Source organism: Helianthus annuus, chromosome 17, assembly GCF_002127325.2.
Source record: "Helianthus annuus cultivar XRQ/B chromosome 17, HanXRQr2.0-SUNRISE, whole genome shotgun sequence".
Lineage (NCBI taxonomy): Eukaryota > Viridiplantae > Streptophyta > Magnoliopsida > Asterales > Asteraceae > Helianthus > Helianthus annuus.
In genome coordinates, this window is record NC_035449.2 from 155,871,012 (window position 1) to 155,943,100 (window position 72,089).

Sequence of the window (72,089 nt, forward strand, 5' to 3'; positions counted from 1 at the left end):
CTACAAAGTGTTCAATGCACGGACCAAGGTAGTGGAGGAGACTTTGGATGTAAAGTTCAATGAACTTTCATCAATGAAAATCCCAGCAAATCCTGCTGATCTGTTTGATCTTGAAAAATTCACTTTTGAAAATACTGCTGTCAAGACTAACAGTGCAGGTCCAAAAGAGGATACAACACCAGACTATGGGTATGAAATCATCACCCCTCAAAGGTCTGCCACAAATGGAAAAGCATCAGTTGTTCAAAACAGCTGTCAAAGCTCAACCACTGCTACCTCAACAGTTGTTGATCAAAGTAGCCCATCTACCACTGCTTCCACATCCTCAAACACTACTGACAAAAGTCCTCAAATAGTGGATAAAAGTCAGCAGTGGTCCACTCCATTACCACCCATTCCACCACCTTTTGAAGCCACTGTTGGTTCATCAAAGTCTCCAGCAGTGGTTAGCTCAGATGATACACATTTGCAGCCTTCACCAACAAATGCCATCATACCATACCAAGGAGATTTAATCTTCTTGAGATCTCATCCACCTGATCAAATCATTGGCAACATCAACGAAGGGGTGCTCACAAGAAGCCAAACCCAAAACATTTGTCTTTTTGCTAGATTTATATCACTCCATCAGCCACTCAAGTACCAAGAGGCACTAAAAGACAACAGCTGGGTAGAAGCCATGCAAGAGGAGCTCCAACAGTTTAAGAGACAACAAGTATGGGAGCTTGTACCACTGCCAAAAGAGGTTAGTCCCATTGGCACAAAGTGGGTCTTCAAGAACAAAACAGATGAAAGGGGCATTGTTGTCAAGAACAAAGCCAGGCTTGTGGTTCAAGGTTACAGACAGGAAGAGGGGATTGATTATGATGAAACATTCGCCCCTGTTGCAAGATTGGAAGCTATCAGACTGTTCCTGGCCTTTGCTGTCAACCACAACATGAAGGTGTTTCAGATGGATATTAAAAGTGCTTTCCTCTATGGTACATTGCAAGAAGAGGTGTATGTATGTCAACCTCCAGGCTTTGAGGATCCATTTTATCCTGATCATGTCTACAGGCTAAACAAAGCCTTGTATGGCCTGAAACAAGCACCTAGAGCCTGGTATGAAACTCTTTCCAACTTTCTACTCTCAAATGGTTTCAAAAGAGGTACCATTGATAAAACACTGTTTCTTAAATGGAGAGGGAAAGATTTAATGATTGTCCAAATTTATGTGGATGACATTATTTTTGGAAGCACATGTACCAAAATGTGTGAAGAGTTTAGAGAACTCATGACAGCTGAGTTTGAAATGAGTGCAATGGGTGAGCTGCAATGCTTTCTTGGTCTCCAAGTACAGCAATTGCAAAATGGAACTTTCATTCATCAAAGCAAATATGCTAAAGAACTTTTAACCAAATTTGATATGAATGATTGTAAACCATGCAGCACACCCATGGCCACAAATAAGCTGGTCATGTCTGATAAAAAGGATGAGCTGATTGACCAAACACTTTACAGAAGCATGATTGGGTCCTTATTGTACCTAACTGCATCTAGACCAGACATCATGTTTGCAACATGTGTCTGTGCAAGAAGTCAATCAGCTCCCAGAAAATCAAATCTCATTGCTGTAAAAAGGATTCTCAGATACATAAAAGGTGCTCCCACACTTGGTATCTGGTATCCAGCTAATGGGAATATCAAGCTTTCAGGTTTTTCAGACAGTGACTTTGCTGGATGTCACACCACAAGGAAGTCCACTTCAAGAGGGTGCCAGTTTCTAGGTGATTGCTTAGTCTCTTGGCAAAGCAAAAAGCAAAGATGCTCAGTAGTTTGCTAGGAGGTTAGATGTCATTTTCTAGGTTTTTTGTAATAGAATGTATTAGCAGTAGTTAACACAAGCAGTGTCTGTATAGATCAGAGGTTAGAGTTTGTTAGGAGGTTAGATGTCATTTTCATGGTGACGTCAGCAAAGATGCTCAGTAGTTTGCAAGTGCCTATAAATAGTTCAGTATTTTGTACTGTTCTATTAGCTCTTTGCATCATTCGTCTTCTTTGGACGAACAAACTACTAAGCTCTGGCTGAGGGGGAGTTTGCATTCTTACATCAATCATTGTAATCGTAGTTGAAATAAATTCAATCTTTCGGTTCTCTGTGTAAAGATGTTTGATAAAAGTATTACTCTCGTTTGATTGTATGCAAAGTTTGTTTTCACTATAATTTCTGCTGCACACTCATCCATCTTCATCTTATTTTCAAACATAGAATACAATCAAAATGAAACTCAGATCCAACAAGGTTTTTTATGCCGGAGATCATTCATTGATCAAGGGCTTTTTCCTCGTATAAATCTTTGTGTCACTTGTGCAATTCATTTCTGAGTGATCCTCATTGTTGTTTATTAATTCAAGCATCATTCCTCACTACAGAAAGTTTGGTTACATTGTGTTAGCTTAATTTTTGACCAAAACAGCTCCAAGCCATATGGTAGAAATGACAACAAGAAAGTGAATGTTGTTGAAGACGAGGATCCTGAGGAGTATCCTTAGTTATCTGAATATTGTTTTTCTGTTAACATACCTGAATTTATGTATGCTATGCAGGGTCTAGGATACAAGGCCAGGTGGCCTCGGAAGAATCAACAAAAAGCTGATTGGAAGGATAAGTCCAAATGGTGTGCCTTCCATGAGGATTTCGGACATGTAACTGAGGATTGCATTGCTCTGAGAAAAGAAATAAGTTATCTTCTAAGCAAGGGATATCTGAAGGATCTCCTAGGAAGAAAGAAGAATAAGGGTTAGGATACTGAGAAGGATCCTGAACGAGCAGCATCACCTCCTGCGGATGCCAAGATAATTAACTTTATTTCAGGAGGATCCGACATTTGCGGGACTTCATATTCTGCGACCAAGAGACATGCAAAGGAGGCTAAAGCCGAAAGAGGGGAAAGACCAACCAGGATGACGACCCTCACAGCTGACAAAGTGATCACTTTTGATAGTGATGACAGGGATACTGTCCAGGATCCTCACCATGATGTTCTGGTAATAACATTATATGTGGCTAACCATTTTGTACGCAGGATATTGGTAGACAATGGAAGCTTTGTCAACATAATCCAACTAGAGACGTTGAAAAGGATGAATGTATCTCCAATGGATATCACTTCAAAATCCACTGTACTCGTCGGCTTCAGTGGAGAAGCTAGGAATACCGTGGGAGAGATTAAATTACCAGTATATGTTGAAGGGGTCAATTCAATACAGCGCTTCTGTGTGATGGACTCCTTATCCTGCTACAATATCATATTGGGCAGGCCATGGATCCATGATATAAAAGCTGTTCCGTCAACTTATCATCAGTGTATCAAGATCCCTGCACCCTGGGGAGTTGTCAAAGTGGAAAGTGATCAACAAGAAGCTAAGGAGTGTTACTCATCCTCCATGAAATCCTCTACCAAGCCTAATGCAGCATAGCAATTAAAGATGCGGGCTCAGTATATCGTGGAGGCTTTGGAGCAGGATGTAAAGAAAATTATCCTGGATTAGGATAATCCAGATATCTCGGTGCTCGTAGGAACCAACATCACTCAGGATATTAAGGACTAATTAACTAATTTTTTGAAATGCAGGATGTCAACATTCGCGTGGAAGCACGAGGATATGATAGGTATTTCCAAGGATATTATAACACACAAGCTTGGTATTGACAGGTCATTCAAGCCTGTCCAACAGAAAAGAAGGAAATTCGCTCCAGAAAGAAATGCAATTATTCAGGAAGAAGTAGACAGACTATTGAAGTCCAAAATGATCAAAGAGGTCAAGTTTCCAAGATGGCTAGCAAATGTAGTGGTGGTACAGAAGAAAAACGGGAAATGGAGAGTTTGTGTAGATTACACAGACCTGAATAAAGCTTGTCTAAAAGACCCCTTCCCTCTTCCTCATATTGACTCAATGGTAGACGCTACTGTCGGCCATGAAATGTTAACCTTCATGGATGCATCCTCAGGATTTCAGCAGATCCAGATGGAACCTTCAGACCAGGAGGATACTGCCTTCATGAAACCGACATGTATTTACTGTTACACTGCTATGCCTTTTCGTTTGAAAAATGCAGGTGCAACATATCAAAGATTGGTAAACATGATGTTCAAAGACAAACTAGGGGACACTATGGAGGTGTACATCGATGACATGGTAGTGAAATCTAAGAAGGCTGAGGATCATCTCAAGGATATTGAAGTAGCATTTGATATCCTGGATCAGTATAACATGAAGCTGAATCCTGCTAAGTGCCATTTTGGAGTGGCGGCAGGAAAGTTTCTAGGATATATTGTGACTAAAAGAGGGATAGAAGCGAGCCCAGAACAGATCAGAGCCATCCTGGATATCAAATCACCTTCTAACATGAAGGATGTTCAAAGACTGACAGGACGAGTAGTAGCATTAAATAGATTTATCTCAAGATCCTCAGAAAAATGCAAGGAATTTTATGATATCCTGAAGAAGAATAAGAAATTCGAATGGGGAGAGAAGCATGAAGCAGCCTTGCAGGATTTGAAGCTGTATCTTTCAACCGCACCTCTACTAATGAAGCCTGAGGATGGTGAACCATTATCCCTGTATCTTGCAGTATCAGGGAATGCAGTACGTGCTGTCGTCGTAAAGGATCATGAAGGTCGGCAGTATCCTGTCTATTATGTTAGCAAAAGTTTAGTAGATGCTGAAACTAGATATTCTCATTTAGAAAAATTAATATTAGCACTAGTTATGGCATCAACAAAACTTAGACATTATTTTGAAACACATAGGATTCATGTTAAAACCAACTATCCTATTAAAAATGTGCTTAGGAATCCCGAGATGTCAGGCAGGATGGCTAAGTGGTCAGTGAAATTAAGTGCTTATGACTTAATATATAAACCTAGAAATGCCATAAAATCATAGGCTCTAGCTGACTTTGTGGCTGATTTCAGTAGTGATATTCAGGATGAAGTAGACCTAGAAGTTCAACAATTAGGAGAATCCTTAGGATCCTGGACATTATATACTGATGGTGCCTCTATTTTTAGAGGAGTAGGATTGGGTATACTACTTAAATCGCCACAGGGGGACATAATACCCCAGGCTATTAGATGTGAATTTCCTGCCACTAATAATGAAGCAGAATATGAGGCTTTGATTGTAGGATTAGAATTGGCTAAGAACATGAATATTAAAAGTGTGCAAGTATATGTTGACTCCTTGTTAATCACTAATCATTTTAATGGATCCTATGCAGTTAAAGGTGAGAAGTTAATCGAATACCTCGATATTCTCAAAAAATTAGCAGGATATTTCAATGTTTTACACTTGAACAGGTACCAAGAGAGGATAATGCTGAAGCGGATACCTTGGCAAACTTAGGATCATCAGTCAGGATACCGGAGGGAACCCAAATACCGATACTTCATATCCTGTATCCTGCTATAGATCCCTTCAAAGCTCAGGATAAAGAGGTAACAAGCATTCAGGATCCTGGTCATGATCCTGAGAAGGATACTGGATCCTAGATGACTCCAATCATAAGATATCTCAAGGAAGGACACATTCCTGAAGACGAAAATCCTAAGGCATTTAGGATGAAGGTATCACGATTCACCATTATAAATAATATTTTGTATAAGAAATCTCTTGCAGGTCCATACCTAAGATGCTTGAAGGATCCTGAGGTCGTGGAAGTGTTTCAGGATATACATGAAGGGGATTGTGGTAACCACACTGGGGGCAGATCTCTATTCTCAAAAGTGTTGAGAACAGGATACTATTGGCCGGCAATGAAGAAAGATGCTGCAGAATACGCTCGAAGATGTGATGCATGTCAGAGGCATAGCAACATATTGCATCAACCAGCTGAACCATTATATCCTATAGCTTCCCCTTGGCCATTCATGAAGTGGGGAATGGACATAGTAGGAAAGTTGCCAAAAGCTCTAGGAGGAAAAGTTTTTATGCTAGCAATGACCGACTATTTTTCTAAATGGGTTGAAGCAGAGGCATTTGTCTAAGTTAGAGACCAAGATGTAGTATCCTTCATAAAGAGGAATATCCTAACCAGGTTTGGAGTACCAGCCGAGATAATATGTGACAATGGTTCTCAGTTCATAAGCAAGAGGACTACTGACTTTTTCAAGAGTTGGGGAATCAAAATGATCACATCTACACCAGTGCATCCTCAAGCAAATGGGCAAGCAGAACCCTCAAACAAGATAATAGTCAACAACCTGAAAAAGAGACTAGGAGCTAAAAAAGGAAGATGGGCAGAAGAACTACCCTTTGTTTTGTGGGCTGACAGGACAACAATAAAGAATGCAACTGGCCAAACTCCTTTCTCCTTAGTATTTGGAGCAAAAGCGGTGATCCCAACAGAAATGGTGATACCTACGACAAGATCCAATCTCCAAGATCCTGAGCAGAATCCTAAAGCTATGTGCCAAGAATTAGATACTGTGGATGAAACAAGAGATGCAGCAAAACTAAGGATGGCAGCATATCAACAGAGGATATCCAGAGCATACAACAAGAATATAAGGACTAGGAGGTTTCAAGCTGGGGATTGGGTGTTAAGAAAAGCTTTTCAGAATATTACTAATCCTACCAATGGAAAATTAGCTCCAAAGTGGGAAGGACCCTATGAGATCGAATCAGAGGCAGGAAAAGGAGCATATCGACTCAAGAATATGGAAGGGGATATGCTGCCAAGATCCTGGAATGCTATACATCTAAAGCTTTATTTCAAGTGAGTTTAGAATTTAATTTCTAACTCATAATGGTATGAATTCTATCTCTTTTCAATATATTTGAGTTTATATATTCTTTCGAATCCAATACTGACTTAAGCATCGGAGGGGTGTTAGCCAAGCTAACACCCACCTTAGTTTAAGGATGTTTTATAGAATATGCTCCAGGATATACGCTCAGGATAACTCGAAAGATTAGAGGATTGGCCCCCTCTCTCACGTTTAAGGGATCCTGATCCCTTCACAGGTTTAAAGGTATTCACCTTTCTCTCGAATTGGGTTTAAACACCCCGCCTGGAGCGCAAGTTATCTAGGGATAGTTCAAGGTAGCGGGACCAGTTCATGTAAAAGTGGCTGCCAATTTCGTTACTATTGGCTATATCCTGGATCCTAAAGGTATATGAGGATTGATCACCCTCTCTCACAAAAGGGTATATTCATACTCTCTAAGGTTTAAAGGTTTTCACCTTTCTAAGTCTTGGAGTTTGTACACTCTCGCCTATAGCGCATGAAAATCAGGGTTTATCCCCAGGATATTAAGGGTTTATCCCAGGATATTCAGGATTTATTCAGTAAAGCTAAAAGCACGACTGTGTTTGTGTTCCTAAGTCTTCAAATATATTGAACACAAGGGACATGTATTACACAACTTAAAGGATGGACTCAAACTTATAAGTGTGCACTGGGGACATTTCTATGATTAAAGATTGGAAGTGACTCTTTAGGGATCTCTGGTATGATCTCTCCTTTTTATTTGGATAACTTGGGTTTATTAAGTTATGCGTCAGTATCCTGAGCAGAATATCTCTCAGGATACCCTTACAATGTGTTCCCAAGAATGTTCAAACAAAAACTGTTTTCATAAATAAAATTCATGCAGTAAAGGTATAACAACAGAAATAAAGCCAAAAGAATGTCATATTATTAACATACAAAAAGTTGTGCTTCCGATTTCACCTCAAACCAAGGTCCATCCACCAAAAGCACGGTTAGTTCCTTACCATATTTACTTAACAGTTGAAGGTTTTGTCTCAAACCGAGACCCAACCGCCTCCAACTATTACGTTGTCCAAAAGTAAAGCATACTAACGTTGATGACCAAGGGCTTCATCCTGAAACTCAGGATCCCTCCACCTTTAGCAATCATGTTGTTCAAGTGCAGGAAAAGTAAAGTACAGAAAAAGTAAATTGTTTTGGGGTTACAAACCAACATTCAAATTTAAAAAAGTGGGCTCTGGCCTAGGCATCAATATCCATTATTGCCCACTTGAATGCCCTCACACAGCGGCATCTTCTCTAGCTTTCTCCATCTTCTCAGCCCCAGCATCCTGCGAAGCATCCTGACCAGCATCCGTCCCAGCATCCTGTTCCTCTCCAGCCTTGTCCACCACCTCTGCTGACTTAGAGGATTCACCAGCCTCAGCAGGATATGGCACAGCGTTGCCTCCAAGCTCCTTCAGCTTTGCCACCCAGGATTCAACCGGCCAAGCGGGGCACTTAAACCCTGTCTCTTTGGCCTTATAAGCCATCTTGATGCGAGTTTGTAGCAGAGAGACAATGGCAGAAGCTTTGATCCCTTCCCGGAAAGAAACCATGGCCTCTTCATGCTCCATTTGGACGGTAGCTAGCTTGACCTTAGCATCCTGGGTGACTTTCTTCAGTTTGTCCTCATAATGCCGAGTCTTCGCTTCGGCAATTACACCTTGGTCAGCAATGGTAGTCTCAAGTTGTTTGATCCTGGCCTCGTGGAGTGCAGCAGTACCACATGCATCGCTGTAAAGGTGGAGCAGATGTTGGAGGCCTTGTAAGTCAAAATTCAGGTATAAGTCAATATTTACTAACCTGGATATCCTATCAGGATATTCTATCAGAATATTGTGCAGGATATAGTACCAGGATATTACCTTGTTAAGGAAGGATGTCATCGGTTCCAAGGAATCTGTGAAGCTGAGCTCATCATAAGAGAACCCTTCGGGGCCTGGGGCACTAACTTCAGAGCGCTTCCTCTTTTTTGCGGTGGAAGCACGAGCCCGTGTAGTGGGCTTGGGGGCCGGAAGCGGTTTTGAGCTGGTAGTAGCAGGAGCCTCTTTCTTGACAACGGGTGGAGTAGGATAACTGTCAAGCTCGTCGAGATCGAGGAAAACTGGAACTTTGCTGGAATCTGCATACAGGGAGTAAAACTCTTTCCTAAACACTTCAAATAAAAACATGTATGCAGGATATCGTGCAGGATCCTTACCAGACAAGTTTGCACTAGAGAGTGGACTTGGAGATGCTGGAGACGGGTTGAAACTTCTTTCAGCCTCTGGGAGGAGTCTGATGACGTCGATTCTTTTCTGTGAATCAGCTAGGGGAGGTGCGAGTTTCCTGAAATCAGTTGTGTACAAGAAAGCAGAAAAGTCAATACAAGATATAAAGCAGGATATAAGACAGGATCATCCTAAAACCCTAGGTCCTACCCTTCTACAACCATTTCACCGGATAATCCGCTCCACCAGGGATTGAATCTCTTTTTACAAAGAAGAACTTGGGTTTCCATTCCTCTTCGTTCCTGGCGGCTCGGAGGATCAGTGGATCGCTGGAAGTGGAATAAAACAAAAACCGACAAGAGCCATGGCATCTAAGCCGATATGCTAGGGGGAGGTCGTGAACGGAGAGGTCAGGAATATGATTTCTCTTGATCTAGTCAAGAACAGACAAGACTCGCCAGAGCATTGGCATCGTCTGACTAAAACAGATCTTGGTAACATTAAAGAACTCGGTGATAAACTCAGAGAAAGGAAATTGCAACCCTAAGGTAAAAGGAAAAGCATTAAAGCATAACCACTCGTCAGAAACCATATCTGGTCGGATTTCCCGATCAAATGGCCGGAACACCATCCCTTCCGGGAAGATGTCGGAGGTTTTAAGAGCTGACAAATGTGCACTATCAAAGGTGCATATTTCCTTCTCCGGATCTTAGAGAATATTCTGGTGGATAAACGTGGGAGCAGAATCGCCGGAACTGGATCTTGTCTGCCTTGCCATATTGTCGCCGGAATATTAAACAGAATGAAAGAAGAGGATGGAATTGAGAGAGAGAAGTATTTACCTTTTTTTCTCTTCGGTAAAGGTTAAATGGGGATAAGCATGAGAAGATATAGGGGAGCAATGAGTAAAGATAGGCTGCACGGTTACCAGCGGTCACATCATGAGTCTAATCTCTTAATTGCCTTGTTTATCGTGAAAAAATGTAACCGTTAGTATCAAGATACCTAACGGTAACATTTTTGGGGACAATTGTTATGGGTGAAATTCTAAGCCTATATCCTGGTCAATATTTTAAGTTATATCTTAATTATATGATATGTGCTCATACCCCGGGTTACACATTCAGGATATTGATAACATCCTGAATGGTATCCTGAGGGTCACTAACGAATTATGTGCAGGAATATGAGTCCAAGCTCGCAACGTTCATGAGGACCCTTTCTCCGGAAGGCTCGGTCTAAGTAGTTTAAAGGAAGACGTTGAAGCCGCTTTACTCGGTCCACAACGTTCACTATGGAATATTCGTTAGCATCCCCCATTTATAGGAGTTTTCGTTTGTATTTCATAGCTATAAATAGATGGATAAATCGGATCGAATAGGACACAACAACACTCACTGCTCTCTCACACTTTACTCTCTCGCAATTCTTACTTTCACAACAAGCATTGTAACACTTAGCGATCTGATCAATATCCTGCACCGTATCCTGACGTTTAAAGCAATAAGAAGAACAAGGCAGTTGCGATTGTCAGCTCCCGAGGTTTTGTGCCGGCGATCTATATTGATCAAGGGCTTTCCTCATATATCTCGTGTCATCCCATTTACTTTTTGCTCATAGTTTGATCGTAGATACAGCTCAATATCCTGAGCCGTATCCTGAAACTGTTTCTACAAATAACTTAATCAACATATTTTCAACACATTTTTTAGCACACTACCTCACTTAACTAATTTGATCACTAAATTGCTTCGGTAATTTTTTACCAAAACAACCTTCAAAAGAGGGGCCTACCACATTACGCGTTAATAACTTAATTAATTATCTTTCAATAATCCAACCCTTTAGGATTGTATCCTTGCTGACTCAAACTACTGGGTTGTGGGTAACTCACCTTCAAAAGAGGGGCCTACTACAATAACTAAGATAATCTCTTAAAAAGTGCAAAAGTGCGGAAATAATCAAAGGTTACATACACTAAACACGAGTCAGATCCAAGTGATTCACCTTGTCTATCTGTTTTTATTTTATTTTATTTTCAGCATTTTAGTTAGTTTTATTTTTCTAGTTTAAAAACCTTTTTCTAAACTTTTGATTTGATTAGACGTTGAGGATAAACCAGTATTAAAAGCTCTTGTGTCCTTGGACGACCTCGGTATCTTATGAACACTATACTACGCTCACGATGGGTGCACTTGCCCATATGCGTGTTTAGTGTTGGTAAATATCGTATTTTGTAAATTTAAAACTTGGCTAAAAAGTGAAAAAGGGCTTAAAATATACATTAAAAACTATACGACACTTCACATGCATCAAGTTTTTGGCGCCGTTGCCGGGGACACAAGGATTTTAAGAAAGCTTAAAATCGACGGCCTAATCAGTTTTTCAAAACCTTTTTAAAACGCGCGCACATTTTTCTACATTTTAGTTAGTTTTGCATTTATAGTAGCCTAAACACGGGGTCGTGCTCACTGAACACGGGGCCGTGCTGCATATTTTTTTCAAAACTCCCAGATACAGAGTCTAAACATGGGGTCGTGCTCACTGAACACGCTCCCGTGCTGCACAAAACCAGTAACTTTTAATTAAACGCCCAGATACAGATCCTGAACACGGGTCGTGTCCACTAAACACGGGGCCGTGTCCAGCCTCTGTTTCCGTTTTTATTTTTGTTTTCTGGTCTCGAGACTCTGTTGTGGTCTATTGAGTGATTCTTATGGATCAATACTCAGGAGGCTATAACTACACCTATGAGGAGGATGATTATAGGGAAGACTATTGCACCAATTGTGGTGACCCGCACTCGGTTCAATATTGTGACTTAAACCATCCACTTCATACACCTATTATGAGGGGCCCAGGTATGAGCCATCAACTTCATACACATCCTATGAAGACCAAAGGTATGAACCTTCTCCCTCACACTCATATTTTGATGAACCAAGGTATGAGCCTTCATACTCATACTTTGAGGAACCAAGATATGAGCCACCACCTTCATATACTTATTATGAGGAACCATGGTGTGAACAACCCACCTCATATGAGTATTATGAAGAACAAAATTACGACCCTTATCCATCATATACTTACAATGAAGAGCAATTGTGTGAACCATCTACTTCATATGAGTATTATGAGGAACAAAGGATCGAACATCCGGTTTCAAGCTTTGAAAATCCCGATCCTTACTCTATCGCCGACATAACCGATAAGATAATGGAACACCTTAAAACTATCGAACGTTGCATAAAAGAATCTCGTGCAAGGGAAGAGGAGTCCCGCGCAAGAGAAGAATTAAATAAAAAAGAGATAGTTGAAAATGTAAAAATGGAAGAACAAATAAGTGAAAAACCGACACATGAGTTAAACAACGAAAAAGGTGAGTCCGACAACGTTAAAATTCAAGAAGAGTCTAATTTTGAAGAAATTAATCTCTTGTCACCTTCCTTCGAAAACCATTGTTTAGTACCCACTCATGCTAAGTTTTTAAAAGAGTTAAACACTAACACTAAAATTGACGAAATGGTAAGTATTAAGTTAACTAATGATCATTACGGATTTTACCACAAGATCTTTTTTCATAAATTCTTTTTCTTACATATTTAACCGGTTTTGGCTTACGCCATGGGTATCCTTTTAACCTCAACTTACATTAGTCAACACGTGACTAAATTACCATTTTACCCCTTTTTCTCATTACTAGTTACACCATAAGGTAACCTTAAGGAAAACTCATTAGATCTTAGTCATTTCATGACTAAATTTCCGTTTCGCCCCTTTTACCATTAACCATGGTTTTTATCATTTATATTTGTTCTGACCCGTATCATTTTACGTCGGAACCCATATTTTGGATATTACCTCTATCGTATTTATAGCTTATAAAAATAAATACGTATCCTACAAAAACGTGTAAGCTTTACTTACCTTGCATCCAAACTACGCTTTTCTTCCATACTTGATTCGTTTGACCCGCTTCCTTCCCAAGCTTCCACCTAGCTTGTTAAGCGTCAAACTCTCATTCATCATTCACAAGGTTGTTAGATTAATCATAGTTTAATAAAATTATTCCACCTTACGCATTTTATATCAAAATTATCATTCATCGTATTATAGGTCAGTTTGACTTTTTAAAAGTCAACTGCCCATTAGCTTATGAAATGCACAATAAAGTCCAACCACTAGTTTTAGCATTCCATTAATTACCCGGTAGGCGTTATTTTTAGGCCACTGTTTTAACTAAAATTCTAACCAAGTTCATTACATTTCCAACATTTCAACTAGTTCAAGCGATTATCAAAGTTAATTTATTCATTCATTTTGCAAGAACTAAGGGTTCTCATCTATAAGTGAAACCCGTTTTATCATATCACTAACATTCATCCGAACACCTAATATAATCAAGTTCTACATATCAACTAGTAGATATCATGATTTCAAACATCCATATACATGAATAAAATCACCAATTTCATCATAACTTACTTAACCCATTTCATGGCAACTATGAGCATATACTTAAACTCATAATTTGTTCAAGTATCTTTCCTAATACTACCATCTATGATGGTTTTAAACATGATTATACCATAAACTTTATCATATTACCAAAACCCACTTGATAATCTACTTGTTCATCACTTAGAAGTAAGCTTACATCAAGTTCTTCATAATTTCATCGTAACTAATGAAATTAAGCATACATAAGCATTCAATCTCATCTTTGGGTTATATTCCAATAATCTATTTGCAAGTAACCTACTTGTCTCAAATTTCAACTTTAACCAATCTAGGTTTTGTGACATACCTTATGATCCCCATGACTAGGTGATCGTTAATATACATTCAAACCCGAATTTGGTCTTCGATTGGCCTTCAATTTGAATATTTTGTTGAACTAGGGTTTGCACCCCTTGTTCTTGCTCCTGGTCGATCACGCACACACACACACACACACTTAGTGTGTGTTGTGTTTTTTATCATTAGTTTTTAATAAAACCAATTTACCCACTTGGCCATATTAGTCCCTCAAGTTTCATTTTGATCAAATGAAGCTATAACTCATAGTTTATCACTTAATTACAAATTACTAACTAGGTTAATTATTCCTAGTAAACTTGTGGGTTCAGGGAGTTATAACTTATTTTATTTTAAGTCCCGTTAACTCGGGCCTCTTATAAACTTTGTCTCCTCAAAGCGTTTATTCTTCTTTTTAATTAATATTAGGATTATTTGTTTAAATCCTAATATTCACCGGGTTAATTTTACCACTAAGGGTATTTTACCCATCTATTTAGTATTAATGTGGTTTGATTACCAAACCCATTTTCGGGGTGTTAGAAAAAGCAAATGAGGAAGTAGGCGGCGAGTGGAGCAAAGGGTTAAATCAATCTTCTTTCAAAGTTAACCTAGAATCATTTGGGTTGGGTAAAGGTGGTAAGAAGCCGAGGAAGCCCAACAACAATAAATCCATGGTGGAGGAGGTTAGTGGGCTTATAAGACCAAGAAAGAGGACAAGAAATAAAGACCCTTTTGATTTGAATGAAATTATCAGAATTCAGGAGGATAGCGACAACACTGTAGAAAAGGCAGATGGTGACGATCTTAATGTGGGGAACGTAGGAGGTCGTGAGAATCATCAAGAAATGTCAAGTGGCATTGGGAAGGAAGCAACAGAGAAGGTGGTAGATGATCTAAATATGAAGCCCAATGAGGAAGGGGAGGAGATAATTAATAGGGAGATTCACGTTACAGCTGTCATGGGGAATCTAGTGGGAGTCGAGCTTTAGAACCAGGAGAATCTGATTAAAGAAGCAATTAGGGAAGAATGAATTCAAAAAAGGAGACATATCAATTTTCTATCTTTAAATATTAGACGATTAGGAGAGGGCGGAAAAAACAAAGCGAGGTGGATAAGAAATTTGAAACGTGAGAATGTTATTGATTTACTTACCTTACAGGAAATTCAGTTTTGTGACGTTTTAGGGATCGAATTCGAGAAATTTTTAGGAGCAGGCAATTTCGAGATGGATCACGTGCCAATGGCTGGCAGATCTGGAGGTGTTGTTAGCATGTGGGACCCTAGCATTTTCAAGGTACACGATTCTATCAAGCATCCTAATTTCTTACTTACTTTGGGGACTCTAAAGGGGAGCAATAAAGCGATTAATATCATTAACGTCTACGCTCCTCAAAAAGTCCCGAAAAGGGCTCTTTGGGAGGACATTGGGGGGGGGTTGATGGGAAGTTTTCCGGGGTGGTGGGTGATTTTGGGGGATTTCAATGCGGTGCGTAGTAGGGAAGAAAGGAAAATTTCTAATTTCAATAAAAAATGTGCTTCGCTGTTTAATAATTTTATTTTTGACAATCGGTTAAGAGAATATGAGATGAAAGGTAAAAAATTCACCTATCACAAGGATAATGATAACAAACATAGCAAGATTGATAGAGTCCTAGTCTGTAATGATTTCTTTTCAGAGTGGCTGGTGGCTTGTCTCAGGGCGATTCCAAAATTGCTTTCGGACCATTGCCCTCTTGTTTTGACTTGTGCGGATAAAAACTTTGGTCCAAAGCCGTTTAGATTTTTCAACTCTTGGTTGGAGAGAAAGGACTTTGATGAGATGGTCAACAAGGCTGCCGTGAGGTTTTATGGGGGTGGGGAGCCCGATGTGGTGTTAATGCATAAATTAAAGGGGACCAGGGAGGCTATAAAAACATAGAAAAATAGGTTCTTACAAAGGAAGGGGTAATGGAGATGTCTCTTAAGGAAGATTTAGAAACCCTTGAAGGGATATCGGAAGGTAGAAAGCTTTCAGAAGAGGAAGAGTGGGCCAAAATGGAATGCTTGAAAGACCTAAATGAGCTCGAAGGTTACAAAATTAAAGATCTTAAACAAAGAGCTAGAGCTATATGGGATTTGGAAGAAGGTGATGAAAACTCAGCTTTCTTTCATGGGTACATCAAGAGCAGGCGGGCCTTCAACAATATTCTGGGGCTTATGATTGACGATCTTTGGACCACAAAACCTTCTTTGGTTAAAAAAGAGATTATGGGTTTTTTCAAAAGGGATTTTGAGGAAAAAATTAAAGATAGACCTAAAATTAAATGCCATAACGTGAAGCGTCTGTCGGAGGTCGATGCGGCGTCGGTGACGGTCCCTTTTAGCAAAGAAGAAATCAAAAGTGTGGTATTCGAGTGCGGTTCGGACAAAGCCCCTGGGCCGGATGGCTTTAACTTCAAATTCATCAAAAGGTATTTGAATATATTCGAAAGTGATTTCTATAACTTGTTGGTCTCTTTTTACAGCAAAGGTTCTATCGCGGTGGGGTGTAGTTCATCATACATTACTCTTATTCCGAAGAACAAAGATCCGGTGGGGCTGAGAGAGTACAAACCAATTAATCTAATTGGGATAATTAGCAAAACCATTTCAAAGATTCTTGCTCATCGTCTAAAAAAGGTTATAAGGTCCATCATTTCGGAGAATCAAACAACGTTTATTAAAGGGAGGTACATTTTAGATAGTCCCTTAATGCTAAATGAGTTATTGGCTTGGATTAAAAAATATAATAAAAAGGCTTTTATTTTAAAAATCGATTTTGAAAAGGCTTACGATAAAGTTTGCTGGAGTTTTCATTTGGATATCATGGGGCAAATGGGTTTTCCCAATTTATGGTGCAAATGGATTGAAGGGATCCTTGTTTTGGCTAGGTCCTCGATTCTTGTAAACGGGTCACCTACCTTTGAATTTAAATGTACCAAAGGGGTCAGACAGGGAGATCCTTTATCTCTGGTTTTGTTTCTTCTAGTCATGGAAGCTCTGTCTATCCTCCTAGGCAAAGCTAGGAATGAAGAGCTTTTCAAAGGTATCCAAACTCCAAATAACGGTCCTCTTATATCCCATCTTTTTTATGCAGATGATGCTCTCTTGTTGGGGGAATGGGACATGGATAATTTGAAAAACGTGGCGAGATGCGTGAGATTATTTTACCTTTGTTCGGGCTTAAAAATAAATATGAAAAAATCTAATATATACGGGTTAGGGGTCGATAGTGGGGAAGTGGCCGATATGCTAAAGTGGTTGGGTGTAATTCGGATTCTATCCCGCTTACTTACTTGGGGATTTCGGTTGGGAATAATATGAACATAATTAACAGCTGGTCTCCTATTATTGAGGTTTTTGATAAAAGGTTGTCGGCTTGGAAAGCTAAAACCCTGTCGATAGGGGGAGGCTAACTTTGATCAATTCGGTTTTGGAAAGTTTGCCTATTTATTATCTCTCTTTATATAAGGCCCCGGCTAGGGTTATCAAGAATCTCAAAGCCAAAATGAGAAAGTTCCTATGGGCGGGTTCTAGTAGCAATTCTAAAATGAACTGGGTGGCTTGGGAGGGGGTCACTTGGCCTAAGACAAAAGGTGGGTTGGGTACTAACAGGTTTAAAGAGGTTAACAAGGCGCTTCTTGTAAAATGGGGTTGGAGATATAAGGTCGAAAAACATAATCTTTGGTGTAAAGTGGTGGATGCGTGTTACGGTAAAAACAATTAAAGGAGCTTCCTTCCGCTTAACGGTAACATAACGGGATGTTGGAAAAATATGGTCAAATTAATTTCCAAAATTAAACTAAACAGGAGAGTGATGAATCGGCTTATCATGGGTAAGGTTGGGAATGGGAATGATATTCGTTTTTTGATTGACAATTGGGTGGGCGATCTTCACTTCTCGGAAAGATGGCCTCGTTTATTTGGCTTGGAGTTGTTTAAAATGTGCAAGGTCGCAGAGAGAATAGTTACAGGTCAAAGAATAGTACATTAACTTGGCAGCGGTCTAGAAAGCCGGTGTCAAAGGAGGAGATTAAGGAATAGAAGGAATCTAACGAGACTCTCAGCTCTGTGAAACTCTCCAACGATAAGGATACTTGGATTTGGATAATTGATAGTCAGAAAGGTTTTTCAGTGAAGTCGGTCAAAAAAGCTTTGATTATAGATAGAGGTGCGAGTCACCTCCCAAATTTTGCGTGGTGTAAATGGGTGCCCATCAAGTGCAATATCATGGCTTGGAAAGGCAATATCGATAGGCTCCCTATGAGAATCAATTTAAGAAGAAGGAATGTGGAAATTACCTCAGTCATGTGTCCGTTATGCGACGATTCCGAGGAAACGGTGGAGCATTTGTTCACTGCTTGCCTGGTGGCTTTCCGAGTGTGGTCGGTGTTCAGCGTATGGTGCAACGTCCCGCCTCTATTCTTTTTTGAGTTCAAAGACATTCTTGACATCAACAAGTATATCAAGATCGGTAAGAAGGCAGATATGGTGACTTATGGTTTGTTTATTATCGATTGCTGGTGCATATGAAAAGAACGGAACAAGGTGGTTTTTAATAAGAAAGTTGGTAGTGCGCTTGATATCATCGGGGGGGGGGGGGATAAAATTGAGAGGTTATGCTTGGTTTAAAAGTAGATTTTCGTGTAATTATATCATTTGGACGGAGTGATGTAAATAGCTATTGTATATGTTGTAATTTTATTTTGCCCTTTGCCCGTTTGGGTCGGGGTTGTCGTTGTTTGTTTGGCCTTTTGGCCATTTGGGTCGGAGGCGGTTTAATGAAGGTTTATTTAAAAAAAGGGTTAAAATTGTATTAAAAGTTGTATGTTTTGTTTTAACGGTAATGCTATCTCACCATCTCATTAAACAACATAATAAATAATATTGGTGCAGAAAAGGACGCTAGTAATAGAAATATTATTTAAAATTTATCTCTTTTTCTTAGTTAAATGCCATTTTGTAACAAGCAATTTTGTTAGTTTAGTCTAAATGTTTCATTTTTTATTTGTGGGTTCAAAAAGGTTTCACCGTTGCCATTTTAGTCCACTGGGTCTACTTCGTCCATTTTTTCTATTAATGAGAAGGGCAATTCGGTCATTTTATTCATCCATTTTTTCTGTTAACGAGAAGGGCAATTCGGTCGGTCATTTTATATAAAATGACCAAATTGCCCTTCTCGTTAACAGAAAAAATGGATGAAGTTAACCCAGTGAACTAAAATGACAACGGTGAAACTTTTTTGAACCCACAGATAAAAAAATAAAACATTAGAATAAATTGACTGTAACACCCTAGTTGCTATTTAACGGTTTTACATGTAAATACCAACAATTAGATGTGTAGTTAAGACTACACATAGTATAAAAATATGGATTTATTAAAACTTTTAATAATCATAAGTTATTCGACATAACTTAATCAGATTCGTCGTTTAAAATTTATGACGAGGCAATGTGCGGAAGCATGTATCTTTATTGTGTTCGGTTCTTCGTTGAGCTTGATCGTCTTCCGGCATCCAAAAGTACCTACATTTCATAAACATGAAATGCTTTAGTCATACGAGGTTTAAAACGTGTCGAAACGAATCCGGGAAGCTAAACTAATTAAAATATATTTTATTACAGGGTCCACCGTAAATTACGGTGGGTACCGTAACTTACGGTAGCCCCTGAAAGTTAAATCTTCCACCGTAACTCAGTAGGCAACCACCGTAACTATTTCAGCCCCACCGTAACTTACGGTGGGCACCGTAAGTTACGGTGGTCCCTGTATCAGCCTTTTCCATTTTTGCCATTTTTGACATGAAAACTTTCGTATCTTTCGATCTGCTTGTCCGTTTGGCCTACTGTTTCTTCCTACGTGATTGTAATTTGATTCTCCACCACATGGAGTTAAAATCCAACATTCGGTTTAACAAAATTTCAGACTTTCAAGTCTTCGGCTTATTATCCTTTTTACCAAATTTTGACCCGTTCGATTTTTATCAAACAAGCAAGTTTGTTTGACCCTTAATTCTCATAAACCTATTAAATTCAATGATGGTTAACATATTAGGTTCCATTTACAGGTTCATATACATTCTTAAACCCATTTTCACTCATATGCTTATTTTGACCCGTTAAGGGTATTTAAGCATATTTCAAGCACAAGTCCCTTTCATTAGTTTCTAAATACATATGTCCACATTTCTTATCAAGTGATCTCCCACCACAACTATATTTGTGATGGGTTTAATGTGGCGATCTATATAATCCGAGTTTTACCCCCCATCGGATTATCATTTTACGGCAAAGACTCATATAAAGTCTTTTGACCAAGGACTTACATTTTTCGCTTTTATACTTATTCTAAGTATTGACTTGATTATAAAAACTCGTTTTCAAGTGACTTCTAAGGGTAGTTTGCTTAATTTCGCTTGCAAGGGCATTTTGGTCATATTTTAACCCTTCTTTTGCGACGAAGGGCTTGCTTAAGCCATACACGCCCAAAATCTCATTTTTAACCAAATCTTGTTTTCAAAACACTATGTCTATAATTTAAATCCTTCGGTTTACCTTTTAAGGTAATCGAATGTCCTTTTTACTTTGCCTAACTCTCATAGAACTTCTAGTTCTAAATGATGAGTTGGTCTATAATACATACCTGGCTCGGATCAACTTATTACCCGGTTTTAATACCTTGCTTTATAATTGCTAATTAAGAACGATGCGAGTATCCATTGGATATCTATTCCTGTAAGCATATAACTCGACAAAAGAATCATTAGTAGATATTGTCAAAAGGTGATGTCTACACCTTTTGACCCGTTTGGTCGAATTGACCATTTATCTATGCGAGATGATATTCATTATCATCTCATCTACATGACTCGTTCCGTTTAACACCGTACGGTCATTTTACTTATAAACCGTTTATTACCACTTTTGACTCTTTATGTCTTACGCGGAGAAGCGTCTTTTTGAAACTAACGGTTATTGTCAATGCGTGACTAAATTACTGTTTTGCCCTTATTATTTGTTTTGGCTTACCATAAAAGGTAACCATTAAGGGTTCATTTTTCCTTTCGTCATAATATGACCGAATTATCGATTTACTTCTTTTTAAGCATTATTATGGTTTCTTTCATCTTTGATTATCTTGTTCCGTACGACTACACGACGGAACATCATATTTCAATTTTTTAGTTATCTCATTCGCAATTTATATGATAAGAGAATATTCCCCAATTTAAGACTAGTGTAAGCTATACTTACCTTGCATCCGAATACACTTTTCTTCTCGTGCTTGATTCGTTTGACCGCTTCTTTCCCAAGCCTCCACCTAGCTCGTTAGGCGACAAACTATCATCATTCACAAGGTGGTTAGGTTAGTCATTTCAATTCACGACTATTCCACCTTACATATTTTCTATGTTGAAACTACTATTCGACTTTATCATTGGTTAGTTTGACCTTTAAAAGTCAGCTACCTTTAATCATACAGTAGGCACAATTAAGTTAAATCAACATTATGATTAGGACCCGTTTTAACCCATACTTCACGTAATTAGTCAAATAAGGCAATTACGCGTTTCATTCGTAATTTCAACATATAAACATTCACTTAGGCATTTTAACAAACACCTTGTGGGCATATTCTATAAAATCAACAATCTATTTTCATAACTAGTTATTTACCCAAGTTTTAGCATCATTCACAAGTTCTTATGTCTAGCATGCATAACAACACCTAGACTTACTTCATGGAAATCGAATAACACCAAATTGATGATCATAAATCTAGTGTTCATCATCTTCCTACAAAACCCACTTAACACCTAAATGGGGGATTCTCAATTTCACATGCATGAACATCAATACATCAAATTATTGATTAGGGTTCATTCCTAACCCTGAATTTATCATAATTTCATTCAAACATCAATCAATCAAGTTCAGATTTCGATTTCACAAGTTTATCAAGAATTTGAGATGAAACCAAATTGTGAATTTTGACATACCTTGTGATCCCTTCACTTAGGTGATCACTAATTTGTGCTTGAACTTCGATTTGGGTTTGATTTGCCCTTCCAATTTCTTGATTTTGTGCTTGTTAGGGTTTTTGAGCTCAAGAGTTCTTGGCTCCTGTGGATATCTCGACCAGAACACACACTTAAAGTGTGTGTTTTGGTGTTTAACTTTTGTTTTAATAAAACAAGTTTCTCACTTGGCAATATTAGTCCCTCATGTTCTATTTTGATCAAATGAAGCTATAACTCACCATTAGTCACTTAATCACATGCTACTAACTAGGTTAATTATTCCTAGTTACTTTAATGGGTTCGGGAAGTTATAACCCGTTATGTTTTATGTCCCGTTAATCTAGGCTTTTTATATACTTTGTTTTCTCAAAGTATTTATTTTCCTTTTTAATTAATGTTAGGTTTATTTATTTAAGTCCTAATATTTACCGAGTTAAATTTTACCATTAACAGTATTTTACTCGTTCATCACTATTAACGAGGTTTGATTACTAAACCCGTTTTCAGAGTGTTACATTGACAAAATGAACTAAATCACAAGAATTAAGATGAAATTTAACTCTTTTTCTTATTATATTTTGTGATCAAGAGGTTGTATTGAAAATGGCATTTAACTCTTTTTCTTATTATATTTTGTGATCAATAGGTTTCAATGTATTGACGTACGTGTCACCCTGAAAAACACTTGCATTATTTGTTGAGTAGAATAAACATAGGCAAGTGTGGATGTGAATATTCATATTTTCCATCATCGGAGCACACACCATCATCGGAAAGCTTTTCACCGGTGCAGCCACCAACACAACAAGTGATTACAATGGCAGCGGCGGCTACCTCAATCATGTTACCTCAATTTCCCACCACTAGTGTCACCGTCCGTTCTACCGCCTTACCTAACCTTCCAATTCGGCCGTTTCGAACCTCCTTCAACCGGGTTTCAGGTATTCCTTTTTGTTTTTGTTTTTCTCTCAGGCATTTCGTCGAACACTTGCTGGATAATGTATAGTTTGATGATGTTTATAAGTGTTTAGAAAGATTTTGGAATTTTGGGTATTATAGATTTAAGTATGGGTTCATGTTGTGTGCTAGACATTTATTGTTAAGTGTGATTAAAGTATTAGATTTTGTTAGAAAGCATAATCTATTGAGTGGAAGTTTGGTCTTTCTAAAGAACAAATTTCAGACAAGAAAATATCTTTTAGGCAATTAGAAAGCGAGGAAACCTTAATCCTGCAGGGATCTTCAACTCTTGAATTATCAAACAGACTCCAATCAAGTTCTATGTTTCTTTAGATTTCATTGCATTGTCTTAAGGATCATGAGATTTCTGTGCTTTGGGTTCATGTAAAAATATTGCACAACTATCTTATTGTGGTTTGATTTCATGATGATGTGGCAGGGTCAAGGAGGTCAGCTCTGTTCCGTGTCAAAGCATCAGAAGATGCATCATCCTCCATCGATACAGATGAGTTGTTCAACGATCTAAAAGAAAAGGTAAATTGACACAACAACAGTCACAATCTACGTGTTGCAGAATCTAGTTTTCCTTTAAAATCTTGTTGTATGTAGTGGGATGCAGTTGAAAACAAGCCAACGGTTATAATCTATGGAGCAGGAGCAGCTGTTGCAATCTGGCTATCTTCGGTTGTTATTGGTGCCATTAACAAAGTTCCATTGGTAACTTTTCTACTTTCTTGTACCATTTGATGACCATTTTAAAATTGGCGATGCTTCAAATTTTCTCAGTTTATATTATAGACGAGTTTACATCGAGATAGTTGGTAAACGGGCAACAAGCTGCGCCGCTACCCCTTTTTGAATATCAAAACTAAGTCTTTTAAAAACTACGTCCATAGATCTCGGGGTCATAACATTACTATGCATGACCCTTTGAACTCGACTAAGTAGGTCCACAGCCTCTGGCGCTAGAAAACCAAAAGTATCAAAAGCAAATGGGATAAACACGTGCTGGTTGTCAAGGCACGCTTTCTCGTGTTTGGTCACTTTACCCGAAGCAGCCCTTAAAGCAATAGGCATGCCCTTTAGCTTGAAAGCATGTTGGAACACAATTGTTGCGTTTAAAGTGTCATATAATTATTTATTTATTACGTGAGATTTAATGATTTATAAATTTTTGTGACTTTGTTTAACTTGATATTTTCTTGATGATACATTAGCTTCCCAATTTAATGGAGTTGGTAGGAGTTGGATATTCTGGATGGTTTGTCTACAGATATCTTCTCTTTGAGGTAAGATTATGCTGACTAATGGATGAACTAGTTTTTAATTGTCAAATGGAGCTTTTTCATGGATGTATTGTCAAGTGAATTTTAAAAAAATTAGTGTATCATGTTAAGCAAAAACTTCGTAATGCTAAAATTCATCATCGTCATCATCATACTCAGTAAATCCCACCAATAGCAAAGCTAAGGTAGGGTCTGAGGAGAGTAAGATGTAGACAACCTTACCTCTACCCCGTAGGAATAGAGAGGCTGCTTCCAGTGAGACCCCCGGCTCAGATAGTAGTTTTGCATCAAACCCTAGACATAAGGCACATAACACTCAGCAATTGAGATAAAGGCCGATTAGTGCATGTACCCCCTTGTCTTTCGGCTGTCAACGCCACCACATGATGCATGATTAACCATCCCCCTCTTTTAACGTTATTTTCACGAAATTAGTAAACTAACGTTAGAATTAGTGCACTTTCACTTTTGCCCTTGAGCGCCCACACATATATACATTATATGCGCATACCGCAAGCGGAGCTAAATGAGTTTGTTATTTTCACGAAATTAGTAAAATAAAGTTCACAAAGCTAGAATTAGTGGTGCTAAATGCTAAAAATGACTGAATTGCCCTTCTAGTTAACAGAAAAAATATATGAAGTTAACCCAGTGGACTAAAATGGCAATGTTTGAAACTATTTGGATTAAAATGGCAATGTTTCAAACCTTTGAATCAAACTGACAAAATAGCCCAAACCACAGGGATTAAAATGGCATTTAACTCCATACTTTAATTAACCACATCCTTTTATCATTTTGGTAAATTCAGAGTCAAATTATTTCCTTTAAAGTAACTAATTTGATACTTGTGGGAATTTCAGTCAAGCAGGAAGGAGTTGACCACAAACATAGAGTCAATCAAGAAGAAGATCACAGAGGCGTAAACAAACAGACAAATTGTTCAAAATGGAATTTTTCTTTTGGTTTTTTTAGTTGTGTAATTATTCTATATATAGAATTTGCGTCGATCTTAAGAACAGTTCCGGTTTCCCGGTTTAAGTAACCTACATCTGCCAGTCACTCTCTTTTATAGACAAGTGAGAGGCTAGAGAGAGATAGAGAGAGCAAATGAAAGTCGCCGTCGCCAGCGATTTGCTGGTGCCATCGTCATCACCGGAACTATTCGTCGATCCAAGGGTGCCTTTGGCATTCATCGGAATCCCGGTTGTGGCATAGCATATGACAGTGCACGCTAGATTCACAGGTAGGTTAGTGACAGCCCAACCGCAGCCCATGGCTATAAAATTACAGAACTTACTATAGAATGTTTTCCCTTAAGTGGAGCGCACATCTTTAGATTTTAACCCTAAAATAAGAAAAAAGTCTCCACTGAAGAACCACCACTTACATCATTGTACAGCCCAATGTTTGCCACAGTTTGAAAGCCGGCGAAAATCACCACTGAAATTGCGGTCCATAAGAGACACCAAAGATAAGGGCAGAAGGTGGAAGAAGCTTGATGTGGCAGTGTGTCGGCGGCGTCGCCGCGGGATACCGCCGAAAATGACGCCACTCTCTTCCGGCTTCCTCTTTCTCTCTCTATGTTTCTCTCATTAAAACTTAACATGCCTGACATCTTCTATGAAGAATTTGGAACAAGGGGTTTTTCAAGTAGCATGACTGGAATTATTTTGGGACGGGGACAAACCCTTGCCTAGCAACGAAGAGAAGAGAACGAATACTTTGAGCATAAAAAGGCTGAATAAAAGAACTAAGGGCATGTTTGGGTAAGCTTATTGAAACAACTTATTGACTTATTGGCTTCTTGAAAAAGTCAGGATTTTGTGACTTATTGACTTATTGGCTTTTCCTCCTCACATACACCGTCTTTGCCAAACATCATTTTAAAGCTTATGACTTTTCAAAAAGCCAATAAGTCAATAAGTTGTTTCAAAAAACTTACCCAAACGATGCCCTAAAAAGCTGAAACAATTAAAACATTGAGATACGAGCTACACTCCCACTTCATCCATTCAACTTTTTAGTCCTTGACCTTTTATTGTTTGTTATTCATATAACTTTTTCATATTCTTCTAATATATTAATTGAAATATACTCTCATCATATATAGATGTATTTGAAAAAAAAAAAAAAAACATCGCAAAAGAGATATTAAAAAAAATTCTTGAAACTGGAAATTTTAAAAAAGGCTTAGCATATGCAATTGAAACTTATTCGATCTACTAAAAATTATCTATTGCAAAATAAGTAACAGACGTACATAAGCTGATATCAAAAGAACTAATTATCATTCCCAAAATTAGTTTTTGTTTTTTTATTATCTAACTACACCCCAACAAAATGGTTAACAAAACATATATAGGACATGAAGGCATGAATAAAGATTCAGATGAGAATGCTCTAACGATTATATTTTTTCTTTGTTATAACGGATTTATCGAAACCATCCAAGTTTTTGACCGCGCAACGCGCGGGTTAATAGCTAGTATATATACAAATGATGAAGGTCTTAACTACAGTTCCGGTTTTCCAGTTTTCCTGACCTACATCTGCCTGTCACCAAGAAGCAGCTCTGCTCACCATATGGAGTCATCTTCATTGCCGCCGATGGGAACCACAGCCTCTATCATCACAGCCGCCGATTAACGGCGACGTCACTTCCAATGTGTCCCAAAACTCAGATTCTAAAGACGCTGGTCGCCGACATGCTTTTTTAAGTTCAGATCTCGGGTTCGAAGGTGGGGCTTGGCGTTTTTTACATGCCGGAACCCTATGTCTGTCACTGCATGTGACCGGAATCGTCCTTATCGCCGGTGACTGGAATGCATCCAGATCTGATGATTACTTGGCAGACTGATTTTCAATCTCCGCCACCGCGGCGGTTCCGACGAAAACGAAAGGAGGCTATTAGGAGTCGACGGTTGTTTCAAAGAGAAAGAGTGGTCGGAAGAGAGAGAGAGAGGGGGGGGGGACGATCGGACGAGAGAGCGAGTATGTGACGGTGACGTGGTAGGTCTGTGGCTGTTGCGGTTAGAGGCGGTGGTGGTTGCAGTTGCCGTTGGAGACGGTGGAGGTTGCAGTTGCCGTTGTCGTTGGAGATGGTGGAGGTTTTGTGGAGACGGTGGAGGTTTTGTGGTGGTGGTACTGGTAGGGTTGGGGTAGAGAGGAGAAAGAGGGTACAGTGGGATTTGATGTGGCTTTAGTAAAAACTAAAAAGTGGATGCAATTTTTTATCAGAAAATTTTGTGACAGAGATAATTGATGTTTTTTGTATTTACTTGCCAGCTAAAAATATTTTACTTTTCACATAATAATTACATAAAAATTATAGGGTTAACTTTACAGAGTTATATTTCATTTATTATAAGGGCTAGAATTCTACGGTTAAATTTGTATTATAGTGGCTAAAATTCTATGGTTAAATTTGTAAAGAGGTATATTTCATTTATTATAAAAGCTTATTACATTAATATTTGATTTATTGGACACCGAATAATTTACTTAATTAAGGAAAAGATAAAGAAAATGTAATAATTAGACAAAACACGGAGATGATAATAATAGTTAACTCATATTTTTTTGGATAGAAGTGACATGTTTCAAAAATGTTACAGACTGAATTGATACAGATTTAAAATTAGGCCTGAATTGGCATAATTGTACAAACCACATATACGAAAAATGGCAACCAACTCATGATTCTAACATAATTTTTTTTTTCTAATAAGCTAATACCTTGAAAGAGTATGGAAAAGTTTCAACTTGGTCCTTAACTAACACATTGAAATACCTTTTAATTTGTTTTTTTATACAAAATATTATAACGTTAACGATATTTGTTTATATAGTTTTCGATTGATATAAAATAACAAATAGTATTTTTGTTGTAATATATCTATAACGTTACCTATATCCGTTTTATCGTTTTCGATCCATGACGTGTAAAACATATGTAGACATCCTTTTAGGTTTATCACAACCTTTTCTTTTTAGATTTTCTCATTTGGTTGATATACCTAGTATCGGTACCATGACAATACCGTTACAGAACAGACCAATACCAACAGAATCCCCGCGCAAAGCGCGGGGGAATTTTACTAGTTTGATATAAAAAGCATGTATAGAGAAGCCTTGTATGTAATATGTGTATGTATCCCAACACAAAATTTGTGTTTATTTTGTAAGATTAAATATATTATGTATTAATATTTAATCTATAGCCATTATAATCATTTACATTATATAGATCAAAATATATAACAACCTATTAAATAATTAGTTGGTAATTGTTGATGGACCATATTACCCTTATTAACTAATTAGGTTTCCTCCTGGGTGCTTATAAAAAGAGAATTATGTGGAGGTTAAGGGGTTACTCAGTTACACAATTACACACACCCATTAGCCATAACATCATAATTTTGACCTCCTCTCCTAACCGATACCCTTTTCGGTTTTCTAAGTCCCCATCATCATTTAGCACCCTAAGGAGGAACCAGATCAACTTGACAAAGATGTCGAACTCCACGTCGTCTTCTCTCACTGGATTCTCCACTGCACTGTATGCGGTAACAGGTATGTTTTCATGTTTTCCTTCATGTACAAACAGAACTGATCCAACATGTGGTATCAGAGCATATGTTGATTAGTTAGTTCTGTTTTCGTATCCATAATTCTGGGATTGAAACTTGGAAAACGAATTTTTTTTGTAACATTAAAACGGTGACAGCCGGTTTCGAGTCATGAAGATCAACTCGAGATCTCTGTTTTCGGGAAAAAGGTTAATTATATGTTCACTCAAATTCAACTGGGTTATGTTTTAGCCGAAATCTGTTTAGAAAAAACTATTAATATTCAGGTTTCGGGTTCCAGAATTTATGTTTTATATTTTTAGGGTTCATCATGTTCTTGGGAAAATTCGAAAAATTCTGTTATGTTTTGGAATGTTTTAGGATTAATGAGTGTTTTTTTTCCATGTTTGATCCAATTTTATCTTTTAAGTTTATTCAAAAACTGTTATTAGATAACAGTTATAATTTTTTGAAATATGTTGATAAAATTAGATCATCTTAAAACAGGAAATAATATCTCATAATCCCTTAGATTTCGAATTTTCAGTTATGTTATTACAATAAACAGCTGTTAACAGGAAGCTTCGAGATCATCAGATTACGACTCGAGACCATTAGTCTCGACTCGAGACCATAAGGTCTCGACTCGAAATCATAAGGACTCAAAGTTCTACGACTCGAGACATAAGGTCTCGACTCGAGACCATAACGTCATAACTCGAGACCGTAACGTCATAACTCGAGACCGTAACGTCATAACTCGAGACCGTGGTTGCGACTCGAGACATAAGATCTCGACTCGAAACCATACCGTCATAACTCGAGACCATAAAGGTTGCGACTCGAGACCGTGGTTGCGACTCGAGACCTCATCATGACTCGAGATCTCATAAGATATAGTAGTCGAGACCATGGTTCCGACTCGTGACAACAAGGTTGCGACTCGAGACCTCATAACTGACTCGAGATCTCATAACTCAGTCGAGACCTGACTCGAAACCTCATTATTTTAGGCTGTTTAAATGTGAACTAAAAAATTTTTTTTTCGGGGCTCCGCCCCCAACCCCGGGTAGTTTGCTATTAAATAATTGGTTTTGTAATTACTTAGTTAAATAATCAGAATCAGATAATGTTTTACAAAACCGAAATAGCTTAACTTGAATGAGTTTTGATATATCATTTCTGCCCAAAGCTGACTTGATACATCTACTTATCGTTCAAGTATTACGAAAGCTATGTTAAGTATGCTTCATAAACATGAATGTCTTAATTTCTGGCCAAAGCTGATTTAATTCTTTCATAGATGGCATACTTAACAAGTGCATAACTAAAGTGATTGTCTCAATTTCTGGCCAAAGCTGATTTGTTACAACCACTTTGCACATATGCTTAAATGATTACACTTCTGGCCAAAGCTGTTTTGTCTTCGTTTAAGTAGAATTTTTAACTAAGTCTATTATTTTGATGTTAGTAATAGACAATATCACAGCTTCATAATGAAAAATGGTCATTATTTATGCCTGCCTTAGTTTAACGTGCCCTTAGATCACATTAGGACTTCTTCCTTAGTATCATAACTTGCTCATCTTATTTCCACTATCAGCACCAAATCAGGGGATTCCATCTTTGACTAGTGATAACTTTGCTGCATGGAAGGATGCTCTCATGCTTACGCTTGGGCTGCTGGATTTTGATTATGCTCTAAGGGAGAATAAGCCAGCGGACCTTACCACTCAGAGTACTGCTGCTGAGCAGATACTTCATGAAAAGTGGACTAGGTGTAACCGGATGTGTCTCATGTTTATGAAGCAGTCCATAAGCAATGCTATCAGGGGAGCTATTCCTGATTCTGAAGATGCTAAAATCTACTTGCTTCTGTGGAGGCGCAGTTCAAGGGGACGTCTAAAGCACACGCTAGTACCCTTATTCTCAAGCTGGTGACAACTAAGTATGATGGGAAGAGCGACATTCGCGAGCACATCATGATGATGAATGACATGGCCAATAAGCTGAAGGGGCTGGAAATGGAAATCAGTGATGGTTTCCTTGTTCATTTCATCATTACTTCGCTTCCTTCGTCCTTTGAAGCATTCAAGATCAACTACAACACTCAGAAGGAAAAATGGACGATGAGTGAGCTGGTCGCCATGTGCGTACAGGAGGAAGAGCGTATGAGGATGGATCGCCATACTGATGTTGCAAACTTCACTACCTCCAATCCTAAGAAAAGGAAGAACAATTATCAGAGGAAGGATGCTTCAAAAGTCCAAAGGCCTAATCCTAATCCTAATACAAGTGCACCTTCCAGCTCTAAGAACTCCTTAGGCAGTATCCGCTGCAAGTTCTGTAAAAAGACAGGACACATGCAGAAGGAATGCCCTGACTTTAAGGAGTGGCTGGCTAAGAAAGGTAACGATTATTTTATGATACTTGAGTCCTATAATTTAAGTGTTCCTGCTAATTCTTGGTGGTTTGATTCTGGTTCTATGGTTCATGTTACCAATTCTACTCAGGGATTCCTTACAATCCGGAAGCTGGAAAGAAACCAAAGAACGCTTAAGGTTGGGGATGATCGAGAATTAGAAGTAAAGGCCATTGGAACATTACAATTAGTTATGAAAACTGGTTTATGTATTAAACTTTATGATACCTTATATGTTCCTGAGGTAACTCGGAACCTTGTATCAGGACCAAAGTTAGACATGGACGGTTTTATTGTTTCCCATGGTCATCGCAAACTCTCTATCCTCTATGATTCTGTTCTTTATGGTACTGGTATTCTGGATGGTGGTCTCTATAGATTAGAACTAGAAGATAACTTTTCCAAATCTTTTTTGTCATATAACATTAATGAATCACTCACAAAGATGGAAGAGAAACGAGACTTAGAGACTTCATCCATGTTGTGGCATCAGCGTTTAGGCCACATTTCAAAAGAACGATTAAATCGTCTCATAAAGGATGAAGTCTTACCTCCTCTCGATTTCTCTGATTTTGGAACATGTGTCAAATGTCTTAAAGGTAAAATGACATTAGCGAATAAGAAAGGTGCCACTAGGAGTTCTAATTTATTAGAACTCATTCACACTGACATTAGTGGTCCCTACCAAATCGCTGGCATAACAGGACATACTTCATTTATCACTTTTATTGATGATTATTCTCGTTACATGTACTTGTATCTTATTAAGGAAAAATCTGAATCTCTTACAACTTTTAAAGATTATAAGGCTGAAGTTGAAAAGCAATTAGATCGTCAGAATAAAGTTGTGAGATCAGATAGAGGCGGTGAGTATTATGGAAGACATACTGATGTGGGTCAAGCTCCTGGTCCATTTTATGAGTTTTGTAAGGGCCAGGGGATTGTGAACCAATACACCATGCCTGGTACACCTCAGCAGAGCGGTGTCGCTGAAAGAAGAAACCGTACCCTTATGAACATGGTGCGCAGCATGTTAGCCAACACTAATTTACCATTATTCCTCTGGACTGAAGCGTTAAAAGCAGCTGTTCATATACTCAATAGAGTTCCTTCTAAGTCTGTCCCTAAAGCTCCTTATGAACTTTGGACAGGAAGGAAACCGAGTCTTAAATATATGAAAGTATGGGGCTGCATTGCTGAAGCAAAACTTTACAATCCTTTTCTAAGGAAACTTGACCCTAAAACAGTTACCTGTTTCTTTATCGGGTATCCTGAGAACTCAAAGGGTTATCGTTTCTATTGTCCTTTCCATGTCACCCGTATTGTTGAAACCAAGCGTGCCGCGTTCCTGGAGGATTTCAAGGTCAGTGGGAGCAGTACCAACCCTTACGAAGAATTGCAAGAAGTACAAGACGTGGGGGGAGAGACTCGTCGCTTACCATTACTCCGATTACTCCTCTTGTACCCAATGCAACTACTGCACCTGAAGCTACTGCACCAACTCCAAATTCACCTCTACAATCAGAACCCGTTATACCTCATAACGAAGGCACATCAAACACTCATAACCACGACAACGCTGAACCCGATAATCCACTCAGGAGGTCATCTAGGCAAAGAAGGCCTACTAATTGGGATGATTATGTTACCTACTTGACTGAAATGGATCCCGGAAAGCTCAATGATCCTATCTCTTACAATGAAGCCATTAGCAGTGATCAGTCTTCTTAATGGAATAAAGCGATGATTGATGAGCTTGATTCCATGAAGAAAAATGACGTTTAGGATTTGGTAGATTTACCCAACGGAGTCAAACCCGTAGGATGCAAATGGGTGTTCAAAACAAAACTGGATCCGAATGGGAACGTTGAACGCTACAAAGCGAGATTGGTTTCAAAGGGCTACACTCAGAAAGAGGGAATTGATTATCAAGAGACGTTTTCCCCTGTCTCTCGTAAAGATTCATTAAGGATCGTCATGGCCCTAGTAGCTCATTTTGATTTAGAGCTGCATCAGATGGACGTTAAGACCGCTTTCCTTAACCGAGATTTGGACGAAGATGTTTACATGAAACAACCTGAAGGCTTTAAACCTGAGGGTCAGGAGCATCTAGTCTGTAAGTTGAAGAAATCCATTTACGGGTTAAAACAAGCGTCACGTCAGTGGTACCTCAAGTTTGATGAAGTCATGAAGAGGCAAGGTTTTATGAAGAATCAAGTGGATCAATGCACCTACCTCAAGATGAGTGGGAGCAACTTTACTATACTTGTCCTTTACGTAGATGATATTCTATTGGCAAGTAATAGTTTAGACATGTTGCATGAGTCGAAGCGTTTACTCTCGCATAACTTCGACATGAAGGATCTCGGAGATGCTTCTTACGTCATTGGCATCGAAATCCACCGAGATAGAAACAAAGGGATCTTAGGATTGTCCCAAAAGGCTTACATAGATCGTGTCCTTACACGATATAACATGCAACAGTGCAAACCCTCCGTCGCTCCAGTAGTTAAAGGAGATGTTTTCGGTTCATTCCAGTGTCCGACAACAGAGGTTGAGAAGGAGCAAATGAGCCAGATACTTTATACGTCAGTAGTCGGGAGCTTGATGTATGCTCAAGTCTGTACTCGCCCAGATATCGCTTATATTGCTGGAATGCTAGGCCGTTATCAGACTAATCCTGGCCTAGATCACTGGAAAGCAGCTAAGAAGGTACTTCGATATCTGCAAGGGATGAAAGACTATAAACTGACTTATAGAAGAAGTGATCATTTAGAAGTGGTGGGCTATTCTGATTCTGACTTTGCCAAATGCAAAGATGACAAGAAATCCACTTCGGGCTATATCTTTATATTAGCAGGCGGCCCTATCTCTTGGAAGAGTCATAAACAACAGTTGACCACAACTGCCACAATGATGGCAGAGTACATTGCTGTTTATAACGCAACCTGTCATGGAATGTTGCTTAGAAATCTGGTCACTGGACTCAAAATTGTTAATTCCATTTCTAGACCATTGAAGCTTTACTGTGATAATTCAGCTGCCGTTAGTTTCTCGAACAGTAACAGTTCGACTGGAGCTGGTTTATATCTCGATACAAAATATCTATTTGTACGTGAACGAGTTGAGGAAAATAATCTTTGTATCGAGTATATTAGTACTAAAGATATGCTTGCGGATCCGATGACTAAAGGTCTCCCTCCTAAGGTTTACGAAGAACATGTTTGGAATATGGGATTTAGTAAAGACCTTATCTGAGCATATTGTACTAGCTTATGTTTATGATTAATGAAATTTCCTCAGTTTGATTTTGTATGTCTCTTAGAATATGTTCAACCGGTATAATGGCATATAGACAAATAAAGTTACAAATCAAACAAAGGGCTTATGCGTATTTTGATCATAATGATTAGGTTTTAAATTAAGGCTATAGTATGATTAATGGGGGTCCTGAGTCGCATAATGATTCAACGGCTGTATTTCTCTGCTATAGTACTTGTTTAAGGCTAAAACGAGTGTTAACTCCTGATCAGGCTTATCTAATACTCATAGTAAATGATTACTCGGCTAAGTGAGAGAATGTAAGATTAAATATATTATGTATTAATATTTAATCTATAGCCATTATAATCATTTACATTATATAGATCAAAATATATAACAACCTATTAAATAATTAGTTGGTAATTGTTGATGGACCATATTACCCTTATTAACTAATTAGGTTTCCCCCTGGGTGCTTATAAAAGGAGAATTATGTGGAGGTTAAGGGGTTACTCAGTTACACAATTACACACACCCCATTAGCCATAACATCATAATTTCGACCTCCTCTCCTAACCGATACCCTTTTCGGTTTTCTAGGTCCCCATCATCAGTTAGCACCCTAAGGAGGAACCAGATCACCTTGACAAAGATGTCGAACTCCATGTCGTCTTCTCTCACTGGATTCTCCACTGCACTGTCTGCGGTAACAGGTATGTTTTCATGTTTTCCTTCATGTACAAACAGAGCTGATCCAACATATTTATGCATCTTAAATCGTTAATTGGATCAACACAAGTCTATTTAATCTTTTCGATAACTAACAAATTTAATACTTCTAAGATATCTTAGTTTAATTTATTTTGCCTAGCTTTCCTTGCTGTTTGTGTTTTGGATTCAATTCCTGCAACTATACTTCTTTCCATCCACAAATATACATACATACAAACTGTTTAGAAAAGCTTAAGCTCATTATGACCAACATTTTAGGCAGAACATCCAACTACTGTTTCATTTTATGTTTCTTTCGGTTAATTCTTTGATTGAAAGAGTGTGTGATTCTTTAGTTATGATTTACAAGTTTTCTGGATCTTTTTGTTTACAACTTTAGGGTTTGTTCATCTCATTTGTTTGTTGGTAAATCACATCTTCTATAGAAAAATGGGGAAATGGATTATATCACCCTAAATTGACCAATACCACTCACAACTTTCAATTTGGCTCCCACCACCCCCTACTTAACAATTTGGTGTCAGTGTCACCCCTTCGTTAAATAATCACTAACTGAGTTTGTTTTTTTAATCCTACGTGGCATGGAGATGATGAGTTGGACAACATACATGGACATACCCATTAAATAACCCCTTTATTATAAAGATAATCCTTAAATCAGTTGCATTTCATCTCAAACACCCAGTTCACTGCGATGATGGTGATTGAGCCCTAATACCCTGTTAGTCGACGATTGCAGCCAAAATTCAGACAACCCAGAGGTAAGGTTTATGTTAGGGTTGATTGCATTGTGATTTTACACACCGATTTAACTGATGGATCGTATAGATGTTATGCTTTGGTATGGTGGTTCTTAAGACTTTTCTTTTGATCAGCCTCAGTATATTGGAGGTGAATCTAAGTTGTTAGTAATGGATTTTGACCATCTCGCATACTTTAAGCTAGTAGAGTATGCCATGGAAACCAACCACTATGAAAGTAGGGATTTTTATATGTACGGGATGGATGCGGATAATGGTGATTTTAAACTGTTTGGTAATGATAAAGATGTGTTGGAACTTGGAATGAAGGCTAAAAATTGGACTGAACCATTCATTGAAGTGTTCGTTCAACATAGCCCAATTATATCTAAACATAAGACCCATTATTGTTCCCAACCTAGTAAACCACAGGCCCAGTCTAGTTCCCAGCCCATTAAAACAAAAGCCAAGTCTAGTTCCCAGCCCATTAAACAACAAGCCCAACCCAAAAAAGCTAGTACCCATCTTGTAAAAGTTTTACAACTCTTGAAGTCCCTAGATCTGGATGTACATCAGGTGTAGAACTCAGTGTTAAACAGGTTGTGGAAGAATCAGTACATGAGGTTGCATGGCCATTTGATATAGATAAGGAGACAAATGTTAAAGAGGGGGCTGAGGTAGAACCAACCGTTAAACAGGTTGTAGAGGAAGAACTCTTTGGGATAGATAGTGATACTGGTGATAAAGAAGCTGATTTAGATAGACACTGATTACAATCAAGTTCTATGTTTCTTTAGATTTCATTCCATCGTCTTAAGGACCATGAGATTTCTGTGCTTTGGGTTCATGTAAAAATATTACATAACTATCTTATTGTGGTTTGATTTCTTGATGATGTGGCAGGGTCAAGGAGGTCAGCTCTGTTCCGTGTCAAAGCATCAGAAGATGCATCATCCTCCATCGATACAGATGAGTTGTTCAACGATCTAAAAGAGAAGGTACACACGCCAACAGTCATAATCTATGTGTTGCAGAATCTTATTTTCTCTTTACACTCTTGTTGTATATATGTAGTGGGATGCAGTTGAAAACAAGCCAACAGTTAAAATCTACGGAGCAGGAGGAGCTGTTGCAATCTGGCTATCTTCGGTTGTTATCAGTGCCATTAACAAAGTTCCATTGGTAAGTTGTCCACTTTCTTATATGATTTGACCATTTTACTTGGTGTTTGTTTCGGATAATACATGGGATTTATAAATTTGATATTTTGTTGATATTGCAACAGCTTCCCAATTTAATGGAGTTGGTAGGAGTTGGATATTCGGGATGGTTTGTCTACAGATATCTTCTCTTTGAGGTAAGATTTTGCTGATTAATGGATGAGCTAGTTTTTAATTTTCGTATATGTCAAAATACAAAATGGATCTTTGACATTGTTGGATTGTCAAGTGAATTGTCTAAAATTAGTGTATCATGTTGAGCAAAAACTCCATAATGTTAGAATTAGTGGTGCTAAATGCTAAATGGGTCGTGTTCGTGGGTTGAACCCCAACATGACATGTGTATTTGCGGATTAACATGAACACAACTTATTTAACGCAAATTTTGTTATTTTTTTTACATTTTATCTAAAATTTAAAATTTACAACAAAAAATAAAAATATGTATAAAATAAGATTCTCATTTATCTTCTACATTTAGACATAAGATACCCGACCAGTTTAAATTATGGCACAATACACATTAAAAAAAACAGGTCAACGTGAACCCTCACTCGTTTAAACTAAACCCAAACCTTTGAATTTCGTATTAGGTTCATGTGTGTTTTTTATATGAGGTTAGAAATTCACACCCTGCCTAGAATATGATTGTCAATTTGGTTACAATCAGGTCATGTTGTTTGATATTAACAAACCACCTTTCTCAATTTCCTTACCGCGACGATTCGTCATTTGATATCCAGTTTCAAGCTATTTTTAGTCTCCAACGTTTTCCTTAATGCGATGATTCGTCATTTGATATCCAGTTTCGAGTTATTTTTAATCACCAAAATTTTCTCATTCGAACATCTTCTCTCGTTCTCCATATTAATTACTATACTTTAACCACCGCTCATCAACCAAAACTGTTAAGTTAGTTATACTTTAATTTCCATAACCACACCCTAATATTATTTTCGTGTCAAATTATTGGACTTTAAAATAACTAATTTGACACTTGTGGGAATTTCAGTTAAGCAGGAAAGAGTTGGCCACAAACATAGAGTCAATCAAGAAGAAGACCACAGAGGTATAAAAGACAAAAATTGTTCAAAGTGGAAATTTTCTTTTGGTTTTTTAATTGTGTAATTTGATATAAAAAGCATGTATAGTGTTAAAATATATTGTGATCAAACACTCAAACATGTCTGGGCTTTGTTCTGTTTATTGGACCGTTCATTATTCATAAGTGGGCTTGTTATTTATGTGGGCTTGTGGTTAGCCCAGTTATTGGTTTACTAATATTGTTCGAAAGTTGTTGCAGGTTGTTATAGTTGAGGGGGTTTGTTGTAACTTTGGATATAAAAGGGTGCTGATTAGTTGAGATGATTCTAGAACTCAGATATTTCTCACACACACATTACACCTTTCTCTCTCTCTGGTTGTTGAGGCGAAATTAGGGTTTCGCTGATCTTGTGTTCGTCTGGTTGAAGATCTGCTGTGTTTTTGGAGAGTTATTACAGATCTTCATCTGTATTTCAGTTGTATCTTTAGATCCTGTGGATCATTCTTCATTCTGGTTGTATTGTTTCATAAGATCAACTGATATTGCATCAGTTGATCATATATTTGTTGTATTGTTTGTAGATCTTACATTTTGTAAGATCCAGGGAGGTTTGGGTATTTTTAGGGTTGGTTAAATAATAAAATTTTTTGTCGCCGTTTTGTCACTATTTTCATGAGTTGTGATTTGGTTATCTTGTTCTTTTGATATTCATACCATTTTTACATGGTATCAGAGCTAGATGCTCTTGGATTGTTACTTTCCGCTGTTTGTTTCTGATTTGGCTGTTTTTTTTGTTGTTTAGGTTGTGATCTTGATCGTCTTGATCTTGGGAGGTTTTTTGGTCAGATCTGTGGACTGAAACCCTAGCTTAGGGTTTCTTGGTTTGTGTGAAGGCTTCATATATTGCTGGGACTTCAAAGCTGTGTTAGTCTCTAAAACCCTTGAAGGTTTTAGGGCAAACTAACCAGTGTTTGTGTTTGGTTTTCTGCATATCAGATCTTGTAGTTCTTGAAAACTACAGATCTGATATTTGGTTGAAGATTGCACCCTCTGTAAGATCGTTCTGTTCTATTTTCGTTTCTGTTGTTGAGTAGTTGAAGTCGGGGTAGTGAGGACCGGCACATATTCTTGTTATCTGTTGTTGTTTTTTTATATTCTCTGTTAGGGTTTCGGCTCCTGAGTAAAGGCTTGTCCAGGCACCTTTGAGTGATGAACCTGGAATCTGGTCCCTGACTCAGTTTCGCCTTAGTGTGTTGGTTATTTGATTCTTTGTGTGTTTTCTGTTGTTTACTTGTTATCATCTGTTTGTATATTTTGGTGTCTATTTGTTGTTGTCATTATGCCTTCTGAGACTGCTCCTAGTACTTCTCAGACGTTGATTGGTAAACTGGATATAGGAGATCCGTTGTACTTACATCCTAGTGACTCCAGTAGTTTAACTATTGTTAGTATTAAACTCAAAGGTACTGAGAATTATGCTGTGTGGTCTAGTGCCATGAAATTGGCTTTAGAAGCTAAAAACAAATATGGGTTTATAGATGGTAAGGTAGAAAAATCTAAGGATGATGAAATATTGGCAGCTCAATGGGATAGATGCAATTCTGTTGTGCTTACTTGGTTATTGAATTCTGTTTCAGAAGAACTGTTTCTTGGTCAAGTTTTTTCTAAATTAGCTTCTGAAGTTTGGACTGATTTAAAAGAGTCTTTTGATAAGATTGATGGTTCTGTTGTCTATGATCTGTATAAAAAGATAAACTGTATTGCTCAAAATGGTAGTCCTGTTGCTGAATATTATAACAGATTGACAACAATGTGGAAGCAGTTTGATGCAATGCTTCAACTGCCTTCATGTTCTTGTCAAGCTGCTAAGGATTACAATGATTTTTCTGCTCTTATAAAGTTAATGCAGTTTCTCATGGGGCTTGATGATGTGTATCAGCCTGTGAGAACCAATATTTTGACAAGAGAGTCATTTCCATCAGTTAAAGTGGCTTTTTCTATTGTGTCTAGGGAAGAGTCACATAGGTTATCTAGTGGTGGATCAAAAACACAGAATGTTTCTTTTGTGTCTAAACCTAATCAAGTTTTTGATCCTAAAAGAAGAAACAATAGAGGTCCTAATCCTAATTTTAAATGTACTCATTGTAATATGATAGGACATACTGTTGATAGGTGTTTTGAGATTGTTGGGTATCCACCAGGGTATAGAAGAAAAGGAACTAATAATCAGACGAATAAAACCAACTCTAGTGTTAATAATAATAATAGTAATAAGTCAAATAATGTTGGTGGGTCGTCTGTTTCTGCTGTTAGTCCTGGTTTACCTTTTACATCTGAGCAGATTTCGAAGCTGTTAAGTCTTGTTGGTGAAAAAAGTGGGTCAAGTGCTCAGAATGCTAGTGTAGGAGGTGAGTGTTTCAATGTGTCGAATTTTGTGAGTTGTTCTAGTTCAGTTGTTTTTAATAACAGTTTTGTTTGGATTGTTGATTCTGGTGCGAGTCAACATATGGTAAAATCTGATAAGAATATGATAAATGTTATTGATGTGTCTGAGTTCAATATTACTGTGGGCCATCCTAATGGTACCAAAGTTAAAGTCTTAAAAATTGGTGATCTAAAACTAATTGATAATGTGGTGTTGAGAGATGTTTTCTATGTTCCTGATTACTGTGTGAATCTTCTGTCTGTTTATAAACTTGCTAAGGATAATCATATTTCTGTTATCTTTAAGGAGAATAGTTGTGTGTTACAGGATTCCAGTTCCAGGAAAGTTCTGATGAATGGTAGTCAGGATAGTGGTTTGTACTTTGTTGAAAATTATGGTAATTCTGTTAATGTTTGTCTGAATAGTTCTGTTAAGTCTTTTACATGGCATACTAGGTTAGGACACCCTTCAGATCAGGTCTTAGCTGTGTTAAAAGGAAGTTTGAAAATTAATTCTAATGAGCATGGTCCTTGTGATGTGTGTCACAGGGCTAAACAAGTAAGAGTTCCGTTTCCTTTGAGTGAACACAAGTCTAAATTTGTTGGTGATTTAATACATTTAGACTTATGGGGTCCATACAAGGTGTCAAGTTATGATGGTTTCAAGTATTTTTTAACTGTTGTGGATGACTACTCTAGGTCTGTCTGGTGTTATTTCTTGTCAAATAAAACTGAAGTATTTGAGAATTTAAAAGATTTTTATGAGCTTATTGTCACTCAATTTAAAAAAAGGATTAAAGTGTTTAGGAGTGATAATGGGACAGAATTTGTTAACAATCAAATGAGTATGTTTTGTAAATCCAAAGGAATACTTCATCAAACATCATGTTCCTATACTCCACAACAAAATGGGGTTGTGGAGAGGAAACATAGACATTTACTTAACACAGCTAGGGCTTTGATGTTTCAGGGTGGCCTTCCTTTAAGGTACTGGTCTGATTGTGTGCTAACTGCTGTATATTTGATTAACAGGTTACCCTCTAGTGTGTTGAATGGTAGGAGTCCAGTTGAAATGATGTTTGGTTTTAGTCCCTCTTTGTCTCATTTAAGGAATTTTGGGTGCTTATGTTTTAGTACTGTGTTGACTGATTCTGATAAGTTTGCATATCATGCAGACAAATGTGTGTTTCTTGGTTATTCAAATTTTAAAAAAGGTTATAAATTGTTAAGTTTGGATACTAAAAAGATATTTTTTTCAAGGGATGTAAAATTTTATGAAAATGTTTATCCATTTAAAACTAAGTCTTTTGATAGTCAAGAAACTATTTGTGGAAAAAATTTGAATCAGTTAAACTTTTTTGATGAATATGCATCTGAAATTCCTGATATGCCCGATGATGAAGAGGGTACAAATGGTGCAAATAATCCTATTAGTGATGATCAGCAGCCATTGTCACCCTCTACATCAGCCCCTGTTCCAGTGGTTGACCAAAGTCAACAGGGTGGACAGGAGAGCAGTAGTAGACAGGATGATAGTGGCAGGGCAGAGGACACTTTAGGTTTAGATGAAGACACCAACCTATCTGAGGGTACATATAGTATCAGGAAGTCTTCTAGAAATGTTATTTTTCCAAGAAAACTTAGTGATTATATTGTAGAAGGAAAGGTCAAATATGGGATTGAAAAAACTGTTAGTTATTCTAACCTATCTGTTGAAAATCTATGTTTTGTGTCCAGCTTGAATAAGATGGTTGAACCATCTTCATATTCAGAAGCCATTAAAGATCCTAGGTGGATCGAGGCCATGAATAAGGAGATGGAAGCCTTGTATAAGAATGAAACTTGGGTTCTTTGTGAGTTACCCAAGGATAGAAAACCTATAGGATGTAGGTGGGTTTATAAGATAAAATACAAAGCTAACGGTGAGGTTGAGCGGTTTAAAGCTAGACTTGTGGCTAAGGGTTATAGCCAACGAGAGGGAGTGGATTTTGGAGAAACATTTTCTCCTGTGGTGAAAATGGTTACCATTCGTTGTGTATTGAGTCTGGCTGTTCAAAATAGTTGGTCTATTTTTCAACTTGATGTTAATAATGTGTTTTTATATGGCTCAATTTCAGAAGATGTGTATATGTCATTACCTCCTGGGTATTTCTCTGAAAATGAAACTAAAGTGTGTAAGCTTGTTAAGTCCTTGTATGGGCTTAAACAAGCTCCTCGAAAATGGAATGAAAAACTGACCCAAGTGTTAATTGATATGGGTTTTGTGAGAAGTGTTTGTGATCATTCCATGTTTACTTTGTCTAAAGGTTCTGTATTTGTTGTTTTGTTGGTATATGTTGATGATATAATTGTTACTGGGAATTCTGAGTCTGAAATGTTAAATGTGAAGAAGGTTTTAAGTGTAAACTTTCAAATTAAGGATTTGGGAGTTTTGAAATATTTTTTAGGCATTGAGGTTTTGTATTCAAGTGAAGGTTTGTGTTTAACCCAAAGAAAATGTTGTTTAGAATTGCTTGATGAGTTTGGGTATCTGGGGGCTAAACCGGTTAATACTCCTATCGAACAAAGTCATGTTATAGCTGGAAAATTAGATAAACCATTAGAACCAGTTAAGGATGTTACTGGGTTTCAGAAGTTAATTGGGAAATTAATTTATTTGTCCATAACTAGACCTGATATTAGTTATGCAGTTCAGTTCCTAAGTCAGTTTATGCATGCTCCTAATTCTGGTCATTTAGATATTGCTTTGCGTTTGTTAAAATATTTGAAGTTGTCACCAGGAAAGGGGGTTATGTTTAAAAAGGCTGTTGACTTTAGTATAAAGGGTTACGCTGACTCTGATTGGGGTAAGTGTTTGACCACAAGAAAGTCAGTTACTGGGTTTTGTATATTTCTAGGAAACTGTCTAGTTTCCTGGAAAAGTAAAAAACAAAGTGTTGTAGCTCGGTCAACGGCAGAGGCTGAATATAGGGCTATGAGCTCTGCTACTTGTGAAATAATGTGGGTCTTGAATATTCTGAGGGAGTTACATGTTGACTGTAATTTGCCTGTTAAATTGTGTTGTGATAGTCAGTCGGCGATTTCTATTGCTTTAAATCCAGTGTTTCACGAGCGCACTAAGCATTTTGAAATAGACCTTCATTTTTTGAGGGAAAAAATTGCTAATGGTGTTGTTGTTCCTGAAAAGGTTGCTACTGAGGTTCAGTTGGCTGACTTATTTACAAAAGGGTTGAATGGTGTTCAGCATGACTTGCTGTGTGCAGAGTTAAAGTTGGTTGACATGTTTGCTGTTTGAGTCATGGGGGAGTGTTAAAATATATTGTGATCAAACACTCAAACATGTCTGGGCTTTGTTCTGTTTATTGGACCGTTCATTATTCATAAGTGGGCTTGTTATTTATGTGGGCTTGTGGTTAGCCCAGTTATTGGTTTACTAATATTGTTCGAAAGTTGTTGCAGGTTGTTATAGTTGAGGGGGTTTGTTGTAACTTTGGATATAAAAGGGTGCTGATTAGTTGAGATGATTCTAGAACTCAGATATTTCTCACACACACATTACACCTTTCTCTCTCTCTGGTTGTTGAGGCGAAATTAGGGTTTCGCTGATCTTGTGTTCGTCTGGTTGAAGATCTGCTGTGTTTTTGGAGAGTTATTACAGATCTTCATCTGTATTTCAGTTGTATCTTTAGATCCTGTGGATCATTCTTCATTCTGGTTGTATTGTTTCATAAGATCAACTGATATTGCATCAGTTGATCATATATTTGTTGTATTGTTTGTAGATCTTACATTTTGTAAGATCCAGGGAGGTTTGGGTATTTTTAGGGTTGGTTAAATAATAAAATTTTTTGTCGCCGTTTTGTCACTATTTTCATGAGTTGTGATTTGGTTATCTTGTTCTTTTGATATTCATACCATTTTTACATATAGAGAGGCCTTGTATGTAATATGTGTATGTACCCCAACACATAAAACATGTGTTTATTTATGTATCTTAAAATCAATAACTGGATCAACATAAATGCTATTAAATCTCTTCGATGACTATCAAATTTACGAAATACTGTAAAGAACAAATAGATGATATCTATACTACAAGCATGGAGTAAACTTTCAAAAACATAATATTCTAGTAAGATTTAAGCTTATTCAGTTGATGTTTGGGACATAGATACCGGATAGGGAGTATGTGATAGGAAACCCCCTTCAGGCTTCAGTTAATGAAACTCATGAAAACTCATCCTATGGTGGAGATCAGTCTACATCATTAATACGACTGATCAACCTCATCACCTCCGAACCGGAACACCGCCAATCTAACGACAGAAAATCTAATTGCTACTGCCGCTACCCTCCAAATCACGATATGCATCAAAATTAGTGATGTTAACGACTATTCCTAACGCGACAACGTATTTTATGTGACGGAAGGATGGGCCTACGGTTGAGCGAGACGGTGGTTGGGAAGTGTTGGTGGTTAAGATAAAAGGAGAAGAAGATGAGAATGATGAAGAGCTGAAGTTTTAACTGTGTTTGTGATGTGTGCAAGTAAATGTAGATTCTAATTTGTTTTGATGGTAATGAACTATGAACATATCATTTTGAATCAAATACACAACTGAATTACTTTAAAACAAATAAACTAGTTTTACCTGTTGTTTATTTGTTAAGCTAATCATTTTTTACAATGTAAAAAAGCCTGTGTTTACAAAGTTGAGTTTTATTATTTAAAATATTGTTTTATATGTAAAACAATCAATTTAACATAATATAGTCACACCATAATTAATTTCTAACTTGCATTCACGTTGGTCATTGTATGCAAGTAAATATATTCTTTTTTTTTTTCTTCTAGTTGTATGCTTTCACCTTTTTGACGTGTGGCGAGTTTTTTATGATGTTCCATTGTGTCATGTAATTCTTTATGAAAGTTCTAATTAATTCAATGTACATTATAGCTTTTTTATGTATCATTTTGTGTGAGGATCTGTGGGAAAGATCTGTTATATCTATGAAGGAGTTACTTGAGCACTTAGGACGGTTGATGAGATATATCTATTCCTTGGAGTTCGAGGTATTTTGCTATTTCTATTTAGTTCTAATGTACACATAATAATAAAAGGTTGTAGATCTTTCTATTATGTTGTTAAAATTCTTGTTGTTCTAGTTATATTCTTTGCAGAACCCTTCATGAGGTATCCTCGCTTGTTTAGGAAACAATAAGAATTCTTGATCTAGTTGCAATAGTTTCATCACTCTGATTATAAATATATCCTTTTTTATAGGCTAAGCTTCAAGAGTTCTTTAGGAGGAGTGATGTTGAAAGACATCTAGATTCTAGATGTTGATGAGTGATGACGTGGGTGTCCGGAAGCTTCCACTCAACAAAACTGAAACAATAAGTTAAATAAATTCACACCAGTGACTGTAAGCTGGAAGCAATGTTGTAGAAGGCGCTAGGCGCTAGTCGGGCGGTGAGGTACCGCCTAGGGATTAATCGGAATGAGATTTTTATATGTATTTTTTCAAAATTATATATATGTACCCAATAATATAAAAATAATACTTCAAAATTCACATAAATACTTCAAGTTTCAGATAGTATGGTTCGATTTTGACCGATTTTGACCGATTTTGACCAATTTTGACCGCCTAGGACCGCTTTTGACCGATTTTGACCGATTAATATAGTCCAATTAATCCGATTTTTGACCGCCTAGGTACCGCCTTTTACCGACTTTGACCAAGGCCGATTAATTGACCGACTAGCTCAAAATTCGGCAGTAAGTGGCCGCCTAGCGCCAAGGCGCCGATTAGTCGGCCGCCTAGGCCGATTTCTGCAACCATGGCTGGAAGTGGGAAGCTAGATGCTCATGTTACTGTACACACATCGGGCCTTGAACCTGCAAAGTCAAAATGACATGACTTTGCCCAAAAAGTGAATAAAGTTGCATTGAGACACACAATCTGACATTTCCTAATGAGGAAAGGTCATCCGCACAAGCAACATCACCACGGGATAAGCTTTACAACGTATAGAAGGTATGAGCTGGCGGGGGCTTCCTAAGGCAAACCTTTCTGCTTATAAAAGAGAGTCTTCCCCAACTGCAATGGTATGTTCACACTACTCTTTCTCTCTCTCTAAAACTATCCTCTATCATTTACGCCTAACTCTAAGAGATCAAACAACTAATTCTCACGCCGGAGTCCAAGCACGGGAGACCACCTCTCACGTTAAGGCTGGCGGTGTTCTTTGATTGCAGATTTCGACTAGGAAGCTATCGGTTGGAGAGGATCCTGGATCTCCCCCCTGCCATACTTTTGTTGTTTTAACAATGAGGCTATAGTTCTGGGTGCTTCACTATATGCTGCAAATCTGAGTGATGGAATTAAATTGAACCGTAATCTTGGAATGATTGATGGTTCTATGTACGGATTCATGATGGATCTAGATGGTCCACAAGTTGTAAGGCTGCTGGGTGTGGGGGACGACCTTGGCCCGTCGTGGCTCGTCGAGGGTCGGTCACACCCCCCATGCACGTCCTATCGGTTTCGTCGGCCCATTGCCGATAGTGACGAGCCCCTTGTCAAAATAAAGCTGTTGGATCTTGTTATATGGCAGTTTGTGAATGGTCAATTTAAAAGGGGAGGCTCATCACCCACACCCCAGGCCCATCACTTGGGTTCGGTGATCGCCTCCCTGGTGACATGGCCGCTTACGTGGAGGCCCATCACCAAGTGATGGAACACCTCCACACATGAAGGGGTATGGTCCTAGATCTTGCGCCTGCATGCGCAAACATGAGTAAGCAGCACGCGCGGAAGACCATACCCAGCTTAAAATCAAGACAACACGTAGCTATTGCCATTCGTCTGGCGCAAGCCAAGTGAGCGCAAGCATGCGGATGCCAGTCGAGGAGGGTACACTCCGTATAGGTGGCAGGGCATGCAACCAATCAGGACGCGCCAGACTGTGATCATACAATCACCATGATGAGCAATTGTGCAGGGGACAACTAGTACAAAAGGACAATGACGTGTAACCAATCAGGTCGTGTCATTCTCTGCTCCGTGATCTCCACTCATAGCTAATGACAGACTCGATCTCAAGGACAATTCTCAGGCCACGTGGCTCCAATCATCACACGCCACCACTAAGATCCTCTGCATGCACTGACGCTCGTGTCAGAGGAGACAAACAGGATATTCCTTGATAGAGACGTCTGACTTAAGGCCCATCAGTCCATCTCCTTCCACACACTCTTCGGCTATAAATAGAGGACTTCACCTCCAGGTTTAGGCATCCTATCTCTCACTACTAACAAACACTTATTATCCTCAAAATGAGTTCTTATTCTCACGCCGGAGGATGGTTACAAGTAGAACCCCCCACCTCTCTATTGGAGTATAATATTTAGGGTTTTAGTATCGGGCCCACGGCCGGTTTATCTCTATATATTGTAACCCTATTGAATGGAATACAATCAATGAATTCTACCATCTTACATGATATCAGAGCCTTGGGGTTCTGGTTACCTATTTTTTCTCCGTTGCGCCATCACAAAAGTACAAACCCTAGCCGTCACTACTTATGAAAAACACTAGACAGGGCGGCGTGCCGCCACCGCTACCGCCACCCTGTCCAGCCACTGTTCGTTTTCCTTTCCTGTTCGTTTTTTAGTTTACTTATTTCATATTCTAATAAAAATTTGGTCTCGTTTATCACGATCTTTCCAGTCACAAACTGCCAATCATCTCGGATCAAGAGATCCATAATATTGTAATCTTTGTAGGTGTTTCGTTTAAGAAAAGAAAAGAAAAATTAAAACAACCAAGTACACGACAAGAAGGTCTACTTTTTTTTTGTTTCATATGTGGTTGCTTTTGGTATCCGTCTGATGGGTTTTTCGTTTCAACGAATTTTTGGCTCCGCTTCAGTTTTGTTCGCAAGTGAACAACCACACAGTCCACACATATGATGCTACAAATTCATCTTGTTTATTCCGCGTTTTCGTCATGCTGTTTCTTGTCGCCATGCCGCCGCTGCTCATTGGACTATGGTCCCCGCCGCGCCGCCTGTAGGATTACGATCTGCCGCCATGCCACTACTCGCTGCTGTCGCACTGCTGTATTGGATACCTCTTGTAGGATTACGGAATCACTTAAAATTGTGGAATGTCATTGAAGATTATGGATTGAAGCTAGTTAGGATTACAGAATCACTTAAAATTGTGGAATGTCATTGAAGATTATGGATTGAAGCTAGTTTTTTTTTGTTATTGTGGAATGTCAACGGCAGAAGTTTGGACTTACAAGTCAAAGACTGAGATCGAAGCTAGTTTTTTCATTATTGTAATTGCTTGTTTATGCTTATTATTGTTTTCCAGTCTGATCGTCCAATTCTTTAACGCTTTGACTGCGAGGGAGTATTGGAGTATAATATTTAGGGTTTTAGTATCGAGCCCACGAGCCGGTTTATCTCTATATATTGTAACCCTATTGAATGGAATACAATCAATCAATTCTGCCATCTTACACTCTCCTCCTTGTAACGAGCTTCACGGTGTTGTGTTGTTTTGCAGGACCAACTGATTGATCGAGAAGTTATTAGACGAGGAAGGAAAGGAGATTAACATTTGTGAACGAGACTAATTCCCCAAGTTAACCCCCCTGGGTTAGTTAGTGTTTCTTCATCATCAAGGTAAATTTCATCCGTACCTCTGGCAATTTCTATTTATTTACTTAATTTAGGTTGTGATTTATCTCATATGGGTTAACTTAAAATAAAAAAAAAATAAAATAAAAAGGTTAAGTCAAACAGGTTGAATTCACCCAATGTTAACTTTTAATGCATTCAACCTCCTAAATCTTTTTATTCAAAGATTTTGATCAAAAATTGATACCTATTGCTTCTCCAATCTTAAGTAACACATCATTTATTTAGAAATAAGGTGGGTATGTTTTGACCCATTTCAACCAAACCCATTAGCAAATTTACCCATCTACGAATGACGTAGAAGCTATCAAGTACCAATGGTTGTTGATGATAATTGTATCTTTAAATGTGTCATAGATGTTCCGGTCTATCATTCTCAACAAGGATTTTAATGTTTAACTTTTATATGAGAATGAAGATCTTTTGCCACATGTCGTTACTTCACTTTTATATGTTTGTGGTTTAGGCGAGTTTGTTTGCGATGAAGCTGATTGTTTGGTGGATGACTAGTTGAAGATTGAGCCTTTATCATATGCCAGTTATAGTAGAAAAGATTAGTGTTTCTTGGTCTCTCTTCCAAGATTGATTGCTTGTCAGATTCTTGAAATAATTTGGAGGTTCTTACATTGAGGGGGAGATCGAAGATGAAAGGCATCGGGTATTTGGTAGATTCATTAAGAAACGAGATTGATTCATGAAGATATGAGACGAAATGATGACATATTTGATTGAAGATTTTGATCAGTTTTGGTGGATGTACATTTTCAGAGTTCAGTTTGTTTATAATTTATCGAACTGAACTTCATGTCTATATGTGTTGAAATATATATATATATTTTTCTGGTTCCTTTATTCAATTCAATGTGTTAATTTTGTTTTATCTTTTTGTTTTCTGCTTTGGGCTCGTTGGTCTCGCCTTTTGTGGAGTTGGGCCTGGTTTCTCTTGAAGTTTAGAGGTGGGCTGCTGTTGGGCTTAGGGTTATGGCTACCCAGCCTTTTTTAAGGCTGTCTTGGCTTTACAGAACAAATCAACCAAGACATCTCTTAGTCTTCTCAATACATAGCTGCTGAAAATACATCGCTGCAGATCGCTGAAGAACATACATCGCTGCTGATCGCTACTGATCATACAACGTCCGTAGTCCTGCTGCTCTGCTTTCTTCGCCCCAGAACTTCTGTCAATCTGCTGGTTTCATCTATCTCTCTAGAACAATCAAAGGTGTATCAATTCCTTGTGTTCGAGAGTTGGTTACGATCGTGTTTTGATCATTACTTATCGCAGATTATCAAGTGATAATCTGCTGTACTTGATTATGTTCTACTGTGTTTGTGAGTTTGTCTTTGACAGATTGGTGTTATATATATATATTTGTGTTCTTGATATTGTGTCTTTGACATGGTACCAGAGCACTAGGTGCTCTTGGGTTGATTTCTTCCGCTACGATCAAGGGGTTCTCTCAGATACGTTAGGGTTGAAGGATTTTCTGGTGGTTTTCGGAGTCTTGGTGGTTCCGGTTTGTTCTGCCGATTTCATACCTGGTGATTCTGGTCTTCTTGGGTTCTGTATCGGCTGAAGTTTTGAAACCCTAATTCTTTGGGTTTTCTTTTGCGACTTCTTAAAGTTCTCGTTGGTCTCTCTCATAGGGCAAACCAACAGAACGGTTTTGTTCTTCATCTAATCAGATTCTTGTAACCCTAAATGAAGGTTACAAGTCTGATTCGCTGGAGTTATACGCACCCGCTGTGAGATCATTCTATCCTTATCTTTTTTTTCATTCTTGTTTTTGTGCTATATTTGATTATTGTCTTGTCTGTTTCTTAATTGATTCTGTGATACTCAGTTTACTATTCTTGATTTTTCTTAGTTGTTATTCTGTTTTTTGATTGATTACTATGTTTGGAGATGATGCTGTAGTCACTACTAATACTATGGGTTCGACTAGTGCTACTTTGGTTAGTATGATTGATGCAGGTGGCCCTTTATTTTTGCACCCTAGTGATTGTGCTAATCTGTCTATTGTTACTATTAAACTTAAGGGGACAGAAAATTATACAGTTCGGGCAAACTCTATGAATTTAGCTCTACAAGTTAAGAATAAAATTGGGTTTATTGATGTTTCTTGTCGTAGGTCTACTACTGATGAAGTATTAGGTAGACAGTGGGATAGATGTAACTCAATTGTTCTTACTTGGATTCTAAATTCTGTGTCTGATGAACTGTATCTTGGTCATGTGTATTCTAAGCTCGCTTCTGAGGTATGGAGAGACTTAAAGGAAACTTATGATAAATTTTATGGGTCTATTGTGTTTAATCTATATCAAAAAATTAATTCATCTATGCAAAGTGGCATGCATGTTTCTGAATATTATCATAAACTGAATTGCATGTGGAAACAACTTGATCAGTTACTTGCTTTACCTTCATGTACTTGTGATGCATCTAAACAATTTAATGACTTTAATCATCTTATTAAACTGATGCAATTTTTGATGGGTCTTGATAGTACATACCAGTATGTGAGAACTAATCTTTTAACTAAAGAAACTCTTCCTACAGTAAAAGATGCTTTTTCCATTATTTCAAGAGAAGAGTCACATCTTCATATGAAAATTTTTTCTGAAAGGATCCCTAATAATACTGTTAGCTTTGCTGCTAAAACAAATCAAGGTTTTGATTCAAAGAAAAAGGGTATTAGACCCCCGAATCCCAATCTTAAATGTTCTCACCGTAACAAGACGGGTCATACTATTGAAAAATGTTTTGAACTGGTTGGTTATCCTACTTGGATGACATCAAAGAACAATGGGAATAAGGGTAGCAGGGTTAGTAATAATGTTATTACTGAAACGTCTGATACTGCTTCTCTATCTTCTGCTATGAGTTCTTTGACTAGTGAACAGGTGGCTCAACTTCTTAGTCTTTTGAATGATAAGTCAAAAATTGATGCTCAGAGCAGTGGTTTTGCTGGTAGGTCTGTCGATTCTATGTGTTTTAATAGTTTTGTTGATATGTCTTGCGAAACCTCATGTGATCCCAAACCTGTTTACTGTTTTTCTAATTTTTTCAAGGATGGAAATAGGGTTGGGTGGATCATTGACTCTGGGGCTAATCAACATATGGTCATGACTGATGTTGGTTTTATTAATCAAATTGATGTAACTGAATATAATATAAAAGTTAAACATCCAAATGGCACTAGTGCTTTGGTTACTAAAATCGGTGATGTCAAGTTAAGTGATAAGGTCATTTTATACGATGTTTTTCTTGTTCCTGATTATTGTGTTAACCTTGTTTCTGTTCATAAGTTAGCCAAAGATTGCAAATTAACTGTGACATTTGATGAAAATAACTGTTATATTCAGGATTCTCAAACAAAGAAAATCAAGGTGACTGGTAATCAACTTAATGGTCTCTATTTCTATGGTAGCTCTTCTGTTAAGGTGTGTAATGCTAAATGTGATGTTAATCTATGGCATGCTAGATTAGGCCATCCTGCTGAACTTGTCTTACACGTTTTAAAAAAAATTGGATGTTAAAAATACTAAACATTCACCATGTGAAATCTGTCATAGAGCTAAACAAGATAGAGATCCCTTCCCTTTAAGTGATCACAAATCTAAAATGTTAGGATAATTAGTTCATCTTGATGTTTGGGGTCCTTACAAGGTTCCTAGTAGAGATGGGTTTAGGTTATTTCTTACTATTGTTGATGACTATACCAGGGCTGTATGGGTGTATCTAATGAGAAACAAAAGTGAAGTTTTTTTATCATATACAAGGATTTTTTAACCTGCTTAAAACTCAGTTTGGTAAACATGTTAAAACTTTTAGCCACTATCCCTGATTCCATGCAAGTGCTATAATCCGATCTGACTCCTCACGCTGGCAAGGAAAGAAATGACATAAAGGGAGGTCCTAACTGAATGAATTGAGGTTGAGTAAAAGCCATTCGCTTGAGAACAATTAAGTGATAATGGAATTAAGTTTATTAATGATCAAATGAGTAAATTTTGTTACTCTAATGGGATTGTCCATCAAACTTCTTATGTACATACACCTCAACAGAACGGTATAGTCGAAAGAAAACATTGGCACCTTTTGAATGTTGCTAGAGCTTTACTGTTTCAAGGTGGGTTTCCTCTTACGGTCAGAATGTGTCTTAACTGCTACTTATCTTATTAACAGGACTCCATCGTCGGTATTGAAGGGAAGGTCTCCTTATGAATGTGTGTATGGGTTTGAACCAGTGTTAGGTCAACTTAGGGTTATAGGATGTCTTTGTTTTAGTACGATTTTAAACAATTCAGATAAGTTTAAAAGTCATGCTGAAAAAAGTGTGCTAATAGGTTATTCAAATGAAAAGAAAGGTTATAAACTTTGGAGTCTTGATCATAGGGTGATGTATATCTCTTGCGATGTTAGGTTTTATGAAACTATTTTTCCCTTTAAAGAGAAAATAACTTTGCCTGATCATGATCTTACTTCGAATGTTAATACTCTTAATTTCTTTGATTTGTATGATTCTGTTAGTACTCCTTGTCCCAAAGTTGGCCCTACTCCCGATGATGAAATCATTAATAATCCTATTTCTGATCATGGGTCTCAGCAGTCCAATGTTGAATCTAGTGAGACTTTAGGTAAGGCTGATTCTCGGCAACCAAGTGTCACTGATTGATCGATGTCATAAGGTCGGTCAAAAATATAAGTGAAAATGTCCTATTCACCTTTTACTAGTAAAGGGCAAGTAGGGTGTCGAATCCCCGGGGAATCAGTGGAAAATGTAAAAGCTTGTTGCCTTAATTATCATCTATTTCTAACTAATTGATTTTTGCAAAACGTGAGATGAATTATGAAAACGGAATTAAATTGTATTTGTAAACAATAATGAGAGAAATGACCAATCTCTGGGTTTTCAGGTTATGCAGAAAATCAGGTTACTTAGTTACCACTATCAGGTTATGCTGCTGTTTCTTTTTGTGGCCCACATGCTCGGAATCGTAGGTCCCATTCTCAATTCGTAAACCCCATATGCATGATTCTGTTCCATTTGTTTTTTGACTACCTCCAAATAAAAAAATGCTATTGAATTGATTTTTATACTTCTCAATTAATGCTAACCACAACATCAAAACCTTTTCCTCTTGCTCACGTGTGTTTCTCAATGATGACCATAATTAATATATTAATTTCCTCCATGTGGATATCTGTTCCATTCCACCACAAAAGTCTGCATATTTGTTTGAAACACGTCTCGAACATAGCCAATTACCTCACTTATCAATCTCGCACGTTCTGCTTTCTCTTTAAACTCCGTAACTTCACCAAATTACGCGTTTAACCTACAAACACACAAACTTTCGCAATAATCCAATTCCAAGCATATAGTCACATAAAACCGAACAAGACATGTAAGATAAGCACTTGAACACCCATGTTTCACACTCGCCATCACATCCCCACACTTACCTTTGATTGTCCTCAAGCAAACCAATACATAATTACTCACCATAGTAACAACACCTCTAAACCCCTAAACCAATGCAACAGATTAAGTCCCAAGTCATACCTGTTCCATAGACTAACACAATCAAGATTGACAGTCCGACAAGCAATTGGTGCAATTTCTAAAACTCGAGACTTGTCTATTTAAAACTAACATGCTTAGGATTATACACATGCTACACGCCCCTCACAATAAACTCTCCTCTCGGTTTAAAAATATGAACTAGCGTGTAATGTGCTTGCATTTATACACTCAAAACCAAACATGCAATTCCGTAATCATAAGCTTGTATAACAACCATACCTCCACTGTATAATATAACACAACACATATCAAAAAGACTTTCGGTTTTGGGCTTAGGCTAAGGGTAGGAAAATTTTTGGCTTATTTTTATATTTTTGTGGCGAACAAACAAACGACCAACCCGTGACAACTTTATTTGCAACACATAACAACTAACACTTTGGGTTGGTTTCTACCCAAGAACATAAACGATATTCACAACACTTATATTTTCTCTTTTTCTTTTTTCTTTTCTATATTTTTTCTTTTCTCTGTTTTCTTTTTCTTTCTTTTTTTTTCACTTATTCATAATTTGTCATTCACGGTCGGTATCAAAAATTCACATTAGGTGGACAAACGAAAGGGTAAATAGGCTCAACAGGGCTACTAAGGGTGATGGTTCAGTAAACACAAAACAAATAAACAAGTGTAAGGTATATCCTACTGCCTTTATCATTTACGTGCGCATGCCAAACCACAGTCTCAGCATGTATCAAATCATACAAGTTCTAACACAGAATAACACGTGGCCTGCTCTCATCAAATGAAGTCATAATGTAAATCATTCTATCATTCTACAGGCTCAAAATTCTCACCAAAGAAGGGTAAAAAGGCTGCCGACACGTAGCATATGCAATATAAAGCATGTTACCCCTAAATAGACATCTCTTCTCAATTCTTTTATCCTAAAAACACTTGTCGGACCTACTCTCATGAAACTTAAAGGAACAACCATGACAAGGGACTTTGTTAGTTTTCTACCGGCAAGGAACCCATTAGTGATTGAAACTTTCGGTTTTCATATCCATTAGTTCACTTAAGGCGATGAAATTTTTCAAAATTTTCAATTTTTTCAATTTTCATCATTTTCAACCTCTCTCAACTTTTTGTCCCAAACCTTCCCTTCCCGGGTTTCCATATCCCCACACTTGGGCGACATTGTCCCCAATGTATCGTGCTTTTAAAAGGAAACCTGGGAATACCAACAAACTAACATCATGAGCGGCCAATCCCTAACACAAATAATTTAACACTTCCCTAAACACAATAAAGTTTAACACCACCAAGACACGAATAAAGTTGCAATAATAAAAGTTGAACAAACTCCCCTGGTTTAAAGTGTAGAATCCTCATGCGTCATGTTCCACCACGACCGAATATCATTTCATTCGTTGCCGTGTCCAACAAGTACTCAGGTCAATATCTACCATTAGTGTTCAGATCATCCCCGTCCAAATCGAGATTGAGTATGGACAGTTTTGACTGAACTCTAATACGTTCATTGTCCGCCATTGCAACTAGAACGTATTGGGATTTCACCAAACATCCCCACACTTGGACCATTGCATCCATAGAGATTAATAACCTGATAACCTGCAAAAATAATCACGCAAAAAACAAAACAAATATACACTACTCTACATCCTCGGGTTGCCTCCTGAGAGCGCTAAGTTTATAGGTCTTCAGCCAGACCGTACCTGACGTTCGTTCATGGGGGTCGAAGTGAACATTTACCCACCGAGTTTCCTGCATATGCTCGGTAATTGACATTCCAAGTTCCTACCTGCTCTCTTCTGCCAACGATATTTGTCGAATCAAATCGGAACAAGTGAAATCCACATTTGCCGACCGAATTTCCAGGGTGTGTTCGATAGTTGACATGTCGAGTCTTCACCTTCTTTCTTATCATGAATACGTCTGTTGGATCATTGCTTAGCCACATCAATATACCTTGTCCGAGGTCTTCTCTACTCACCTTTCTCTTATTCCCACTCGAGCCATCATCCCCGACTTTGTTAGTTGGGGTAATCAAAATATGCTGCGGTTCGGGATAAACTTGGACTACATCAGTCTCTAGCTCTTCAGTAGGTGTTAAGTCTTCATGTAGGTTTAAAAATATAACTTTAGGTTCAAGAAGACTTTCAACCTCTTCTTCATCTTCATCAACCAAAACCGGTATTTCTTGTGTTTCGTCAACAAATACAGGAATGGATGTGGTATTATCCTTCACAGCCTTCAATGTTGCAATTTGTTCGTCTATTTGATTCGATTGATGGACCATAGCCTCAGTTCTCAACCTACTCTCTTGTACCATATCCATCATAATATCCATGATCTCGTCAAGTTTAGAATTTTGGTGTTTACCTTGACAATCATTTGGACTTTGGTGTTGCTGATCTGAACTCCCTTGGTAATTAATATGATTACACCATTGATTACGCATATAAAAACCATTGTATGTTGACTCAGAGTAGTCATGGTAACGACCATTATAATCATCTTGGTATCTTGAAAAGGGCACCACCTCAGATTCGTAATCATCATAATCCAAATTTTGCTCATACTTGTGGTTGACATTTGACTGATAATGTCCCTGATATGAAGGTGTCATGTACCCAGACATCAATTTTTCTTTCCAAAACACCGGGTCTGTCCAAAACACTAGACAATCTTCATGTATGTGAATTTTCCCACAACAAGGGCATGACTGATGAGCTCTATCCATGATCCAAAGATTTCACTTCCTGCACAACAAACTAAAACACCCGTGTAGAAAACTAACATAAAAAAAAACTAAAAACTAAAAGAAATATTTTTGGATTTTTTTTAAATTATTTTTTTTAAGAAACAACTTACTAAAACACTAAGCGCACCGACTCCCCGGCAACGGCGCCATTTTGATCGATGTCGTAAGGTCGGTCAAAAATATAAGTGAAAATGTCCTATTCACCTTTTACTAGTAAAGGGCAAGTAGGGTGTCGAATCCACGGGGAATCAGTGGAAAGTGTAAAAGTTTGTTGCCTTAATTATCATCTATTTCTAACTAATTGCTTTTTGCAAAACGTAAGATGAATTAAAACGGAATTAAATTGTATTTGTAAACAATAATGAGAGAAATGACCAATCTTCGGGTTTTCAGGTTATGCAGAAAATCAGGTTACTTAGTTACCACTATTTGGAAATCAAATAGACATGATTCGTAAAACTTGTTTGGATAAATAACTAACAGATAATATATTTGATTGCAATGATCCACGATCGAAACCGAAGGATTGATGCAAATGAATAGTAACCCAATTAATTACCAATTTAAGATTTCATAATCATAATCCAGTTCAATGATTAAAGGTTTAAAACAATGACATCCTAGAATTTAATCCTGGTTGTTGATGAACAAACCAAATAATTGATGAACAAGAATGATTACGATATTAAAAAATTGTTTAATCAAAACAAGGAACAATAGGAACGACTAACCGAAAGTTTAATCAAATCCTAATCCAAACAGTCATAACAATAAACAACCCAATGTTTAAACACAAACCCTATTCCCGGAGACGGTCACGGGACGATTAGCTGCTCATGTTACACGAACAATCTTCGATAGCTTGATATGAAGTTGAAAGCATGATCGAGTCGGTATTTTGCGGAAGATGAGCGATGATTTTTTGATGATACTGATGAAGTTGAGTCCCCCATGATGATGTGCGGCTGCCACCTAAAATCGTGATAATGGGCTGCCAAACTAGTCGATGGTATTGGAAGCCCAAAAATAATGTGAATGGCCCTCACAATCGATGATTAAGATGTTATTATGAAAGCCCAAAAAAGTCAATCCATGATTTGCTGCCAATCCATCCATGGTCATCACGATATTTTGTAACTAGGGTCTTTAAAACCCTTTACTCTTTTCCACTAACAAAAGACCACGTGCCATCTTCCATTTTTGTTTTGTCTTGATTCCGTAAGCCCCGTCCTCCATGCGTAAACCCAAAGTCAATGCTATTGTTTCTTTTTGTGGCCCACATGCTCGGAGTCGTACGTCCCATTCTCAATTCGTAAACCCCATATGCATGATTCTGTTCCATTTGTTTTTTGACTGCCTCCAAATAAAAAAATGCTATTGAATTGATTTTTATACTTCTTAATTAATGCTAACCACAACATCAAAACCTTTTCCTCTTGCTCACGTGTGTTTCTCAATGATGATCTTAATTAATATATTAATTGCCTCCATGTGGATATCTGTTCCATTCCACCACAAAAGTCTGCATATTTGTTTGAAACACGTCTCGAACATAGCCAATTACCTCACTTATCCATCTCGCATGTTCTGCTTTCTCTTTAAACTCCGTAACTTCACCAAATTACGCGTTTAACATGCAAACACACAAACTCTCGCATTAATCCAATTCCAAGCATATAGTAACATAAAACCGAACAAGACATGTAAGATAAGCACTTGAACACCAATGTTTCACACTCGCCATCACTGATGAACATATGGACAGGGCTGAGCATGATAATGAAGTTGGGGATATCTCTAATAATTCTGAGGGAGATAATGTAGGTCAAACTAATACTGTTCCTAGAAGGTCTTCTAGAAATACCAAATTTCCTTCTAAACTTTATGACTATATTGTTGATGGTAAAGTTAAATATGGTCTTGAAAAGGTGCTAAACTATGCTAATTTAGATCCATGCAATCTTTGCGTTGCTTCTGTGCTGAATAAAAGTTCCGAGCCTAAAATTTTTTTGATGCTAAGTCCGATAAGAACTGGGTTGAGGCTATGAATGATGAACTAGAAGCGTTACACAAAAATGATACTTGGGAACTTGTTGATTTGCCTCCTAATAGAAAAGCTATAGGCTGTAAATGGATATACAAAATTAAGTGTAAAGCCTCAGGTGAGATAGAAAGGTATAAGGCTAGGCTTGTGGCTAAGGGCTTTAGTCAAAAGGAGGGGATAGATTTTTTTGAGACATTTTCACCTGTTGTGAAAATGGTCACTGTCAGATGTGTCCTAACTATTGCTGTTAATAATGGTTGGGATTTATATTAACTTGATATAAATAATGCTTTTTTATATGGAAATTTGAATGAAGAAGTCTATATGACTCTTCCTGATGGTTATGGATCCAACCATGGAAATAAGGTTTGTAAACTTAAGAAATCTCTTTATGGTCTTAAACAAGCTCCTCGAATGTGGAATGAGAAGTTTGTTAATGTCTTACTTGAACTTGGTTTCGAACAAAGTAAGTGTGATCATTCCATGTTTGTCAAAACAAGTAAATCCGTGTTTATTATTTTACTTGTTTATGTGGATGATATTATCATAACTGGTAGTTGTTCAACTGAAGTTGCTAAAATAAAATCTCTCCTTAAATCTAAGTTTTTAATTAAAGATTTGGGAATGCTAAAATATTTCTTGGGATTGAAGTGTTAAAAACCAAAGATGGTTTGTGTTTGTCTCAAAGAAAATATTATCTTGACTTACTTGCTGAGTTTGGTTTGACTGGGTGTAAACCTGTGAACAGTCCTATTGAAGCTAATGATGTTTTAACGCATTTATGTGAACAAGATAATCAAGTGTTACTGGATATCTCTGTTTATTAAAAGTTAGTGTAAAAATTAATATATCTTTCTCACACAAGGCCTGATATTGCCTATTCTGTGCACTATCTAAGTCAATATATGCATAGTCCCACTAATGCTCACTTTAAAATTGCTTTGAGACTCTTAAGGTATCTTAAGGGGTCTTCTAGAAACGGTATTTTTTTTAAAATGGGGTTCTCTTTGGACCTTAAAGCCTTTGCGGATTTTGACTGGGGTAAGTGTGTTAACTCTAGAAAGTCTGTCACTAGTTTTTGTATTTTCTTAGGTAACTCTCTTATTTCATGGAAAAGCAAAAAACAGTCCACTATATCAAGATCTTCTGCTGAGGCAGAATATCGTGCGATGTGTGCTGCGACATGTGAAATTCTTTGGCTCCTTAACATTCTAAAAGAACTCAAAGTTGATATTAAACTTCTTGTCTCCTTATTTTGTGACAATACAGCAGTTATATCCATTGCTGCTAACCCTGTTTTCCACGAACACACCAAACATTTTGAGATTGATCTCTTCTTTTTAAGAGAAAAGATTTCAAAGTGGGTTATTAAGACTGTTGGTGTTACTTTTGAAAATCAAACTGCAGATGTCTTTACAAAAGGATTACCTGTTCAAGCTCATGAAAAGGTTTGTGAAAACTTGGGTCTTTTTAATTGTTTTGCATATTGAATTGAGGGGGGGGGTGTTGATATATATATATATATATATATATATATATATATTCTGGTTCCTTTATTCAATTCAATGTGTTAATTTTGTTTTATTTTTTTGTTTCCTGCTTTGGGCTCGTTGGTCTCGCCTTTTGTGGAGTTGGGCCCGATTTCTCTTGAAGTTTAGAGGTGGGCTGCTGTTGGGCTTAGGGTTATGGCTGCCCAGCCTTTTTTAAGGCTGTCTTGGCTTTACGGAACAAATCAACCAAGACATCTCTTAGTCTTCTCAATACATAGCTGCTAAAAATACATCGCTGCAAATCGCTGAAGAACATACATCGCTGCTGATCGCCGCTGATCATACAACGTCCGTAGTCCTGCTGCTCTGCTTTCTTCGCCCCAGAACTTCTGTCGATCTGCTGGTTTCATCTGTCTCTCTAGAACAATCAAAGGTGTATCAATTCCTTGTTTTCGAGAGTTGGTTACGATCGTGTTTTGATCATTACTTATCGCAGATTATCAAGTGATAATCTGCTGTACTTGATTCTGTTCTGCTGTGTTTGTGAGTCTGTCTTTGACATATTGGTGTTTTATATATATTTGTGTTCTTGATATTGTGTCTTTGACAATATGAATGTTGATGTGTTTGATGTTAGGCATTGGATATTTGGCCTTTTCTATCTTTTGCCAACTAGGTTTGAAGATGAAAGAGCGAGCGATGTTGCTAATATTAGGTTGTAGGTTAGTTCGCGTTATCTTGATTCGGGAGTAGGTTAAGGGGGAAGATCTAAAGTGTTTGATGTTAGATTCTTTGGGTTTCACAGAGTGGCCATTTTAGATTGTTCGTCAGCAAGTCTCCGATTAGAAGGGTTGAGGATTAATCGTTGTGCTCCGCTAGGAAGATCTAGTCTTCCAAAAAGGAAAGAAGATTTGATATCATCTGTCAATGGGGAGTCTGTAAATGCAGTATGCAGTACCTGATGACTAATCAATATCAGTGTTAACCAGAATTGATAGCAACAATTAATGGGGAGTCTATAAATGCAGTAACCTGAATGTAACTGTGTGTTATGCAATTCTAGTCAACAAAAGTCTATGAGAGTTTATATTAACTGATGTGTGCAAAATGCAACATATAAATTACATCAAATAAGGCATAAAACTAACCCTTTTTAGTACTAATGTTGGAAAAAGTGTGTTTTTGTCTTCCTTTTGTATTTTCAGGATTAAATGAGCTCAAATGAACAAAAGAAGCAAAAATGCAGCCAAATCTAACAATAATACAAGAAAAGGAATAAACGTGGCATGCCCGACCCCTCGATTGCATCCTCCCAAGCAAAAACAAGAGAACAGAAGTCTGAACACGCCCCGGGCTCATTGAGCACGGGGGCGTGCCCAAGTGTCTGCAGAAAAGACAAAGTTGTAGAAGCTTCTATCACCCAACACGGGGGCGTGTCCAGCGGACACGGGGCCGTGGTCAACGCTAAGATTCGCAGAATCCTAGCAAATCTTGTTAGTACAGATACGCTTCTGCACACGGGGGCGTTCCCAGCGGACACGGGGGCGTGGTCAACTAATGCAGACAAACTGCAATTAATGAAGAAAGAAAAGATGGGTGGACACGGGGCCGTGTCCGGGCTTCTGTGCAGGCTATAAATAGGGGTGCTTGGCTCACTTGCAAATCATCCCTTGGCAAACCACCTCTCTCACACTTCACCCACCCACCACCACCATCACAACCCACATCCACCACCATCATCCATCATCCATCATAGAGTGTGTGTAGCAGTCTCGGGATCCAAGATTGATAGAAAGATTTCTTGACAATCAAAGGCCATGTTTGCCTAAGTCTCTTACATTACTTGGTGAAGACAAACATTTAGTGTAATACTTTTTATTTTTAATCTTTTCGCACTTTTTATTTGGTTATGCATTAATAACTTTAATAACTAGTTTCTTATGTTGAAGGTGAATCTTCCTTATCATTTGTCCGTGGTGTCTTGGCGTTATTTTACTGTCTGTTAGGATCCGAGGCTCTCATGATTGTGTTTGTTTGTATAAATTGAACAGTCAGAATATATGAAATGATATAAAGTGCAGCGGAAATGGATACAAACTTTGTAAACACAATCAAAGAGGAAAATAGTTTGATAAATAAATGCTTTTCATTAAGTTGAATGATTGAAATACAAAGCAAATGAATACAGCATGTTTACAGAACTAAGCTCCCCCTCAGCCTGATACCTCAAGGTTGGTTGCACAAGATGAAAGGATTGGACTGAAGAAGAAGAATCCACTCAGTCAATCAAATGTAACAGTACAGGGTACCATTACATTTATAGGCAGTCCAAACCACTGATGCATCACAGCTGACGTCACCATGAAAGCGACATCTAACAGACTAACAAACTCTATCTACTGTTCTACAACTACTGAGCATACAGACACTGATTATACTTAAAACACTGATGTATAAACACCGATTCTTCATTCCACTGTTGCAGTCAACCACTGATGTTGAGCATCAGTGCTTTCTTCAAAGGGTGATCAGGCCTTGAAAGAGCAGTACTTTGGTTCTTCATCAGTGCTTGGAATTCATCAGTAGATTGAGCTTTAGCCTTTAAACTTCATCAGTGCTTTGGCTTTACATTACATATGGAGAATCAAAACTGCTGCTGCATCCTTCCACTGCTGTGAACCCAGCAGCACTTGTCATGATCAGCAGTGCTTGACTCAAGGCAATAGATTGAGCTAACAGGGCTTTAGTTCTTCATCAGTCTTTGTCTTGATCAGTAGCTTCCAGGAACAGCAGTTGTTGATAAGGGCAGTAGTTGGAGCATATCAGATGTTAGGATTACTTTCAAGGGGAAAGTTTAGTGCAAACTGTTTCTTATGATGAATCCACTGTTCTGAACCAGTTTTGGCTTTACATCATCTGTTCCTCTGGTAGGGTTCAATCCCAACAATCTCCCCCTGGAACAGATGATGCCAAAACACTTCATTATTCAGGATCTTTATTGACTCATCAGGAGTTCCTTTACTTGATCTTTGAATTGTAATTCAAAGTTCATGGAATCCTTATCACCCTCATCCCTGCACAGTGTAAGCTCAAGGAGATCTTGCAAATCTTCAACACCCAGGCCAAGTGCTGTTTCCCTTAATATATGCTTCACCTCACCGTTGGACCTGAGCAAAGTCAATACGTGGGTCTTTTGATCAGACATCCACTTTAGTGTTTTTGAATCCAATGGGTTTCTTGGGAGAGGTTTATTTGAAGAGTTTGGAAATTGAGACCTGGTAATGACAACTTTGAGCAGTGTCTTGAGATTTTGCTGTTTCTTGTAGTTCTGCTCTAAGTGTCTGAAGAACCATCTTTATGATATATTTCTCTAAAGCTTGGTCTTCTTTTGGTATTTTTGCGTCAATCTGCTTTGTTTCCTTCTTTGATAAAGGATGGCAGTGGTTGTGGTGTTTGTGATGATGATGATGTTTTAGATGTGGCAGTGGTTGATTTAGTAGGGATGGCAGTGGTTGTGGAGTGTGTTGATGTGGTATTGGTGGAAGTTGTTTGGGTGACAGATGTTGTTAATGGTGGAGGTGTAATTTATTTGTGGGAACAGAAGTTGTAGTTGAAGTAGTAACTGGCTTAGTTTTAGAAGCTGTGGTGGTTGATTGCCTTGTTTTTAACAGGACTCTTCTTTAAATGAAGTACCAACTTCTTCTTTTTCTTTTTTTTTCAGAACTATCTTTTTCTCAACCAAAGCTCTGCTCTCATCCCTTACCCTTTTAATATCAGCAGTGGTTTTGAGACCAGCTGAATTGACTTGACTTTGAACGATCCTCATTTGTGTATCCTCATCACCTCCCTTTTCCTTTTCTTTGATAGATGTTTCAGCAGAAGTTACTGAGAGATTTTCCTCAGAATCAGTTTCTCCCCCTTTTTGGCATCATCAACTCTTTCGAAGATAGGTGCAAGGGTTGAAATAAATTCCATAACTCATTTGCAGCAGGTGCTTGTGTTGGAGCAGGTGCTTGAGTTGGAACAGCAATGGGTTACACCTTTTGAACTTTCAACAACTGATGCAGCATTTCTTTGTTTTCTGCCATAGAGGTATCCAGTTTTTCACCATGTTCCGTCAATTCCAGGTATTCTAAACCATCACCCAATTTAATGGGATCATCTGATTTCCCACTAGCAGTGGTTTTATCAGTGGTTGAGGTAGGGAGTGTACTCCAAACATTAACCACTGATGCCCCTTTTTCTTGGTACTGGGGTCTTCTTCCTTCAACACTTGACAACCTTTTGATGTTGCCAGTGGTCAAAACAGATCCACTGGTGGATGTCAGAGGTGCTATAGAAGGAATTGCCTCCAAGGAAGTCTTATTGATGTAACCACTGTCCAGATGCAAACCAGTGGGTTCAGCACTTGTAGTGGCTGCTTCACTTGGATTACCACCAAGAGTTACTTGTAACTCAAGGGGTGTAACCTCCTCAGTTGTTGCTGGGATAGCAGAGGTATAAGCATCAGACTCAGTCACTTGTTGGATTATACTCTCAGTGATAGGTGGTTGAGAGGAACTAATTTATGTCTGAGTTATATCCAAAGCATGCAACAAGGTCATTATTGATAGTGGTATTTGTGAAATGATGATGGGAGTTGAAAGTGAATTTGCCCCGGGCAGTGGACTGTGGATGATGAAATCAAGTGATTCCAGAGCATCATAATTTGGTGTCCCTGTTCTTACAACCTGTTCTTTTTGAGAAGAAGCAGGAGGAGTTTGAGGCATGGGTTGAGACCTTTCTACTATCTGCTGTGAGGAAGTAGCAGCAGTGGTTTATAGTGACTTTTGTGTTGTCACTGGCAGTTGCTCTGGGATCTCATCTTCCAGAGTTGCCTTTATTGTAGGTTTGGGGGCTTTTGAATTTTCTTTTGTTTTGGTGGATTTAGGTGTGGGTTTCACAACAGTTGTTTTGCTGCTGTGATCACCTTGAGCAGTGGGCTCGGCAGCAGGTTGTCTGAGGAGCAGTGGTAGCTGCTAAAGTCTGCTCAGGACCCTCTGCTTGTGTTTTGGAAATAATGGTTTCATCAGACTTTAGAGATTTAAAAAAAATTCAATTTTAACTATTTTTAAGGCTTTATTTTGATTTTCTGAAAACATTTTGATGCTATATACACATGGAACACAAGAAAGCTTGCTTTAATCCAAGTTTAGCACTCCAATCATAGGGATCAAGTTTTTCAACAATAAATGAATCCAATTCTTAAGTTTGTACATCTACCACCTGATCTTTAGGATGGACATGTTAACATGAAATCAAACCTTTTTATAGTAATCCCCCACAAAGTGGTGTCTGATGTCAAGTGATGATGGATGAATGAGATACTGGATTTTGGGCAAACACTGTTTGTGCATTAGTGGATGAACTTTAACAGCTGTTTTGTACATCTGCTGTTCTGATGATGGAAATGATTTTAGTATCATGTCCAACATCTGTTGAAGGTGATTGTGAGTTACCTGCAGAATCAAATTCTTGACAAACACATTTTAGATGCTAATTTATCAGAATTAATCATATCAACAGGGTTTACAGGGATTTTTAATGTAGAAAATTTTCTGGCCCTTGCATTCAGGTTTTACCACTTATCTCTTTCAAGTTTTGAACACTTCTATAGATTTTGACAGTGGTTGAGTATCCCAGATGATCATCACATTTAGCTTTGATCACCCATTTTGTGTTTTAATATTCCTTTTGAGAACTTAGTGTAAAACATGAGCAACCAGATGTTTGAAATTTGTTAACAATCAACTTTGATATGTAAAGAAAACTTGAGTTTGAAATGATCCTAACTATTTCACCATCTCCTTTTGATTCATTATCAAGGAATATATCACCCTATGCAAAAATAAAAGGATTCTATATCCCAACAGGTGATTGAACTTTTACTATCAAAAACAAGTAAAAGTGCAAAGTATATCATTCTTAAGGAAAAAAATAAAGAATAATATATCCTGTTCTATATGGAGAAAACTTTACAAAGAAAAGGAGTAAAAGTTTTCTGATAACAAAATCAATTAGATCTGGTGTGTCTCAAGAGTTAAAGTAACTTCGAATAAGGTCAAGATCATTTCATTCTCAAGCTTAGGACAATGGTCAGTGGTTTGAACCAAAGTCCTGTAACCACTGTTTGGTACCATTTCCTTGTCAGTTGATTGTTACCATGAGGAGCCTGTTCACAAAGGTTTTGAAAATTCTTTGTGAACCTTATTACCGTGTGAATAATTCTTGAGAAATTTGGCCTATTCCTCTTTATTGAAAATTATCTGGAGATACTTTTGTTACCTGAACTTCCCTGAAACAGTGATTGAGCATGGATGATTGATGACATATGTTTGACCAAAAATGCAGATCTATTTTTGGTTTTCCTTTTGTAGGATTAACCTGTGGACTCTTAAGTGTTTTAGATTTATACTCTTTTCTTTTGACATCAAAAGTTTGGAGATAAACACACTTTTTGAGTTTTTGTGATTTTTCTTCTTTTCCTTTTTACACTTTCCATATATAGGTTTTGAAATACTTACTGGAAGGTTCCAAGGAAAGAATATTCAAATCCAAAATCATTTTCAGCAATGTTTTGAGAGATCTGGCTACATTTGTACATGTTTTATTACCAGTTCTCACATTACATATGATTTGGACAGTTTTGACCCCAGATTTTCTTCATGTGTTTTAACAGAGTTGATTTGGTCCTTTTGAGGATTCTCAACCTGCCTTTTAACACATAAGATTTCATGACTAAAGTTTTATTTCCCTCTTTCTAAGTTAGCAAAACACTAGTGTTTATTATGAACATAGGTTTTGTTAATCTGAGGTTCATACTTTAGCATAGAACATGATGAAATCATCACAAATTTCATAACAATAATTGAAATCAATTTTGAATGAAGATATATCATAGTTACCAGATAAGTTTCCAGATCTGGACACTGTGAGCGATTTGTGCATGACATCACTTGTTGTTTGAAATTTGTGAATCTTATGACATCTTGGTTGTTTTACAGAGAATCAGATTCATAATTTTGAACATGATTTCACTTGTTCTATTTTTCAACTAAATACAATCAACCTTAGTATCAATGAATTTTGAGCTGAACTGTTATGTCAAATTGATTGTTAGATCGAATTTGACTGTCCAAGCTCTGATACCAATTGTTAGGATCCGAGGCTCTCATGATTGTGTTTGTTTGTATAAATTAAACAGTCAGAATATATGAAATGGTATAAAGTGCAGCGGAAATGGATACATACTTTGTAAACACAATCAAAGAGCAAAATAGTTTGATAAACAAATGCTTTTCATTAAGTTGAATGATTGAAATACAAAGCAAATGATTACAGCATGTTTACAGAACTAAGCTCCCCCTCAGCCTGATACCTCAAGGTTGGTTGCACAAGATGAAAGGATTGGACTGAAGAAGAAGAATCCACTCAATCAATCAAATGTAACAGTACAGGGTACCGTTACATTTATAGGCAGTCCAAACCACTGATGCATCACAGCTGACGTCACCATGAAAGCGACATCTAACAGACTAACAAACTCTATCTACTGTTCTACAACTACTGAGCATACAGACACTGATTATACTTAAAACACTGATGTATAAACACCGATTCTTCATTCCACTGTTGCAGTCAACCACTGATGTTGAGCATCAGTGCTTTCTTCAAAGGGTGATCAGGCCTTGAAAGAGCAGTACTTTGGTTCTTCATCAGTGCTTGGAATTCATCAGTAGATTGAGCTTCAACCTTTAAACTTCATCAGTGCTTTGGCTTTACATTACATAAGGAGAATCAAAACTGCTGCTGCATCCTTCCACTGCTGTGAACCCAGCAGCACTTGTCATGATCAGCAGTGCTTGACTCAAGGCAATAGATTGAGCTAACAGGGCTTTAGTTCTTCATCAGTCTTTGTATTGATCAGTAGCTTCCAGGAACAGCAGTTGTTGATAAGGGCAGTAGTTGGAGCATATCAGATGTTAGGATTACTTTCAAGGGGAAACTTTAGTGCAAACTGCTTCTTATGATGAATCCACTGTTCTGAACCAGTTTTGGCTTTACATCATCTGTTCCTCTGGTAGGGTTCAATCCCAACACTGTCTATATAAAATAAAAGATTTACACCATTCATATCTTCACGGTCTATATGGAGATATGTTGGCTACCTGGTCGGGGGTTAAGGGAATGGTTTGGTAAGAGTCTTGCCTTGTTCAATGTATAGATCCTGCAAGGACCTGGGTCAAGCTTAGTAGACCTCCTTCAATACCCACTGGTATTGGATGGCGGGGGTTCGAATTTCTTGATCCACTCATATGTAAACTACTATTAAAACATTAACCCGGCTACTTAGGATTGTATCCCTGCTGACTCAAACTACTTAGCCGAGGGTAACGTCACCTTCAAAAGAGGGGCCAACCACATTACGCATTAATAACTTAATTAATTATCTTTCAATAATCCAACCCTTTAGGATTATATCCTTGCTGACTCAAACTACTGGGTTGAGGGTAACGTCACCTTCAAAAGAGGGGCCTACTACTATAACTAAGATAATCTCTTAAAAAGTGCAAAAGTGCGGAAATAATCAAAGGTTACACTAAAGGCGAGTCGGATCCAAGTGATTCATCTTGTCTATCTGTTTTTATTTTTATTTTCAGCATTTTAATTTTTTATGTTTATGTTTAAAACTTTTTCTAAAATTTTGATTTGATTAGACGTTGAGGATAAACCGGTACTAAAAGCTCTTGTGTCCTTGGACGACCTCGGTATCTTACCAACGCTATACTACTCTCACGATGGCTGCACTTGCCCATATGTGTGTTTGGTATTAGTAAAATATCGTGTTTTATAAATTTAAAACTTGACTAATGTGTAAAAAGGGCTAAAAATATACATAAAAACCTATAACACTACACGCGCATCAAGTTTTTGGCGCCGTTGCCGGGGACACAAGGATTTTAAGAAAGTTAGGAATCAACGGCCTAATCGTTTTTTCTTATTTTTCTGTTTTTTTAGAATTTTTCTTAATTTTTTCAGCTTCTGCAGAGCTCAGCACGGGCCGTGCCTGGTCGGACACGGGCCGTACCCAGTAGTGTTACTGGCAGTTTTTATTTTCCGAGTTACAGAGAGTTGAGCACGGGGCGTGTCGGTGCAACAAGGGGCCGTGTTAAGCTCCCCAGTAACAGGGATCCGGAAAACAATCACTGTATCTTTGAACACGGGCCGTGTTCATCTAAGCACGGGGCCGTGGTGAATCTTCTGACCAATGTTCTTTTTTGTTTTTATCGCAGGACTTGGAACCCATGCGCCACATCTGAACTTTCTATGCAGTGTATGAGCTCCAGTCCTAGTAGAGACATAAAAGAACCTCTTGACGAACCCGAACGCTTTCTAAGAAAAAGACTTAAAGCTAAAAACCAAGAGAAAGTTTCAGGGGACCCACTTCCAATGGCGGACCAACGTACCCTCATGGATTACCTACGTCCCACTGTAGGTAATCTCAGCGCCGCTATCAATGCACCGAATGTCGAGGCCAACAACTTCGAACTTCGGCCGCATTTGATACAAATGCTTCAAAACTACGCAACCTTCCATGGGCTTGCGGACGAAGATCCCCATCTACATATTACTAACTTCTTGGAAATATGTAATACCTTTCGGATCAATGGAGCATCAAAGGACGCCATCCGCCTTCGAATGTTTCCATTCTCACTAAAAGACCGAGCTAAGGCTTGGCTTAATACCCTCCCAGTTGGCTCGGTAAACACCTGGGATGAACTAGCCCAAAAGTTTTTATATAAGTATTTCCCTCCTGCTACAACGACTAAATTAAGGACTGAAATTAATACATACTCACAAGAGGATGGGGAATCCTTATATGAAACTTGGGAAAGGTTCAAGGAGCTACTAAGAAAGTGTCCTCATCATGGTCTTGCTGTTTAGCAACAAGTATCCACTTTCTACAATGGGTTGTTGCCACACACAAGACAAACACTTGATTCTAGCTCCGAGGGACTTTTAGGTAATCATCGCCCAAATGAAATTTATAATCAAATTGAGGAAATTGCTCAAACCAACTTTCAATGGCACACTCCCCGAGGCACAAAATCTATTGCCCCGAGCGCCCATAAGGTTGATGAAAGCATCTCTTTGCAAGCCTAAATCGAGGCCCTTTCTTCAAAAATCAAACAATTAGAAATGGCAAAAACGGGCTTGGTTTTGGCTTGTGAAGGGTGTGGTGGGCCACATGAAAGTTGGAGTTGTATGAAAGAAATGGATAACCAAACAGAAACAGTAAACGACATTGATAATAGACCTAGGCCGTCGGGTCCTCCAACGGGCACCTACAACCAAGGATGGCGTAACCACCCTAACCTTGGTTGGAGAGAACCCGGAAATAGTAGTAACCAACAAAATCTAAACCAACAATCAAACTTTCAACAACCAAGAAACGAGTCACAAAATTTCTCTCAACAACAACAAGGGGGACGAGAGAGGCTTGAAGATACCGTATCTCGCCTCATCTCCGACACGGAAAAGAAAAACTCGGATCGATTTCAACAACTGGAATCGAACTTTAGAAATCAACAAGCTAGTATTCAAAACATTGAAAAACAAATAAATCAACTAGCTCAAAATTTCTCCGAGAGACCACAAGGCGCGTTACCAAGCAATACCGAAACTAACCCAAAGGCGCAAGTACATCTCATCACATTGAGAAACCGTACCGTGGGTCCCGAGGAGGCTCCATCACCTCCTATTGAAAAGAGCCGATCTAGCCAAACCACAACTCCACCAACACCCCAACAAGAGACGACTCCTCCACCAAATCAAGAGCCCACCAAGAATCCTCCGGTATCGTATCCCGGTCGGTTAATTCGCCAAAAGACCGATGAGCAATTCACAAAGTTCGTAAATTTACTAAAACAATTGCATATTAATATTCCATATGTTGAAGTCCTA

General features: G+C 37.9%; 4 protein-coding genes and 1 non-coding gene across 6 annotated transcripts; 4 read left to right on the top strand and 1 right to left on the bottom strand.

The window, feature by feature from the left end:
• Window positions 1-15,054: 15,054 nt before the first annotated feature.
• On the top strand, window positions 15,055-15,732 carry LOC110924949. Its single transcript, XM_022168922.1, has one exon. It carries the CDS (start codon window positions 15,055-15,057, stop codon window positions 15,730-15,732), a length of 678 nt encoding a protein of 225 aa, XP_022024614.1.
• Window positions 15,733-22,516: 6,784 nt separating this feature from the next.
• LOC110921019 (protein CURVATURE THYLAKOID 1A, chloroplastic) lies at window positions 22,517-28,282 on the top strand. 2 transcript variants are annotated; one of them, XR_002582099.2, is made up of 6 exons: window positions 22,517-22,796; window positions 23,255-23,349; window positions 23,425-23,532; window positions 24,033-24,104; window positions 24,965-25,084; window positions 28,206-28,282. XR_002582099.2 is itself a non-coding variant. In XM_022165280.2 (5 exons), the coding sequence occupies exons 1-5, from the start codon at window positions 22,673-22,675 to the stop codon at window positions 25,025-25,027; spliced, it is 462 nt and encodes a 153-aa protein (XP_022020972.1). In that variant the 5' UTR covers window positions 22,517-22,672; the 3' UTR covers window positions 25,028-25,159. The 2 variants fall into 2 exon arrangements, 1 of the variants encoding a protein (XP_022020972.1); XM_022165280.2 differs by lacking the exon at window positions 28,206-28,282 and having other exon boundaries at window positions 24,965-25,159.
• Window positions 28,283-36,720: 8,438 nt separating this feature from the next.
• LOC110924950 (protein CURVATURE THYLAKOID 1A, chloroplastic) lies at window positions 36,721-39,278 on the top strand (the record flags this gene model as incomplete). The annotated part of the gene is made up of 7 exons (XM_022168923.2): window positions 36,721-36,831; window positions 36,908-37,015; window positions 37,119-37,190; window positions 38,066-38,122; window positions 38,901-38,931; window positions 39,095-39,150; window positions 39,264-39,278. Coding segments are annotated over 7 exons (450 nt in total), but the record flags the coding sequence as incomplete, so codon positions are not given.
• Window positions 39,279-51,167: 11,889 nt separating this feature from the next.
• LOC110924952 lies at window positions 51,168-53,914 on the top strand. Its single transcript, XM_022168924.1, has 2 exons — window positions 51,168-52,711; window positions 53,425-53,914. Exons 1-2 carry the CDS (start codon window positions 51,168-51,170, stop codon window positions 53,912-53,914), a joined length of 2,034 nt encoding a protein of 677 aa, XP_022024616.1.
• Window positions 53,915-70,952: 17,038 nt separating this feature from the next.
• On the bottom strand, window positions 70,953-71,059 carry LOC118489648. Its single transcript, XR_004887665.1, has one exon. It is a non-coding gene; the product is annotated as a small nucleolar RNA R71 (small nucleolar RNA).
• Window positions 71,060-72,089: the final 1,030 nt, after the last annotated feature.

Coding starts and splice junctions, on each gene's coding strand:
- LOC110924949 (XM_022168922.1), top strand. CDS start 15,055: ATGGCTGGCAGATCTGGAGGTGTTGTTAGCATGTGGGACCCTAGCATT.
- LOC110921019 (XM_022165280.2), top strand. CDS start 22,673: ATGGCAGCGGCGGCTACCTCAATCATGTTACCTCAATTTCCCACCACT. Junction 23,350..23,424: donor TCAACGATCTAAAAGAAAAG/GTAAATTGACAC, acceptor TGTTGTATGTAG/TGGGATGCAGTTGAAAACAA. Junction 23,533..24,032: donor CCATTAACAAAGTTCCATTG/GTAACTTTTCTA, acceptor ATGATACATTAG/CTTCCCAATTTAATGGAGTT.
- LOC110924952 (XM_022168924.1), top strand. CDS start 51,168: ATGGGTTCGACTAGTGCTACTTTGGTTAGTATGATTGATGCAGGTGGC. Junction 52,712..53,424: donor AAATGTGATGTTAATCTATG/GCATGCTAGATT, acceptor TCTTATTAACAG/GACTCCATCGTCGGTATTGA.